Here is a 72,089-nt window from a genome sequence, read left to right as displayed (position 1 = left end):
GCTCTCAGGTACAATTTGGCCGCGGCGTGTGATAGGTCATCCCGCGGAAAATTTTCCTAGGAATATAACTCACCGTTGCAAAAAAATGTACCTTGATGCGGCGAGTTTTTTTTTTTTAAATCAACATAAACTCGCCGTGGCCACGTTATGTTTTCGCCGTGGCGAGATCTTCCACAACGGTACAGAATTACCGTTGTAGAAGATCACACTGTGGAGAAAACATAACGTGGCGGCGGCGAGTTACCCGAAAAAAAAAAAAAAAATTGCCGCTGTAACGTGTATATTTTGCCGCGGCGAAACGTTACACAACGATACAATTGTACCATTGTGGAAAGATTCGCCACGGCGAACTATACACGCTGCCGTGGCGAGGTGCTTAAATCTGTTAAATTTTTCCACAACGGACTGTCCCGTTGTGGAATCATGGATATTTCCACAACGGGACTCGTCCCGTTGTGGAATCATTACTTTTTCACAACGGGATGAGTACCGTTGTGGAAATATTCCACATCGGAGGATTCCACAACGGTACAAAACCATTGTGGAAGATTTCCACAACGGTTCTGTACCGTTGTGGAATCCCCAATTTGTAGTAGTGTTGTCAAAGTTTTGTGATAACTATCTTCCCCCAATATGTTGAGTTCAATTTGTTCTAGTTGATTGAATTATTAATTAAACTTAGTCTTCATGGGATTCGATACCCGTACTTTTAGTACGCTATATTACTTGGAAGACACGTACGATTGCGTGTGTGGATTTTTGCAACAAGTTTTTGGCGTCATTATCGAGATATACGCTTCTAATTGTGATTCGATTAACTAGTTTTCATTTAGACTTTCTTTTAATTCTATTTTCTCATCTATTTTTGTGCTCTGCTTTGATATTTTGAAGGTATATTTTGAAGCTATAATATTCATATCATTGCTCGAAGATAGTGGATCGCAATAGGATACTTATGTGTTGACTGTAATATGGATTATGATCACGTCCACCTAAACCATGATAAAAATCCTCGTGTGATCATCTCTTTTTTTTTTCTTTTTTTTTTTCCTGTTTTTGGCTCTCAATCATTCTACATTGTTTGTGCAGGAAGTTTTTTCTGTTGTGTTTTGATTGTTTATTTCGCTTTGATTTCTTGTTATTCCCCGTTTTTTCATTTTTGAGAGAGAGAGGGCGTATAAAAAGTCAACATTTCCATTTAATATTTTGAGACATTACTGAATAAACAGCTGTCGTTTCAATTAGTGCATGGTCCAGCAGCTATAAAGACGCGCGTTAAAGTGATATATATGGCATGGAAGGAATTACTCATAACAAACCAACATATATATGGCATCTTCTCAACCATACAATATATTTGCATCAATAAAGAATAAAGAGTATTGAAACAAACTACTTTCTTCTTATTTTTGAAGTGACTAGAGTAGAGACACAAAAATAAGATGATGATCGAGGTCAAGACGAGGAAGGAATCAACCGTGAAGCCGGCCGAGAAGATGGCTCGACGGTCGATACCTTTTACGCTGCTCGATAGAACGAATTTATTCCCTCGCTACAACTCTTGTGTCTACATTTACCGGCCGAAGATAGATAGCGCCGAGTTCGCGGCGGCGCTGAGGGAGTCGTTGAGCAAGACTCTGGTCTACTTCTACCCACTGGCCGGTCGGTGCAGGCTCGACGGAAATGGAGTCCTAGAGCTCGACTGCAACGACGAGGGCGTTCCGTTTCTGGAGGCTCAGACTGACTCCAACATCGAAGCTCTCGGAGACTTGGCTCCGTCGCCAGAGATGCTTGTTCTTCTCCCTTTTATTGACCTCAGCAGTCAAGATATTTCATCCTACCCTATGTTGGCGGTGCAGGTATTTATTACTACACTGTCATCGAATCTAACTTAGATAGAGTAAAGTAATAATAATAATAATAATAATAAAAAACTTATGGGGGTACCGCTCCAAATAAATTTTAGGTTCTTTTTTGTGTGTGTGTGTTAATAGTATTGCAATATTTGCGGCCAAGTATATTAATGCTTAAATCGCGTTTCAGGTGACTAATTTCAGGTGCGGTGGCGTCTCAGTCGGCGTCCGCGGAGAACACCACGGTATGGACGGATCATCAGCTTTCCATCTTGTTAAGTCGTGGTCAGAGATTGCTCGCGGTCTCGAAATTTCAACTCAACCATTTCTGGACCGTGCTTTACTACTTTGCCCTCGCGACCCTCCTCAACCCTAGTTCGATCACCCTGAATACTCATGCTCACAGTCCCCCCAAATCTTTAACAACCCAGCTGAGCCCAACGCCGTCAAGATTTCAGTCTTCGGACTGACCAGTGAGCAACTAGATTTAATTAAAGCCGCGACAGCCGACAAATCCAACGGTGGTCATAACTATTCTACCTTCGAGGTTTTGACGGGGCATATCTGGAAATGCGTCTGCAAAGCCCGCGGAATTGGCAGTGGAGAAAAGACAAGGCTGATGTTCCCAGTAGACGCCAGGTAAAGATGGGTATTTTATTCAAATAAATTGATTAAAAAATAGAGTATTTTGGGGATTTCTTTAAATATAACCAGCGTTAACCGTTGTTTTAAGATGCTTTGGTTAAGGTTAACCTCGCTCAACTGAACATTCAAGGTTTAAGTCAACTAAGTTTAAAACAAATCTCAACTTTGACGCCAGGTTCAATAGGTGGAAGCCACAGCTGCCACGTGGCTTCTTCGGCAACGCCATTTTCCGCGCTGTCTCCGTTGCTCGGGTCGGAGATCTGGAGTCGGAGCCATTAGCTTACGCCACGGCAAAGATTCACGAGGCCTTGATTCGGATGGATGAAGAATACCTGAGATCCGCGATGGACCATCTCGTGCTAATGTCGCCGGATCTAACGGCTGCGAAAATAGGGCCTCATCTTTTCTACAGTCCTAATTTTCAGATCACTAGTTGGGCTAAGATAGGGCTCACTGACGCTGATTTCGGGTGGGGTCCACCGATTTACACAGGACCGGGAACCATTAAGTACGAGAAGGCTTACATCTTCCCAAGTAATCATCAAACTGGAGGTTTGTCTGTGGCCATAGCTTTGGAGCCTCATCACATGGACAAGTTTGACAAGATATTTTATTGCTTTGAGGGCAATAACAAGAATGAGACTTTTATCTAGAAACCAAGTTATTATAGACTCTAATATCAATGCATAAGTAATTTCGATTCGTTAAACGCTTTCGTGGTTTTTTTTTCAATTAATGTTCAAACTAGGTTTTGATGTTTTATAAAAACTGTTGTCGGTCGTTTTCGGAAAACCCGAGACGCCAAGAAGGCACGTCGCTCAAAGGGCCGATGGTCAGGCCGGAGGTCCTGAAGAGCGGCAAATCTTCAAGCCCTCGCCCAAACTCCTGACTCCTCGAGTCGAGCTTCGCTCCTCGAGTCGAGCCTTGAGTCAATCTCCTCGAGTCGAGCTTCGCTCCTTGAGTCGAGCCTTGAATGGTTCCTCGAGTCGAGCCTTTAATTGTTCCTCGAGTCGAGCCTCGAGTCATTTTCGAGTCGAGCCTCGAGTCATTTTCGAGTCGAGCCTCGAGTCATCCTCGAGACACTCCTCGAATCAAGTCGCTAGTCGCTCTCGTCAGGCCGAGCCTTGCTCCTCGAATCGAGTCACTCTCATCAAGTAGAAAGCTTCATATTTCACGTGAGAAGAATGACATTCGAAGGCCCGCAAGAACCCGGCCAAGACGAGCCGTCCATCACGCACACAGCGCGCTACGCCGGCCGGCCGTGCAGCAGACGGCGCGCCGCGCCATACAAGCGCGCGCCGCGCGCTCCATGCGCCGCGCGACCTGCGCCGCGCCTGGTGACCCTCGCGCCGCGCCCGGTGACACGCGCGCCGCGCCCCTTGGGCCGCGCGCCGCGCGCCGCTCTTTGTGCGCCGCGCGCGCCGTGCGCCTCCACTTGATGGCATGCGCGATCCTAGTCCCACATGGACGAAAAAGGGACCTTCTAAGGCTCCCAGACACCTATAAATACCCTCTCTCATTGAGGGGAAAACCATCCCAAAATATCCAATAATTCTCTTCATCTCTTATCGATACGCTCGATTTCTCTGCTTCTCTGGATGCCACATTTGGCCTGAAGCAGGTTCTCTTCTCTCTCCCTCGTTCTCAAAGGTCCCAAAGCACTCACGGGAACTTCCCGGACGTCGCTCCCTGTGACCGAACGTCTTCCGGTGCTCAAGCACGCCCCTAGGGTTCTCAACTAGAGCTACCCTCGCGCGTCTAACACGCTAGACGCGTACGCGATCTCCGAAGTTCTGAGACGCTGCCGAGGACTCCTCGCGCCCCGTTTCCTTCGTCGAGCACGCCTCTTCGCCAAGGCTCCGCGCCTCACACAGCGTCCTACACGCTTGAACTACGTTCTGACCTGATCCCACGCACGGGTACGTAGGCAGCCGACAACCAAGGCACGGTCACTCATCCTCCTCACCCCCTACCTCTCCCGAGAGGCGGGTTGATCGAAGAAAACCCTAGCTCGAGACTATCGAGTTCACACTCTTGGCCCGGGTGCGATCACTTGGTCCGGCCTTGGATCGAACCGCCCGAGGTTTTAAATAGTTGTTCATTTTCGTGCGACAACATTTTGGCGCTAGAAGGAGGGGACTTCCCGACCTATTCAGCCCGAAATCCCTTCTATTCATCTTCTTCTTTTCTTCTGCGAACTCAACCTTCTCGAACTTGAGAAACGATGAGTAGCCAACCACCCGTACGTTCTGAGGGCGCAAACAACCCCGAAAACGTCGCTAAGACCAAGAAATACTTCTTGCGCTCCCGAGCGCATGGTGACGAAGAGTCGCTCCACGAAGAGAGCTCGACCCGCTCACCATCTCCATCTCCTGATAGCAGGGACAACCGCATCGTGGAGTTAGAGGAGAGTATCCGCCGACTGAAGGCGAAGAACGCAAGGTACCACAGCCGACTGGCTGCGAAGCAACCTATGCGTGACACGACGATCCCCAACGGGGATCCTGAGAACCTCAACGAGGAAAGCCGCGACCCTGATTATGAGGATACTGGTGAGTCGGAGGATATCGAGACTTCTCTCACGAAGGACGGGGGACTCCCCGCCGTGTTTGAAGCCGTTCCGTCGAATCCCTTACCCCGAACAGGCGATGCGCCGGTAGCTTCTCAAGAGGGGAATTCCCGACGTTCGGCTCTCGACCGACTAGGTCCGAGGGAGAATGTTGCGGAAAGTCAGGGCGCGCGGAGAGCGCACCGCCGCAAGCAAAGCCGGCGCCTCCGTACGGCCAGCCCTGATCTCAGGGACCACCTCACTGCTCAACGCATTGGGCGTGGCAATGATCTGAGAGAGCGACTAAGCTCTAGACCCAATATCCCGCTGGCAGCCCCAACTAACGGGAATCGCCGCGCAGGACAGGGGTCTAATGAGAGGCTGCAGGTGACTCCTCCCGATCAAGGGGTTACTCCAACGACCGGTCTCGATGTGGTCACTATGATCCACAACCTTCGAAATGAGGTACGAGATCTCCGAGAATACGGAATAGGTGGAAGTGCCTATGGGGTCGTTGAGGAGAATTCATCACCTTTCACTACTCAGATACTGGCCGAGGTTTGTACGGGGAATTTCAAGCTCCCGAACCTCGCTCCCTATGATGGGAAAGCAGATCCTGCTTACCACATCCAGCACTATGAAACCTGGATGACGATGCAGGGTGTTTCTCCTGGTGCCATGTGCCAAGCTTTTAGTTTGACCCTCGCCGGACCCGGCTTTGAGTGGTTCAAAAACTTAAGGCCAGGAGGCATCCACTCGTTCAAAGACCTGAAGGACATGTTCCTAGCACGGTTCGCTACGTCTATGGTCCAAAAGAAGACCAAGATGTACCTGTGGTCAATCAGGCAAGAGAGTGGCGAGTCTCTTAGACGATACCTCGCCCGATTCACTGAAGAGTCAAACAAGGTCGACCGCTTTGACGACAGTGACGCAATTGCCGCCATCATAGAAGGCTTGCGCACAAGTGACTTCCTCAAGTCTGTCGTCGGCCGTGTCCCTTCCACCATGGCCGAGTTAATGACTCGAGCTAAGACCTTCATGGGAGTCGAAGACTACCTCGACGGCCGCAAGAGCACTAATCAAAGCTCTCGCCGCCGAGAAGAACCTAGCCGCGAGCAGATGGAACCTCGTAAAAGGCGAAACAAGGGGAACCAGGTTCCTAGCAACCAACCCCCTGTACCTCAGAAACCGTGACTTGCGGAAAAATTCAAAGGGTACTCGTCATTCACGCCGCTGAACACATCGCCGGAAAGGATCTTGGCTCTGGCACGTGACAAGTTCACGCCCCCGGCTCCAATGAAGAAGGATCCCACAACTCGCGATCGATCCAGGTATTGTGAGTTCCATCGGGAATACGGTCATTTGACCTCGGAATGCTACAACCTCAAAAGGCAAATCGAGGCTTTGATCCAACGGGGTGAGCTGAAGGAGTTCGTGTTGCGCATGATTGGCACTGCGGGCCTCACCGCGGACAGACAGCAGTCTGGTCAAGGAGGAGGAGCAGCCGCTTCTGCCAACCAAACCACGGCTACTGCCAACGCCAACCCGCAACTGCACGTGGTAACCACCATACTGGGAGGTCCACAAGATGGGGATTCGGCCCGACAACGGAAGAAATTCCTTAGGGCCGTGTCTCAGGAAGACGCTGCTATGCACGTCAACTTCACATATGAAGAACCTCCGTCCGTGCCTCACGAGACGATGTATTTCACCAATGAAGAGGCCAAGCGAGTTGTGCATCCGCACAATGACGCGATCGTGCTCAAGGCCCAAGTGGGCAATAACTTGGTGAAAAGGGTTCTCATCGATAACGGCAGCGCTGCCGACATAATTTTCAAGTCCACCCTAGAGCGCATGAAGCTCGGGGGGCTGCGCCCGACTACGACCCAAACGCCATTGTTTGGGTTCACTGGGGAAAAGGTTATGACCGAGGGCATCATCGACCTGCCGGTCACCTTTGGGACCCCTGGAGGAATCGAAGCCGTTCACATGGTCCCATTCCTAGTGGTCGATCAAGAGTCGCCCTACAACTTAATCATCGGGCGACCCACGTTGAACCGGCTAAGGGCGATCACTTCCACGTATCACCTACTGGTGAAGTTCCCTACCGAAGGGGCAATTGGCATCATGGCTGGAGACCAATCCCAAGCCAGAATATGCTACGTGCAATGCGTTGATGGCAAGTCCGCGGGAAAAGCGGTCAACACAATCTTCCAACTGGAAGACAATTACCCATGCAACCTAAGGGATGCAAGGAAGTTCGGAGAACTTGACCCCCGTGATGAAATCGAAAGACTTAAAGTGGAAACCTCCGATGATCTTGTGCCAATCGTCCTGGACGAGTCGAAGCCTGATCAAGTTGTAAAAATCGGCACCCGACTTCCACTCGCCATCAAAACTCAGCTTACCGCCTTCCTTAGGGAGTTCAAGGATGTTTTTGCATGGACTCATGCGGACATGCCCGGAATCGATCCCGAGGTAATAGTGCACCGACTGAACGACGACCCAAAGGTCGCCGAAAAAGTGCAGGCTAGACGAACGTTCAACCCAGAATGATACCTGGCCATAAATGAAGAGGTCGAGAAACTCCTCACCGCAAACTTCATTCGAGAGGCTAAGTACCCCAAGTGGGTCGCCAACGTGGTAATGGTAAAAAAGCCCAACGGGAAGTGGCGAATTTGTATAGACTACAAAGATCTTAACAAAGCCTGCCCTAAGGACTGCTTTCAACTCTCGCGCATCGAACAACTGCTGGACGCCACGGCCGGCCATGAACTCCTAAGCTTCAAGGACGCCTATTCCGGCTACAACCAAATTCGAATGCACGAGCCCGATCAAATTAAGACGACCTTTGTCACCGATCGAGGACTCTACTGTTACAAGGTCATGCCTTTCGGCCTTAAGAACGCGGGAGCGACGTACCAACGCTTGGTAAATCGGATCTTCGCCGATCAAATCGGCAAGACGATGGAAGTGTACGTGGACGACATGCTTGTTAAAAGCCTACTGGCAACCAATCACGTACGCGACCTTAGGGAGATGTTCACAATCCTCCGCCGATATAAAATGAAGCTCAACCCCAACAAATGCGTATTCGGGGTTGAATCCGGAAAGTTCCTCGGTTATATCGTCAGCCGACGAGGCATAGAGGCGAACCCGGAAAAAATCAAGGCACTCCTTGAAATGAAGTCGCCAAGACGAGTCAAAGAAGTGCAAAGCCTGACCGGTCGGATCGCCGCTCTGACACGCTTCGTGTCTAAAGCCACCGAAAAGTGTCAACCGTTCTTCAAAGCTCTGAAGAAGACGGACGGCTTTGAGTGGACGGACGAATGCGAAAGTGCCTTCCAAGAAATGAAGGCTTACTTTGGGTCCCCACCATTCCTCTCTAAACCGAAAGAGGGCGAGGCGCTGTACGTGTATCTCGCCGTCTCTGAAAGAGCTGTAAGTGCCGTCCTTGTCCGCGAAGAAAACAAGGTCCAATGGCCAATCTACTACGTAAGCAAAGCCTTACTCGACGCGGAAACGCGCTACACCGAGATTGAGAAGCTTTCTCTGGCTCTCGTAACGGCAGCAAAGAAGCTACGACCGTACTTCCAAGCTCACCCAATTGCGGTGCGAACTGAGCATCCAATCGGTAAAGCTCTTCAAAAGGGAACATTGACTCGCATGGCGATCTGGTCCCAAGAATTGAGCGAGTACGGGATTGAGTTCCACCCAAGAACGGCTATAAAGGGGCAGGCCTTAGCCGACTTCGTGGCAGAATTCTCCTACGCTCCCGATATGGGAAGAGCGGAAGCCGACCTTAGCGACGATACGCTAACTCGGAAAAGGAAGGTAGACCCAACGGGTCCCATCTGGGAGTTATACGTAGACAGAGCATCTAATGCTCGGGGGGCTGGCGCCGGAATAATCCTGATTAATCCCGACGGGGAAAAGCTGCGATACGCCCTTCACTACGGCTTCCAGGCCTCCAACAATGAAGCTGAATACGAGGCGCTCATTGTAGGGATAGAGCTGGCACAGAAACTCGGCTCCCATAACCTGCGAATACACTGCGACTCGCAGTTGATCGTAAACCAGGTTAGAGGAGATTACACCGCCAAGGAACCCAACATGATCGCGTACCTGGCTAAGACGAATTCCAAACTCGATGCCTTCTCTTGGTTCGAGATTCACCAAATCCCGAGAGAACAAAATTCGGAGGCTGACGCGCTTGCTCGCCTCGGATCTGGCATCGACGAAGACGGATTGGGGACCGTGCCCATTGAATCTCTCCCACGACCATCCGTCTCCCGAGACGAAGTCGGTGCCATAGAGATGACACCTCAGCCTACTTGGATGGACTCAATTGTCGAGTTTTTGCGAAGAGGGGAACTCCCCGAAGACCGCAAGAAAGCCGATAAACTGAGGGCCTTAGCATCCAAATACACGCTCCGTGAGGGCACACTCTACAAGCGCGGTTACTCGACACCGCTGCTCCGATGCCTCGATAGCGTTGAGTCGACCAAGGTCCTCCGCGAAATCCATGAGGGCATCTGCGGAAACCACGCCGCTGGAACTTCCCTTGCGCTCAAAGCGCTTAAGCAAGGCTATTTCTGGCCTACCATGAAGCGAGATGCTTGCGAATGGGCAAGGCGTTGCGATAAATGCCAGCGCTTCGCGGAAATTCCGCGACAGCCCCCGACCCCGTTAAGCAGCATCGTTGTCCCACGTCCCTTTGCTAAGTGGGGCGTGGACATCATTAGCAAGCTCCCTAGAGCGCCAAGGCAATATGAGTACGCCATTATCGCCATCGACTACTTCACTAAGTGGGTAGAGGCCGAGCCGCTTGCCAGAATAACTGAAGCAAACACGACAAACTTCATCTGGAAGAACATCATATGCAGGCACGGTATCCCCGCCTCAATTGTGACCGACAACGGGGCACAATTTGACAACGCGCGAGTAAGAGATATCTGCGATCAACTGAAGATCAGCAAGACTTTCTCCTCGCCGTGTCATCCTCAGGCCAACGGCCAAGTCGAGGCAGTCAACAAGACAATCAAAAGCAACCTGAAAAAGAAGCTCAAAGACAAGAAAGGCGCCTGGGCCGAAGAATTGCCATTCGTCCTATGGGCATATAGGACGACCGCGCGAAACGCCACCGGCGAGACGCCATTCTCCCTTGCATATGGGGTCGAGGCCGTGGTTCCAATTGAAACCGAGGTACCCACGTTCCGAGTCGATACATTCGACGAAGCGGACAACGACGAGGCCATGCGCCTTGAGCTGGACCTGATCGATGAGAAGAGAGCGGAAGCATTCAAACGCCTCGCCGCACAGAAGCGCAAGGTCGAAAGATACTACAACTCCAAGATCAAAAGGCGAACCTTTGCCGTCGGAAGCCTCGTCCTCAGACGGCTGTTCCAGAACACACAAGTCCAAGGCGCAGGCGTCCTAGGCCCGAACTGGGAAGGCCCTTACAGAGTCCGCAAAGTCATTCACGACGGGACATACTACATCGAGCACACGGACGGAACTCCGATTCGCCACGCGTGGAACGCTGAGCACTTGAGGCAGTACTATCAGTAGCTAGCGTCCCTCGCTTTTTTATCATTTTTATTTCCCATTTTCAATAAGGCCTGCGAGCCAATGTTTTAGGATTTTAATTTTCTCGCAAGTTTTTCGCAAAAGTAATAAAACTCAAGTTTTCCGTTTCAAATTTTGTTTTATGCAAGTTTTCGGGTTATCAAACAATTAACTTATAACCCAAAAACTTGGGGGGGCTAGTTATGGTAAGGAAACTCTCAAAAGAACAAGCTCCACCAAAAAACTTAAGACGCCTACATGGCGCACGTAAGTCGCGTAAAGGCGCATCCCGTAAGACGCCTACATGGCGCAACCTAAGACGCCTATGTGGCGCACGTAAGTCGCGTAAAGGCGCAGCCCGTAAGACGCCTACATGGCGCAACCTAAGACGCCTACATAGGCGCACGTAAGTCGCGTAAAGGCGCAACCCGTAAGATGCCTACATGGCGCAACCTAAGACGCCTACATGGCGCACGTAAGTCGCGTAAAGGCGCAACCCGTAAGACGCCTACATGGCGCAACCTAAGACGCCTACATGGCGCACGTAAGTCGCGTAAAGGCGCAACCCGTAAGACGCCTACATGGCGCAACCTAAGACGCCTACATGGCGCACGTAAGTCGCGTAAAGGCGCAGCCCGTAAGACGCCTACATGGCGCAACCTAAGACGCCTACATGGCGCACGTAAGTCGCGTAAAGGCGCAACCCGTAAGACGCCTACATGGCGCAACCTAAGACGCCTACATGGCGCACGTAAGTCGCGTAAAGGCGCAGCCCGTAAGACGCCTACATGGCGCAACCTAAGACGCCTACATGGCGCACGTAAGTCGCGTAAAGGCGCAGCCCGTAAGACGCCTACTGGCGCAACCTAAGACGCCTATATGGCGCACGTTAGTCGCGTAAAGGCGCAGCCCGTAAGACGCCTACATGGCGCAACCTAAGACGCCTACATGGCGCACGTAAGTCGCTTACATGGCGCAACCCAAGATGCCTACGTGGCGCGATCTGAGATGCCCACGTGGCACAATCCGGCACACGTAAGATACCTACGTAGCATGGCTGACTCGCAGTTGAAAATACTTAAGAACGCAAACCATCCAAGTGAGTGGCATGTTTGAAAAAGTATCCCGCCGAGATAAAAGGATGGACAAAATCATCGACGCAAACAAGTGACCGTCCATGCATGCCATAGAAGACAAATGTGCGAAAACACTCACAAAAATAAATGAATAACTCCTCATAAAAGAAAGGGGCAACTGCCTCAAAACCAAGAAAGTATGCGCTAAGACAAGTGCGCTAAAGGGAAATATCCTAGTAAGCAAGCGCTAAGACAAGTGCGCCGAACGGAAAAACCTAAAAAGCACGCGCTAAAACATTTGCGCAGGAAAAATAAAGAAAGAAAACGGTCACTCGGCGGGATCGTCACCCCCAGGGTCGGCCCCGTCGAATGGTGGGAAAAGCGAGTCGAAGAAGTCGAAGGTGACCCCCCGAGAAACATTCTCGGCAGCTGTGGCGTCCCGACACTCCACCGCCGCTGCGTGCCTTGCCTCCTCGACTCCGACATCAAAGTCGTCCTGAAGGTCGGACGCAAGCTGCTCCGCCGCGGCTTTCTCCTCGGTGACCCGAACCACCTCCTCCGCCAAGGAATCGCTCTTACGCTCCGCACGAACACGGGCAGCCTCACTCGATGTAAGCTGGCCCTGAAGAATGCCAACTTCTTCCGTGCGCAATTCCAACTGACGTCGAAGGTCCCGCGCTTCGCTCCGGAAGACCTCCGTCGATCGAGTCGCCACTTCAAGGGCTTGACGTTCCGTCGTTAACTCCTCAGCCATCTTCGCCACCGCTGCCTGAGCACGGTCGCACTTGCCGCGGGTAACTCCCAATTCCACGCGAGCCTCCTGAAGCTGCTCGCGGAGACTCGCAAACTCCGCCTTTGAGTGAGAACCTCGCTCGGCGTGGGCCAGCTGAGACTTCGCTTGAGCAAGCTCCTCCTGGGCGCGACTCATCCGCCTGATGAGGTCGTGAAGGATCTTCTCGCCCCGGGTCGCTCGAGAAAGCACCTGAGAAGGCAAAAAGACAGTTTAGCAAAAGACAGATTCATCGCAAACGAGGCAAGGGAAACTCACTCTCTGTGCATCGGAAACGCCGTGACGAAAGAACTCCATGTCACTGCTGGCCACAACGCTCTTCCACATCTTCATCGAAGATTGAGCAAGGCCCAGGGAACATTCCCCCCTAACCTCCGCGGCCTCCACGTCGACCATCGAATTCACGCGCTTAGAGTCCGAAGACGTGTCTGGCAAAGCCGATGAGGAAGGTCGCTTCAAAGAAGCGCGAGGACCGCTCTCCGCCCGATGATCGGTATCGAGTTTCTCCCGACCATCCCGCGCAGCAATCCGACGACGAACCGCCGCCAACGACTTCGGGTCCCGGGAAGCCTTCGCTAGACGAGCCCGAGCCCTCGCCCTAGCCGAAGAGACTGCAAAAGCGACAAAGTCAAAACCTTGAGCTAAAAACAAAAGCAAGAAGTACGAAACGTCAACATACCTTGAAGATCGCCGCTCGAGAGAGATGATGCGGCACTCGGGGCACCCTCGGTCCGCTGAGGAAACGGCGGGAACCACCCAGTGGAAGCCATCAGCTCAGGAGAACGAAATCGTTCAACGGCTTTCCGAGCCTCCGACATTCCCCGAATCTCCTTCACAAAGTCGAGATCGTCGGCCCCCTCGTTAGCGGGAAACTCGGACAAGGGGCCGAACCGGAGCGGCGCGTCACCAAAAGCCTCCGCCGAGACCCACACCCACGGTCGTCGATTGTACTTCTCCGAATCGATGATCAGCTTAGTATTCCGTCGATCGCGAGCCACAAAGAAACTGGGTTGCCCGGGCGCAGGGAAGACCGCGATGAGATTGCGAAAATCACTCACGGTCATCACCCGCTCGGTCTGGCAATGCCACTCCATATGGCACATCGCCACTATGCGGTAGAATGCCGGGCTCATCTGACATGCGTGCACCCCCAGACGGGCGAGAAGCTGCTGAACGATGGGTTGAAACGGCAGCCGCAACCCGCAGTTAAGACTCGCAACTGAAACTGCGGCGAAACCACGACGAGGCCGGAAAGGACGGTCGTCCTTTAAAGGACGGAGAAGCGCCACGGATGACGGAATGGCAAAAGCCTCCCGGAGACCGACGAATGTCCGGTAGGTAAGCGTGCTCGAAGCATCGACCCCCGAACAATCGAAGTCCTCGGGAGCAGCAAGGCCCTCCTCGGGATACCACTCCGTCCTAGCAAGCGACCTCGCCGATACCAACGCCTCCGCGTCAGGGGTCTCGGGCTGAGAATCCCCTGGCTCCACGAAAGGGTCCCTGCCCTCCGACACGACCGCGGCAGCTGCCGACGGTACCTCGGGACACTCCGATGCGAGGCCTTCGGCCCCCGGACATGTCTCTGACTCACCTCCGGGATCTTCAGACTCGGGACCAAAGTCGTCCACGCAGTCTATCTCGTCGAGAACCGACTCTAGCGGAGTCACCGCATCCGCGTCCGTAACATCTCCCGGCACGCCTTGAAAGCCCAAGTCGGACTGCGGCACGTCGAGGCGAACTTTGTCACGGACCCCCCCGCCAACTAAGTTGATCACGAGGCGAGGGGCAGGCTCCCCGGACGCGGGACGATCAAACTCTCCGCCTGTACCGCGCCCAGTTGGCGCGCACTCTTCGAGAGGCTGAGCAGCGGGCACGGTCGCACCCAACCACTGCTCTACTCCGCTTGGATTTTCTTCCACGTGCAGAGGAACTTCCCTTAATCCCGCGAAGAGATCGTCCTCTGCGTGTTCAGAACCCTGAAACAAGAGAGAGAAATCAATCTCGGGACTCTCAGCTGAGAAAAGGGGAGGGACACCCATAATGCAAGCGTAAAAAAAGAAAACAAGCGTAAGAAAAGAGAAAAAATAAAGTGAGGAATAAAGGGAAGGGGGGAGGTCTATTTATAGACTTCTAGGGGGGTAGGAGTCGAAATCCTACTCCCACAAGGAGCAAAATCGGAGTAGAAACTCCAAAAAGTCGGAGTTCTCCCGCGCGAAGCGAACCAGCCCCGCGCACGGGGCGCGCCGCGCGCCAAGCCCGCGCGCCGCGCGGGTCATGCAGCACAGACCGCGCGCCGCGCCGTCCAGGGCGCGCGCCGGGCGGCCACCCCCTGAAAAAAAAAAAAAAAAAAAAAGAAAAAAAAGAAAAAAGAGAAGAGGAAAAAATTTTCCTCGGGGCCACAAGGCACGGGAAACATTTTCCTCAAACACCCAACTAGAAGAACAAAAAGTTCATCGCTGGGACGCCTCCCGAACGACGAACTTGGGGGGCTAATGTTGTCGGTCGTTTTCGGAAAACCCGAGACGCCAAGAAGGCACGTCGCTCAAAGGGCCGATGGTCAGGCCGGAGGTCCTGAAGAGCGGCAAATCTTCAAGCCCTCTCCCAAACTCCTGACTCCTCGAGTCGAGCTTCGCTCCTCGAGTCGAGCCTTGAGTCAATCTCCTCGAGTCGAGCTTCGCTCCTTGAGTCGAGCCTTGAATGGTTCCTCGAGTCGAGCCTTTAATTGTTCCTCGAGTCGAGCCTCGAGTCATTTTCGAGTCGAGCCTCGAGTCATCCTCGAGTCACTCCTCGAATCAAGTCGCTAGTCGCTCTCGTCAGGCCGAGCCTTGCTCCTCGAATCGAGTCACTCTCATCAAGTAGAAAGCTTCATATTTCACGTGAGAAGAATGACATTCGAAGGCCCGCAAGAACCCGGCCAAGACGAGCCGTCCATCACGCACACAGCGCGCTACGCCGGCCGGCCGTGCAGCAGACGGCGCGCCGCGCGCTCCATGCGCCGCGCGACCTGCGCCGCGCTTGGTGACCCTCGCGCCGCGCCCGGTGACACGCGCGCCGCGCCCCTTGGGCCGCGCGCCGCGCGCCGCTCTTTGTGCGCCGCGCACGCCGTGCGCCTCCACTTGATGGCATGCGCGATCCTAGTCCCACATGGACGAAAAAGGGACCTTCTAAGGCTCCCAGACACCTATAAATACCCTCTCTCATTGAGGGGAAAACCATCCCAAAATATCCAATAATTCTCTTCATCTCTTATCGATACGCTCGATTTCTCTGCTTCTCTGGATGCCACATTTGGCCTGAAGCAGGTTCTCTTCTCTCTCCCTCGTTCTCAAAGGTCCCAAAGCACTCACGGGAACTTCCCGGACGTCGCTCCCTGTGACCGAACGTCTTCCGGTGCTCAAGCACGCCCCTAGGGTTCTCAACTAGAGCTACCCTCGCGCGTCTAACACGCTAGACGCGTACGCGATCTCCGAAGTTCTGAGACGCTGCCGAGGACTCCTCGCGCCCCGTTTCCTTCGTCGAGCACGCCTCTTCGCCAAGGCTCCGCGCCTCACACAGCGTCCTACACGCTTGAACTACGTTCTGACCTGATCCAACGCACGGGTACGTAGGCAGCCGATAACCAAGGCACGGTCACTCATCCTCCTCACCCCCTACCTCTCCCGAGAGGCGGGTTGATCGGAGAAAACCCTAGCTCGAGACTATCGAGTTCACACTCTTGGCCCGGGTGCGATCACTTGGTCCGGCCTTGGATCGAACCGCCCGAGGTTTTAAATAGTTGTTCATTTTCGTGCGACAACAAAAACAAGATTTATGAGAAAATTGTTGTGTTTTTCTTATAATTATGATGATGCCGAATCCCATTAATTTATTGTTACTTTTAGAAGTGGTTATCGAAAATTTGAAGTTTAAATTTGAGTAATACCACTTACATCATTGGTGGCAGAAAGAGCTATTAAAGGTGGAATTAAGAATTTATATTAGAATAAATTTCTAATTTTCTCATAGTACACCGTCATATTTTTGGGATATAATCGTGCGCCACCACCTAAGCCTTGTTCACTCGCCGAGACACGGCCAACTTCAGCTCTGTGTCCAATCTTAGATTATGTGCTCATGTTGTGTGGCTCCATTTCAGTGCAAATATCGACGACACACGGCCAGATGATTGATGAAAAAAAGTAATTAAGTCTCAACAAAGAACTGTGTATATCGACTAGACTTGGTCAATACAAAAAAAAATTAATACTGTTTTTTCTTATACCATTACAAGAAGTACGTACCAAATCAAATATATCCCCTCATATTTCCTCGTGGTCGGAAGTTACGCCCCAAGCTCAAGTGGCAATTTTAAGTGGTCTTAATTTCGAGATTTAGTTTGACTACGAGGTTCTCGAGACAGGCGAGCTACTCTCGACAGACTGTTTTTCTTTCATTACTACAAACTGTGAATTACACAATGGTCTTTTCACAACACTTAAATTAAGTGTGAAAAGTAGATATGTTACAACGGTTATTTTGAACTGTTGCGAAATATGTGTGCTTTTACAATGGTTATTCTATCCCGTTGTAAAAAAAATGGACAGTCTGGACCTTGTACAATCTCGCCGCGGTCAGGAGTACTTCTCGCCGCGTCGAAATAAAGTCATGGCCTTGCAGTTGTACAATCTCGCTGTGACGAGATATTATGACCTTGTACAGGGTACAGTGTACCATTGTACAATCCCGCCACGGCGATGAGTACTTCCCGCCTAGAACTTAGGACACAAAATTAGAACTTTGGACCACAAGTCTAGAACTTTGGATATGTAGTAAGAAGTTTGAACAACAAATCTAGAAATGACGACCCCATATAAATTCTATGGACCAAAAGTATAGAAAATTGGACCCAAACCTAGAACTACGGACACCTAATATCAAATTAGGACCGCTAAACTAAAACTCCAAACCCTTAAACTAGAACTTTGGACCATTAAATTTAGAACTTAGCCAGCCAAATAAGATCTTAGGACACAAAATCTATCATATTGAACCCCAAATAATAGCTTAAGACTAGAAACAAGTATTTTTAACCCCAAAACTATAACGCTGGACACCTATAAGTACATAAGAACCTAAATCTAGAACATTAGGTATCAAAATATCTAGATTTGGTTCAAAAGGTTCATGATTTCGGTTCAAAGCTCTAGATTCCTAAAGTTCTTATTTGAGATCCAAAATTCTAGATATGGGTCCTAAGTTCTTACGTATTGTTAAAAGTTACAAAAATTGGGACCCTTGTTCAACTTTGGGTTCAAAAGTGCTAGATTTTCAGTCGTATATTCTTATTACGGGTCCAAAGTTGTAAATTTGCCATCCAAAGTTCTAGATTTAGGTCAAAGGTTCTAGATTTAGGTCAAAGGTTCTAGATTTTAAGTTCAAATATGTCAAAAATTCTTATGTGGGATCAATAGCTCTTATTTGTGGTTTAAAATTCTGGATTTCGTGTCCTGAAGTATGAATTAGGTGTCTAAGGTTCGTATTTTAGGTCTTATGTTCTTATTTTGTGACCTAAGTTCTTAATTGATGTCCAATGTTCTAGATTTGGAATCCAAGATTATTATTAGTGTCAAAATTTCTAGCTATGAGGTCAAACGTTCGAATTTGGGATTGTAGGTACTTTGGGATCCAAAGTCATAGGTTAAGTGTCCAAATTTCTATTTTGCCATCCAAAGTTCTAAATTTGATGTCTAAAGATCAAGATTATAGGTTTAAAGTTTTTATTTGGAGAAATAATTCTAATTTGGGGTAAAAAAATTCTAGATTGGGGATTCTGAGTTGTTATAATGGGTATTAAGTTCATGATTTGGGGTATAAAGTTAAGGTTTTGAGGTTTATTGTTCTAGATTTGGGGTATAAAGTTAAGGTTTTGGGGTTTATTGTTCTAGATTTGGGGACGTAAGCTCTTCTTTGTTATAAAATGTAAAGATTTGGAGTGATAAGTTCTTATTCGTGGTTAAAATTCTATATTTATGGTCGAAAGTCATAGAATTGAGTCTAGAGTTTTTAGATATGCGGTCAAGTTTACTATTTAGGGTTCAAAGTGTTAGATTAAGAGTCTTGGGTTGAAGATTTTAGGCTACATATTTTGATCTGAAGTCCAAAGTTGTAAATTGGGATCGATATTTTAAGAATTGAGATTTCAAGTATTAGATTATTTGTCCAATGATCTTATTTAGGGTCTTTAGTTCTTAGTTATGGTCCAAAGTTATGGGTTTATGGTCCTAAGCTTTCATTTGGACATCTAAGTTCTAGATTAACGGCCTTATGTTCATTAGATGTCTAATGTTATAGTTTTGGGGTTTAAAGTTCTTATTTTTAGTCTAAAGTTATTATTTTTGGTTCGAAGCGATAGATTTTGCACTATAAGCTCTATTTTACCGAATTATGTTCTTAATTTATGGTATAAATTTCTAGTTTAGGGGTTTGGAGTTTTAGTTTGGCGGTCCTAAGTTGATATTCTGATGTTCTACATGACCAGTATTGAGTCGCAAGCTAAGTATTACCTGCCATTAGGATCTATGACAAGATCTCGCGCCAATAAATTCAAGGAATAGCTGAACTGATACGAACCACGCCAACAATGTGACGGTGACCCGGAACCAATGTTGGTGCCTTCGCAAACCAGGATCTCAAGTTCGATGACTCTGCAAAAACTAGGAAATAAAACAATGAAAACTAGGAAATTCGGATTGAACTTGCAAAAGCTTGTATGGACTCAAAATCGATAGAAAACTGACTTTTTCGGAATGAAATACAAGGTTTACTAATAAACCCTGAGTCGATTCAATAAAGCATAAAAAGATCTTTGATTCGATATATTAAACACCTAAATCCGATATTAGAATAAAAAGTTATGACTGTTTCAATTCTGACCTAAAAACAATTTCGAGAATGATGATTTTTTTTAATAAAACTAAAACGATATATAAAACCTTGATGAACTCGATCGGCTCTGATACTAAATGATACGAACCACGCCAACAATGTGACGGTGACCCAGAACCAATGTTAGCACCTTTGCAAACCAGGATCTCAAGTTCGATGGCTCCGTGACCCAACGCCTAGAGAGACGCGAACCATGGAATAATGAGGACACCACAAACGAATGTGTAAGTTTGCTTGATAAGTCGAGGATGAACGCCACCAGGAATACCTTGATAAGTTCAAAAGTTTCTTCAAGAAACAAAGAGAATTCTCTCACTTTTTTTTTATCAAAAGCGTAGTCTGCCTTTCTCATTCATGAAACCTCCTTAAATAAGGAAATTACAAAGCAAATTCGGACTTCCTGGTTGCCCTAAATTAAAAGGGCCTAGAAGACAGTATTTAGGCCTAATAACATAAAAATTAAAAGGCTAACTTAATACATAACACATATGGGCTTCATTTAACATAAATAAAGCCCAAAAACACTTTAAAAAAACTTCAACTTAACCCTTTGTTTTTTGCTACGAAAATAATAAATAAAAATAACTCAAACAATAATAACTAAAATGTATCTTCTTCAATAACAGCTTGAATAATCATAATTATCTCTCACTCTCCGCTCTCCTCTTCTTCGATTCTCATTTTCCTTGCTCTCGTCTTTGTATTTCTTCCATTCATCTTCGCTTAAGCCATGAAACTCTGCTTTGAAGTCTTGGACTCTTGAATTCGGAATCGGCTCCTTGAAGCGCCTTAGTTTCTTTGCACGTGGGATCTTGATATGAACCTCAATCGACTTGCTCCGAGATCCAATATCCTAAATATCACAGCGGCGGATCGTTCTACGAATTAGGAATGAGGGTAGAATGAAAGACGCCACGAATGGTTGCGAAAAACCGTCTGATGAGTCGGGATCAAAATCTCACAAGCACTGCTTTGCAAGGATTCGACTAGTTCTTAGACGAACCAAAGAGAGAGAGAGAGAGAGAGAGAGAGAGAGTAAATTATCACAAGTTTTTAAAAGTTGTAAGTTGAGTTGCTCTTTCAGTTAGCTTGAAAGGCTATTTAAAGATGTTTACAACCACTACTACAAATACAGTTTTCCGGTGCGGAAGACATCCGGGTGCGACTTTTCGCACCCAAAATTCACACCAAATAAGGCTTTCAGGTGCGACTTTTCGCACCCAAAACTCAAACAAGCATTTGAAAATTTTCGCTGATTTTTTTAACTTTGGGTGCGACTTTTCGCACCCAAAAGTCTATCCAAACTATTAGGTGCGAAATAGTCGCACCCATAAGCTGAAAACATTGTAGCGGCCAACTTTCCCCCGCTTTTTGGTAAAAATATCATTGGGTGCGAAAATTCGCACCTAAAAGTACTGACACGGGTTATTGGGTGCGACTTTGTCGCACCCAAAAGTGTCATTGGATGCGACAAAGTCGCACCCAAATGTCCTAAATTTTTCCGCGGCTAAATTTTCCCCCTCTTTTTACAAAAATCATTGGGTGCGACTTTTCGCACCCAAAAGTGTCATTACGCACCTAATGACACTTTTGGGTGCGAAAAGTCGCACCCAAATTCAAAGTTTTATATAAATCAAATTTCTGCTCGGTTTTCATTCTATCCGAGCCAAAACATTTCATTTCGCCTCTCTCTCTCTCTCCGATTTCTCTCCTACAAATTCTCCGACCACCACCACACTCCGAGCTCCGTCGCCGCCACCACTCCGAGCTCCGTCGTCGTGATCTCTCTCCGGCTAGGTAATCCCTCCCTCTCACTCTTAGATTCTCATCCTCACTTTGTCTCTCCCCCTTCTCTCTAACACACACACTCTCTCTCTCTCTCTCAGCCTCCAACCAGACCCTCCGACCAACCCCTCTGTTGCAGCCCCTCCGACCAGCCCCTCCACGACCGTGTGTGTGGGGTGAGTGTTTGTGTATATGTGTTTTTTTATGTGTTGGTGTGTATGTGTGTGTGTATGGTAATTGAGTGTGTGTGTGTGTGTGTGTGTATGTGTGTGTGTGTGTGTGTGTGTGTGTGTATCCCTGGTTCAGAAGCTGTGGAGCCGGTCTCAAGAGGAGCGGCGATGGAGATCCGGTCCCTCTCGAAGAGAAGCACCGACAAACGGATCCTGCTACCTCGGAACAAGGAAAACGCCACGGCAATCTTGATGGCTCTGTGCAAGAGGGACAGGGATAACCTCGCCTAAATAAGCCGTCGCCATTTTTTTTGGTGACTTTTTAGGTGCGACTTTAGGTACGGAAAGTTGCACCTAAATGTCGCACCCGAAAGTCAAGACTTTTGGGTGCGACTTTTTGCACCCAAGACTTTTAGGTGCGGACTTTCGCGTGCGGAAAAGTCGCACCTAAAGATATCTTTGGATGCGAAAATTGACTTTTGGCTGCGAAAAAAGTCGCACCCAAAGGTCTTTTTTGTACTAGTGAACCCTAAATTCGTCATACTAGGCCCTTGAAAATGTAACAAGCCCATAAAACTTGTTCTAAACACAAATGGGTTAAACAACAAGTTTATGGCCTAAAACATAAAATAAAACATAGTCTAAATACTCAAGAATTAAAATGATGTCTTAATCAAGGCTGGCCCGAATAACATTCTTAGATGGTGTATCTTGGCCTCCTTGGATTCCTTCTTTCTCCAGCTTATCTCCAGCTTCGTCTTGGAGCTTCATGATCAGGTTGTTAAGCTCTTCCTTGAATTTCTTGGTGCGAGCTCTTGTCATAGGTCCTAATGGCACGTGATACTTAGCTTGCGATGCCTTGCTGGTCGTGTTCTCATCATTCCCCTTGTCTTCAAAAGGATTTGCCCTCAAGTCCTTATCTGCATCAAAAAGAGTGACATTAAATGTTGCACTTACATTATACTCACCTAGGAGGTCCAACTTGTAGGCATTGTCATTGATCCTCTTTACAACTTGGAATGGACCATCACCACGAGGTAGCAGCTTTGATTTCCTTTGTTATGGAAAACGCTCTTTGTGCATATGCAACCAAACCAAATCGCCGGGTTAAAAGATGACTTTCTTGCGGCATTTATTAGCATGTCATGCATATTGTTCTGCTCTTCTCTCAATGTTGAATCTTGCTGTTGTTAGGAATATTGCCCACTTGAAGATAATGAATAAATGATTACTAAATTCGATAATAAGATTACTTTATTAGCATTATATGATTAGTGGGTTGAGTTCTAAACAATTAGAATCAATAACAACTATCTTCCATAGCCTCCGTATCTAACTGAGTCATGTGCTGGGCACCTGAGTTCGGGCGGTGTGCTAAAACATGGTCGATGACTGATATACGCCTGGAAAGCTATATCTAAAGTCATATATGTGGAACACATGGGTGAAGGCTGATCACTATGTGGGAGCATTCTACACTTGTGGTAAGTGTACGACCTGGACAGGTCTTGGTGTAGATGTGTCGTTTAAGGACCGTTACGACACACTAACCGAGGCCACTATGATGGTCACAATGAGACTTGATCTAAATCTTGAAGTGATCATGGACACTGGGTTATGTTACTGGGCTCTTTGACTCATTCGCTAAAAGGCTATTCATGCTAATCACAGCTTATGTCTTGGGAGTTTTCTCAGAGCATGATTCGAGTGGGAAGTGATTTACAGATACGGAATCCAGCCTTCCTGAAAGAAGGTTAATGTTCACTCACCTAAGGGTTGATTCCAGAACCGATAGATTGCTAGCACTTTCAAAGTAAGTAACGTTCGAAAGAATCTTTCGCTGGGGAAGCAACAATGCTTAGGGCTGATATGTATCAAGAGAAGTATAACGGAAAAATTGACTTCTCTTGACACGGGTTGAACCTGGAGGATCTTGATCACGAACTGACTATATCAGTGGACACTCGTCACGATGAGTAAATATAATTCTAGTATAAAGGAGAGTTCAGTCTTGGCTTACAAGGTGGAGTATTTGACCAAGATTAGACGAATCGATGGACAAAAGAGAAAGGACTATTTCGTCTTTTTCATCGGATTTGTTAAGCTTCTATTACTAGGTCCATAGTCCCCGATTCGGCTATGATAAAGGCGGATAAGAACTTTCGTATAATAATGTTTATCATTATTAATCTCACTTGCTGTAATTGTGATTGACAGCATTAATTCTGGAAAACGGGTATTCGCATAATTAAATAAATATTTATGGTAGAATTGTTTATTTATTGTTTGATCAAGTAAATAAACAATTATTAATTATTTGTTTATTGTTGGACCAAGTAAATAAATAATTAATTGGGTTTTAAGCAATTGGGCCTTGCACAAAATATGAAAGTCGGATTTAGGGTTTTGGCACTAGGGTTTGCGCAAATCCCCTTGGCCGTGTGCCTAAAAACCGATTTTTATAATATTTGTATTTACCAATATTTTCTCTTTAGTTGTTTAAATAAAATAGAGAGAATAATATAAGATATTTTCCTATATTTTCTCCTTATTTAAAGGAGAGTATTTAGGAGAATATTTAGGAGAAAATTTAGGAGAATAATATATTCTCCTTTATTATCTCACTAAATAAATTATTCTCTATTTAAATATCTCATAAATATTGATCTGATGGATGAGAGAAAAAGTAGGATTCACTTGTTGAGATCCAAAGGCCTAGATTAAATCCTCTAGTGTGAACACAATAAAAGGAAATAAAATATTCTGGAAGATTCCATGAATATCTCCTTTTTACTACTATAAATAGGGGTTCATGAGAAGGCAAAAATATGCAATTAATTTGTGGAAAATTTCGTGGCTCTCCCTCTAGGGTGTGCGAAATTTTCAGCCTCTCCCTCCCATCGGAAATTCGTTTCCATTCTTAGTAAAATAAGAGCGAGATCTCGAAACACCTAGTTTCATGATCTAGTGAGATAAAGACTGTGCCCACTCATCTTTCTTATTCGCCTCGGAGATTACGTTTCGGAAGACTAAGGTGTCATCCTCGAGTCCTTCATCAAGATGACTCAAGACAAAGACGGATTGTGAAAGCTTTCAGTTCATGAGCCAAAAACTGTAAGTATTCGTTTTTCGCTCTACATCGGTTGCTTGACTTATATGCTCTCGTGAATTAAATTAATTAAACATAACTAGATCTTGTTAATTATAACCATAATTTAATTAGCTTATGATCAGCGTAATTAATTATTTTTCCGCATTAATATGGTTATATGGTGGAATCATCTCAAAAGAGGCGCGTCGGAGCGATCGTTCGTGTCCGATGCGCGCTCGATCCACCAACAAGTGGTATCAGAGCTAGATGTTATGATTAATTAATTGATTCGTTCTTGTAATTAATTTAAATATGGTTTGAATGAAATTATATGTGGATGTGAATTTCATGCAATTCAATATATGATATGTGAGTTGTGATTCGTGGTTTGATCGTAGAATATTTGATTCTCGCTTTTCTAGATTTTTTGTAAACCCGAAATTTAAACGGTATAGGTTTTATGTAATTATTATTATTATTGTTGTAATCCGATGGTGCGACGTTCTTGATCACGACGATCGGCGAGAGACGGATACAAAACGAAGAAGCATGACGGACGAAGAAAGCCTCAACGACTACGCCACAAGAAAACTTGTCACAACATTTTGTGACAAGTTTCGGCCGTCCTCTTCGTGCCGGGCCGCGCCCTCGTGGCGGCGGCGGTCCGGTGCAGCCTCAAGTCTAATCTTGACCTAGGTCAAGATTAGAGGATTCGTCCGGGCCTCAGCCCGGAAACCCTAGTGGGCCCACGGGCCCACTCTTTAAAAAAAAAATTTACCGAAAAAAAAAAAATTAAGTTTTTTTTTAAAATGTTTTATTTAAATAATTGTATGGGCTGAGCCCTAATGATTTTTTATTTAAAACATTACAAAATAAATGATTATGATATCGATTTATTTTAAATGGGACATTGGAATGTGCCCTTAATTAATTTTTTCGATAAAAAATTAGAAAAATTAAATAATTTGATATTGATTTATTTTTCTAAGGGACATAAGAATTGGCCCAATTGAATCCATGGGCCAATATGATTGGGCTCATCTTGATTTACTTTATAGAATCAAATAGGAAACGATCAATCCGAATCAAACCATTCTTGCATGCTCTTGCTTGTTTATTTAATTACTATGCCATGCTTGTATGCTATAACTTAGATCATGTATCGTATGTTAATGGTTGTCATGGGCTTTCATTCATTAAAATTGTCTAATTGGATTAGGATAGTTAATTAATGAATGAGTTGAACGGATCAGAGAGCTCTGTCACCAAGCCGATAAGAGGCTAAGCTTAGAGGTACTTAAGAAGACCTAGTGTCTCACCTTCTCTACTGGGAGCTTTTCCGTGATGGAATACTTTAAGATAATCAAGACTAGATGTCATGAATTCCTAATCACTAAGCTATATCGAAACATCTGTTTTTAAGGGTAGCTTAGAAACACTCGAGTTTTTAATATGGCTTAGTTAACTCGAGTGGATCACCTAGATTAAAGTTAATGCTAGGAAAATTAAAATACTGAGAGTATATTGAGTAGTAGGTCTCCAACATTGACACAACACCATGAGGATGAAAGATCCCCTCGTGACCGGCGGTTTTCTAAACATGGTGGTCAGTTCCATTCGGAAGGGCTTTTCTGATTCCAATACCAAGGTTGTGTCTCTGACGATAGGTGGGAGGGTTGATCTCTGCGTGTACTAGTTACGCTAGTGCGTATGAGCTAGATTTCTTTCACTGAAATGTTGGGTTGACTCATGCATGAACCAACCGGTGGTTGCTCATGTGGCCAAAGATTCCTATAAAATTGGTAGTTAGTGAGCATAGTTATGAAGGTGCATGTACTATGATTGCTCACTAATCAGAGATGGTTCTCATTTTCACTAGGTGCACTCCGTTACGTCACCAGAGTGAAACGGAATGTGGCTATTAGTCGAATTACCTTGGAATATAAAAACTGGGTTCTTTTGTTTAGTATTTTATCCCGTGCATGTTTGCATTATAGTTTTTATTTCCTAAATTATATTGATAGTTGTTTCTTTTCATATTGCCAATAAATGTGCTTTTTATGTTTTTAGTAACCATGTCGAACCCTATTATGGCCCTGTTGTCGAAAGACGTCCTGACTGGAGATAACTTCCCTAAGTGGAAGTCGAATCTCAACATTGTGCTTGTGAGTGAAAGCATTCGCTTTATCCTCACTGAAGACAGACCTCCTCTTCCTGCTCATGGTGCCTCCAAGAACTTGAGGGAGGACTATGACAAGTGGACTACTGCCAATAACAAGGCGGTGGCCTACATGCTCGCAAGCATATCTGATGCGTTGCGAACTAAGATGGAAGGGAAGGAGACCGCTGTGGAGATCCTTGACTCGTTGCAACAAATGTTTGGGATGCAAAGCGAGCAAGCCCGCATTGAGCTCACCCGTAAGTGCACTAGCACTAGGATGATTGCGGGAACTCCGGTGAGGGATCATGTCATGAAGATGACTAACTACTTCACCGAAGCTGAATTCCATGGGGTACAGATGGATGAGGTTACTCAGGTGGGAATAATCCTGAATTCCCTTTCGAGTGACTTCATACAGTTTACGTCCAACTACATCATGAACAAGTTGACGTATGGACTGTCTGAGCTGTTGAATGAACTACAGACTTTCGAGTCTATCACTCGACATGGGAAGAACAGAGGGTCAGCTCTCTATGCTGACAAGAGTTCTTCGCCTAAAACCAAGAAGAAGTTGACTTCTGGTGCTGAGTCATCTAAGGCACGTCCGAATACGTCAAAGGGGAAAGGTCCCGCTAAGAAGGAAAGGAAGAACTTCAAGAGAAGTGGAAAAGGAAAAGAAAAGAAGCGAGAAAGCATTGGTAAATGCAACCACTGCAACACTGAAGGCCATTGGAAGAGGCATTGTCCTTTGTACTTGGCTGAGCTTGAGAAAAACAAGAAGAATGCTTGTATTGTACCTTAAAATGATTAAAGATATCCTAAAAATGTTTTGAGGATAATTATTCATGAGCATACTTCTTTGCTTGTTGCAGAGCAGATTTGATGGAGCACACATGTGTAGACGAGCTTGCTGAACAATGTCGAATTCAAGCCCGAATTGTAGAGAAGCTCATGCTCCGTTTGAAGATCTAATTTCCCGCTAGTTTTATTACTTTCATCTTTGGATTTATTTTTGAACATGGGATGTGTCATTTAATAATCCGAGGTTGTCTGGATTGTAGCCTTTATGGCTATTCCAGAAAGGATGAATCTTTCTTTATTTATGTTTTATTACATTATTTATGAACACATGGTTGTGTCTTTAAATATTTCCTTCTATTGAATGCCTTGATTGCTTTTATGATATTTGAATATGCATGAATGCTTATGTCCTTATGAAAAAGATATAGAATATGAAGGTCACGTTTTTCCGTTCATATGCTATATAGAAGCACAATAAATAAATATAAATATTTTCTAAGTTATTATCTCTGTTAGAATTTAATTAGCTTTTATTGCTTCATTAAATTCTTATGTTGAATATGTTTTATTGTTTAAGAACTATTTAGAGCTTTGAAAGCGTCTAAATAAATATTATCATTATTCGACAATGACTTGTGCGAATAATAAGTAATAAAGGAGACACAACTAAAAGTTAGTGTTGATGATGAATTAAATTAGTGGGAGCTTCCTTAATTGGAACCTAGTCACTAATATTCGTATTGATTGAGTGGGAGCATCCTTGAATGGAACCTAGTCACTCTAGAGTGGGAGCATCCTTAATTGGAACCTAGCCAGTCTAAAATTCAATAATCGAGTAGGAGCATCCTTAGCTGGAACCTAGCTACTCTTATTCATTGACATAGTGGGAGCATCCATAAATGGAACCTAGCCACTAAATAACCAATATTATTGAGTAGGAGCATCCTTAATTGGATTCTAGTCACTATTGTTCAATAAAAGAGTGGGAGCTTTCTTTAATGAAATCTAGCCACTTGTTGTTCGATAAATAGGAACATCCTTCACAGGATTAAACCCATCATTGAAGATGGCATCCTTAACCGGAATGAATATGCTATTATTCAATAATTAAAGTGGAAGAGTAATCAACGATTACCTTGCCACATAAATCAATGAATTGAAAGGAATGATAATTTTGAATTATCTTGTCGTTAAAATCAATAACCTAGTGGGAGCATCCTAGAAGGGATCCTTGTCACTCTCATCAACAATTAACTTTCCTTAAATTGGAAAGACATGATCTTGAGATATCACTCTCGATCATACTAACTTGTCTGAAAGTTATTAGCCCATGTTTAATAGATCTACCTGTTAAGCTATTAGCTTAAAGGAATAGAGAGATCTATAAAAGGATTAATGAAATGGTTTAAGCTTTATAAGCTATAAGGTAAGGGATTGAGCCCTTAAGGAGAGACATTATCATCAATGATACTCTTCTTTCTGATACCACAAACCACTTCATTAGGGATCTTCAAAATTGAAGATGAACTGTCCTTTGAGGATGAAGTTCCAATAACATAAAGACATGGATCGAAGTAGTTATACTACTAACCCTTTTGAAATATGAAAGGTAGATCCTAAGTACTTAACAAACTAGTCATGATTGTACATGGATGTTTGTTATAATCGATATTTTGAGAATGATCGATAAGTATAGCTCCTAAACAAGTGTCATGAATAAAGTCATTACTATTTAAGTTCTAGACCTCATTATGACACAAGTAAATTGACTGAGCTAACTGTTTCTAAAATTAAATTTAGAAACGACATGCCCGTTCCATTATGTCTCAAACATACTTATTGATATAAGGTATGAGCTCAATGTTGAGGCTATTGACATTGTCTTTAAAAGTACTAATAATTAGACCTTAGACAATGTCGTATTTCCGAGAATAACTACATGTGTTGTAAACACTGTAATTTCTGGAAATAGTGAGATACTTAGTTATTTAAATATAGTAGATCCTTAAAGTCCTGTGTATATATTGAATATGAACACGACAAACAAGGATGAACTATAAATAACCAAGTAATGGAAATAGGTCAATAAAGTTCTTATTTAAACACGTTCAATAAATCACACTATAGTAAGTAGTGATGAGATCAAACCATGCAATGGTGCAACCTGTTTTGGCACCAAAGGGATGTACACCTTGATAGGGAGACTTGTTATCTTTAGATATAAAGTCTGGTGTATAATCTAAAGGTATGCGAAGTGTTAATTTGTTCTAAAGTAAATTTACTTACTGTGAACAAATTGACTTGACCTTAAATGGTAAGTCAAAGAACACTTGCAAAAATGCATGAACTATAATAATATGAAAATGGGACATATGTCAGATCGACAAAAATGATAGAGTATAGATAAAAGTGGGAATCCATATGATGGGAATCTCAATCCTGGGTCAAAGTCTAAACCGTCTATAATGATGGCAAAGAATTAAATTGGCTAAAGGAAACTTATCTTCTCTGGTCAAAGTGGGAGATTGTTAGGAATATTGCCCACTTGAAGATAATGAATAAATGATTACTAAATTCGATAATAAGATTACTTTATTAGCATTATATGATTAGTGGGTTGAGTTCTAAACAATTAGAATCAATAACAACTATCTTCCATAGCCTCCGTATCTAACTGAGTCACGTGATGGGCACCTGAGTTCGGGCGGTGTGCTAAAACATGGTCGATGACTGATATACGCCTGGAAAGCTATATCTAAAGTCATATATGTGGAACACATGGGTGAAGGCTGATCACTATGTGGGACCATTCTATACTTGTGGTAAGTCTACGACCTGGACAGGTCTTGGTGTAGATGTGTCGTTTAAGGACCGTTACGACACACTAACCGAGGCCACTATGATGGTCACAGTGAGACTTGATCTAAATCCTGAAGTGATCATGGACACTGGGTTATGTTACTGGGCTCTTTGACTCATTCGCTAAAAGGCTATTCATGCTAATCACAGCTTATGTCTTGGGAGTTTTCTCAGAGCATGATTCGAGTGGGAAGTGATTTACAGATACGGAATCCAGCCTTCCTGAAAGAAGGTTAATGTTCACTCACCTAAGGGTTGATTCCAGAACCGATAGACTGCTAGCACTTTCAAAGTAAGTAACGTTCGAAAGAATCTTTCGCTGGGGAAGCAACAATGCTTAGGGCTGATATGTATCAAGAGAAGTATAACGGAAAAATTGACTTCTCTTGACACGGGTTGAACCTGGAGGATCTTGATCACGAACTGATTATATCAGTGGACACTCGTCACGATGAGTAAATATAATTCTAGTATAAAGGAGAGTTCAGTCTTGGCTTACAAGGTGGAGTATTTGACCAAGATTAGATGAATCAATGGACAAAAGAGAAAGGACTATTTCGTCTTTTTCATCGGATTTGTTAAGCTTCTATTACTAGGTCCATAGTCCCCGATTCGGCTCTGATAAAGGCGGATAAGAACTTTCGTATAATAATGTTTATCATTATTAATCTCACTTGCTGTAATTGTGATTGACAGCATTAATTCTGGAAAACGGGTATTCGCAGAATTAAATAAATATTTATGGTAGAATTGTTTATTTATTGTTTGATCAAGTAAATAAACAATTATTAATTATTTGTTTATTGTTGGACCAAGTAAATAAATAATTAATTGGGTTTTAAGCAATTGGGCCTTGCACAAAATATGAAAGTCGGATTTAGGGTTTTGGCACTAGGGTTTGCGCAAATCCCCTTGGCCGTGTGCCTAAAAACCGATTTTTATAATATTGGTATTTACCAATATTTTCTCTTTAGTTGTTTAAATAAAAGAGAGAGAATAATATAAGATATTTTCCTATATTTTCTCCTTATTTAAAGGAGAGTATTTAGGAGAATATTTAGGAGAATATTTAGGAGAAAATTTAGGAGAATAATATATTCTCCTTTATTATCTCACTAAATAAATTATTCTCTATTTAAATATCTCATAGATATTGATCTGATGGATGAGAGAAAAAGTAGGATTCACTTGTTGAGATCCAAGAGCCTAGATTAAATCCTCTAGTGTGAACACAATAAAAGGAAATAAAATATTCTGGAAGATTCCATGAATATCTCATTTTTACTACTATAAATAGGGGTTCATGAGAAGGCAAAAATATGCAATTAATTTGTGGAAAATTTTGTGGCTCTCCCTCTAGGGTGTGCGAAATTTTCAGCCTCTCCCTCCCCTCGGAAATTCGTTTCCATTCTTAGTAAAATAAGAGCGAGATCTCGAAACACCTAGTTTCGTGATCTAGTGAGATAAAGACTGTGCCCACTCATCTTTCTTATTCGCCTCGGAGATTACGTTTTGGAAGACTAAGGTGTCATCCTCGAGTCCTTCATCAAGACGACTCAAGACGAAGATGGATTGTGAAAGCTTTCAGTTCGTGAGCCAAAAACTGTAAGTATTCGTTTTTCTCTCTATATCGGTTGCTTGACTTATATGCTCTCGTGAATTAAATTAATTAAACATAACTAGATCTTGTTAATTATAACCATAATTTAATTAGCTTATGATCAGCGTAATTAATTATTTTTCCGCATTAATATGGTTATATGGTGGAATCATCTCAAAAGAGGCGCGTCGGAGCGATCGTTCGTGTCCGATGCGCGCTCGATCCACCAACAGCTGTCTCATGGATCTTCTTGACAAGTTTCGCTTTCTTTTCTCCATCTAAGTTTATATGCTCATTCATAGGAATGGGAGATAAATCCGACGAGGTTAATGGATTAAAACCATAATATTCTCGCGTTTTAATGTTCTTCTTTATTATTGCTCTCAACAAAGTAGACAAGGTTCTATTCACTACCTCTGTTTGACCACTAGTTTGGAGGTGACAAGTAGTTGAAAATAATAATCTAGTACCCAATTTACCCCACAATGTCTTCCAAAAGTAACTCAAGAATTTTGTATCCCTATCCGAGGGTCCTTGGCATACCATGCAACCTAACAATCTCTCGAAAGAACAAGTCAGCAACATTAGAAGCATCATCAGTTTTGTGACAAGGAATAAAATGTGCCATTTTTGAAAACCTGTCAACCACAACATAAATGGAATCACGACCTCTCTTTGTCCTAGGCAAACGCAATACAAAATCCATGAAGATATCAACCCTAGGTGAGCTAGGTATATGCAACGGTGTCTATAAACCATGTGATTGAACCTTAGATTTTAGTTGTCTACATGTGACACAGTGACCACAAACTCGCTCTACATCACGCTTCATCCTAGGCCAGTAAATGTGCTCTTGGATTACTCCTAAAGTCTTAGCTATGCCAAAATGACCCATCAAACCCCCATCATGAGCTTTCCTCACTAACAACTCTCGAAGAGAACAACTAGGTATTGTCGGTCGTTTTTGGAAAACTCGGAACGCCGAGAAGACATGGCGTTCAAAGGGCCGATGGTCAGGGCGGAGGTCCTGAAGAACGGCAAGCCTTTCGTCACGAGTCGACTGGCTAGTCCTCGTGCCAAAACTTTTATCTCCTCGAGTCGAGCCTTGCTACTCGAGTCGAGTCTGTCTTCTCGAGTCGAGTCTTGGTCCTCGAGTCGAGCCTCAATCCTCAAGTCAAGCCGTCTTCCTCCTTGAATCGAGATAACCCCTCGAATAGAATCATGAGTCCGGGAGTCGATTTTTGGATCCTCGTGTCGTCCATGATACCCCGAGTAGAGAATTTATGTTCCACGCGAATTGCGTGAAATCCGAGTCTTGAAGGCCCAACGGGCCGGGTCATCAAGGGCCTTTAAGGCCCACGAACGGCCGGAGAGATGGGCCACATGCCCCATGAGAAAGGCACGCGCGTGCTCCGTAAAAAAGGACGCGAGCGAGCAAGCCGCGTGCCACGAAGGGATGGCACGCGCCGCGCCGGGGGGCTGCGCGCTACGCCAAAAGCTCTGTGCGGCGTGCACCCCTAGGATCACCGTGCGCGCGCCGTCCGAAAAGCATGCCACACACTACCAGAAATATGGGATACAACTACAGTTTTTTTTTTAACTCCAGTTTAGCATTTTAATGGAGTCTTTGAATACAGACTACGGTCACCTTTTTTTAGGTCTATATTAGACTCCAGTCGAATATAAAGCTGTAGATAATGGTCTATTTTTCTCTACAGCTAATATAAAAAAGTAATGGTAATACTCAAAAAATTAAAAATGATCAAAATTTCACCATTTTTAAATGGAGGGAAATTTCCCACAAAATTTTGACACATTTACACTACAGTCAAAGGTAGAGAAGGAGTTGTAATACTCAATATATAAAAAATTACCAAAATTTTTACAAGGTGGGAAATTTCCCTCCACTATCTTTTGGAAATTTCCCTCCACTATTTTATTTGGCCAAATTAACTAAGTATTAGAAACATTATATCACTCATGTTAAACATATCAGATTCAACGAAAAATAAGAAAAAAGAAAAAGAAAAAAGAGAACCGAAGAGAGAGACTCACCGCGATAACCACCGCTGCAAAAAACACCGCCACTATCACAAATATCTCACCCCGACCATGCTCACCGGTAAATCCCTCTCTCCGAATCTCAGTCATCTCTTTACTCAGTATTTCCCTCTTCTTCTTCTTCAAATTTCTCAAAGGATAATAGGGTTTGAACCTCTTTTCCTAGCTCGGTTTGCTTCTTCCACTACCAGAAAATTGGTTCTAGGGTACCTAGGGTTTCATCTGAGATGTTTGGGTTGATGGAATCTCTCTTTCTCGCTCTTCCTAACTCTGTCTCTAACTCGCAGACCCGGTTCGCCGTGTTCCTGGACGATTCTTCACCGTCCCTCTCTATGGCCATTCAATATTTTCCGCCCCTCTCCGTCGCCGTACGATTCTGCTTCATCGCATGTTAATGTTTGGGTTTCGGCGAACGTTAATTGCAGGTAATTTCATGGATTTAGAGTTTCGATTTTGAACTCTGATTTTGGGTTTCTGAAATTGATTTAACGTGGTTTGATTCATCTCAGTTGATTTGAATTTAAGTTGTCTAATTTAGTGGGTCTGATTGTGATTTTTTGTGAGTTGAGATGTAATCGTTCTCTGCAATGGAATCGTTCTCTGCAATACCATCAACAAGATTCACCCAGGAGCCGTTTCCAAGGTATCGATTCGCATTCTGATCTCATCTCGTTTATGAACCTTTAAATCCTCATCACAGAATTGTTAAATCTCCCCCTGTGATATCCGAGTCCCTTGGGTTTACATTATTTAAAGTAATAAATTTTGAGCCCGGGAAGAGCGGCGGCGGAGGAGGAGAGTTTATCGATCTTCCGGCGATGGTGAAGGTGGCGGTTCTGGAGGAGACGACGATGGAGGTTTTCGACGCGGAGGTGATCAAAGGGATTCGGAGCCCGATGGAGGAAGGGCTGATTCAGGCGCTGAAGCTCGCGATGGGTTGTTGTGCTCCGGTGCCGGCGGTGAGGCCGGCCATGGACGAGGTGGTCAAGCAACTGGAGGAGAATAGGCCCAGAAACAGGTCTGCTTTGTATAGCCCTACCGAGACTAGGAGTGAAATTGGTACACCTTTCTGAAGTTTTTGTTTTTTTTTTTACGTTGGCTTTTCTTTTTCATTATTGTTTCCAGTGTTTACCAAAGGACAAGGGGGTTATTTATTTAGGCGATCATATTGATGATAGTTTTTTTTTTTAATCTTTATGGAAGTTTTCTGTCTGGCTAGATGTACATCAATATCTTCTCTTTATTAAAAGTGTTTATTATCTAAAAAATAATATAAAAAAATTTTGTTGTGAAAATTAGGAGGCTGGAGAATGAAAGGATTTCTTTAGGAAATTCCTTGACAATTCCATCTCTTTTGATCGACCCTTAACACAAGTAAAGAAAAGAAAAGAAAAAAACTACATAATCGAGAGAGAGCTGAGCGTGATCGAGAGAGAATCAGCGAGACATAGATTGGGCATGAGATTGAAACACGTTGAGAAAGAAAAGAGGGAGAGAGACTGAGAGAAAGAGAAAGAATAGGATCACAATTAGAAGAGAGTCATCGAAGTTTGTTTATCTCATAAGAAGATGTACGACAAAGGAGCTGTAAGTGGATTCTCGCCAGTTATTTACGAGTTTCTGAGGTAATTTTCTCCTCTTCTATTCGTGAATTAGGGCTTCCTTTTGATTCCGCTTGATTTTGGAAATTGAATGGTTTGAGGATAAATTTGATGGCGATGTTTATCATTCACATCGTTCTTGTTTCTCGCGTGCCTTTGTTTGGTTTGATTGTGATTCTCTTGAGTTAGGTTTCATGAATTTGGGGTTTTTGTGGGTAAAGGGTTCTTGATTATTGGTGCTGAATTGATGCTTGATTTGTGATGATCGTTGAATTTTTCAGAATCTTTGTATGATATATCCACTGCCAATATTATTTCATATTAGGTCTGATTGTTTCAGTTTCATTACAAAAAATAAATATTTAACCCATTCCTTTAAATCACAAGTCCAAATGAGCTTAGTCAAGCTTGGTAGTGTTTTGAACTATTTTTCTGCTCTTGATTCTTTTCTTTCTTTCTTTGAACAGGTCAGGAAAGAGATGGAAACGGTAGACCAAAGTATAGCATAGCGGGTAAGTTGTAGAAGTTAGGCTTGCATACATTTTAGGGAAACTATAGGGTGTTGATCTGATTATTTGAGCTTAGTGATATTGTTGAAGTAAAGCAAATAATTTCTTGCTAATATTCATCCATGTGGTTATCAGATCTGTTTCTATGCTTTCATCAACACTCATTACTTGTTAGACTATAGAAGCAAGTTATCTTGTAATAATAAAAAGTTAGAATATTTGATAGTAGTCAGAATACAAGTGTGAAGGAGTTTGTTGTGTTAAGTCTAATAACGGTTATTCATTTGGATTCTTAGTTTTATTTTTTTATCAGATTATAATGAATCAGCAAATTAAGCAAAAGAAGTAAAGGCATCCCATCTTGTACCATTTTTTAGAATAAGGCAATTCATGTTATTATGACAAGATATTAATATTGATTTCAAGATATTAATATTGACAACGCTAGTAACCATTCAGATGGTTGTGGTCAGATTCAAAACGTTTAAATTCTGAGATAGGTATGTGTGTGTGTGTGTGTTTTTGTTTAGGTACGTCTCTTTGTGTGTTATGTTAGGTAAGTCTGATTTGATCATGTGTGTGAAATATTAGTGTTAGTGTCTAATTAGTGTTAAGTTCAAAGCTAAACAATGTCTCAGGGTGTTAGTACATGGTGTGACTTTTTCTTATGTCTCAGGTGTTTATGATTTTGTGTGATTTTGGTGTGTGTTTTTCCCTTGCCTGCAGGTTCAATGGGTTCACTATATTAACTTTGCTTGTAGGGTCTCCTTCAAAAAAAAAAAAACATGTAGTGTCATAAACAAATTGTAAGTAATTTATCTCTTCCAAATATTTGTAATGCCAAATTTATGCATGTAAATGTAAATGATATTTATGATTGATTTAATGAAATATGAGATTTTTTTATATTATTATTAGGTAATTTTTGGATATTCATTTATTATAAATGTAATTTAGTATATATATTTTTATTAAATAAATTGCTCTACATAAATAAGATGTAGTCTATATTGTTAAAATAGAATTTCATGGATATAAACTACAGTTAAAAAATGTAGTCTTCAAGAGAAAAGACTGGAGTCATATGCAAAGAGATAAGACTCCAGTGCAATAGATGCCACAAAAACACAGTAGTCTATCTAACTCAATTAATTATAACTACTCTTTAAAGATGTAGTGTTTATTGACTCTCAACTTGAACAACTACATCATAAAAATGTAGTCTTCAACATAAAAGAATGGAGTCATAGGCAAATAGATAAGACTCCAGTGCAATAGATGACACAAAAACGCGGTAGTCTGTCTAATTAAATCAATTAAGACTACTTGTTAAAACTGTAGTGTTTTTTTCTTATGTAATTGAGTTATATATAATTACATCATAACGCTGTAGTATTTATAGCTGAGACTTGTAAGACTACATCTATAAAATGTAGTTATATATTTTAACTACAGTCTTATAAAACAGATACACTACGGCCAAAAACTGGAGTCATAATCAAAGAGATAAGACTCCAGTGCAATAGATGACAGTCGGTAAACTGTAGTCGACTTAAAATGACTACGGCGTTCGGCAGTAGTTAGAGGCCAAATTTCTGGTAGTGACATGCGCACAGCACGGGCTGCGCCGCGCACCCCGCGCCGCTCCTCCTTTCGAAGAGAGCGCGCTCTCCTCAGGTCCCCACCATTCATTTCCAAACCAAAAAAAGGCGAAATGCTCTACATCGCCGTCCTGATCCACGGATAAGATAATGCCCAATGGCCGATCTACTACGTGAGCAAGGCCTTACTTGACGCTGAACGCGCTGCATCAAGATCAAGAAACTTTCTTTAGCTCACGTGATGGCAACTAAAAAACTGTGCTCGTATTTCCAGGCTCACCCTATCGCGGTCCAAAATGAGCACCCGATAGGTAAAGCTCTTCAAAAGGAACATCAACTCGCATGGCAATCGATCCCAAGAATTGAGCGAGTATGAGAATGAGTTCCACCCAAGAACAGCTATAAAGGGTCAGACCTTAGATGACTTTATGGAAGAATTCTCCTATACTTCCGACATGGGAAGAGCAGAAAATGACTCGACCAATGACTTGTTCGTACGAAAGAGAAAGGTTGACCCAACGGGTCTCATCTGGGAATTACACGTAGACAGAGCATCTAATGCCCGAGGGGTTGGCGCCGACATCATACTAACTAACCCCGACGGGGAAAACATATGATACGCCCTTCACTATGGTTTCCAGGCCTCCAACAAAGAGTCCAAGTATGAAGTCCTTATCGTAGGGATAGAGCTCGCACAAAAGCTCGGCTCCAAAAACCTGCGAATACGCTGCGACTCGCAGATGATCGTAAATCATGTTAAAAACGATTATATTGCAAAGGAGCCCAACATGGTCTCCTACCTAGTGAAGGCAAACTCCAAGCTCGATGCCTTCTTTTAGTTTGAGATCCTCCAGATCCCGAGAGAACAGAAATATGAGGCTGACACTCTTGCTCACCTCGGATCTAGCATCGATGAAGACGGATTGGGGACTATCCTAATCGAATCTCTACCACAACCATCCGTCTCCCGAGATGAAGTCGGAACCATAGAGAATACGCCTCAGCCAACATGGATGAGCCTGATTATCAAATTCTTCCGAAGAGGAGAACTCCCCGAAGACCGCAAGAAAGCCAACAAATTGAGAGCCCTAGCATCCAAGTATACGCTTCGAGATGATGTACTCTATCAAACACGGTTACTCAACACCGCTGCTCCTATGCCTCGATAGTGACGGGTCAACCAAGGTCCTCCGTGAAATCCACGAAGGCATTTGCGGGAACCACTCTGCTGGAATCTTCCTTGCACTCAAACAAGGCTATTTTCGGCCTACGATAAAGAAAGATGCATGCGAATGGGCAAAGCGCTGTGACAAATGCCAACGCTTCTCCGAATCCCAAGACAGTCACCAACTCCGCTGAGCAGCAGCATCATTCCACGACCCTTCGCCAAATGGAGCGTGGACATCATTGGCAAGCTCCCAAGAGCGCCAAGACAATACGAATACGCCATCATCGCCATCGACTACTTCAACAAATGGGTGAAAGCCGAGTCGCTTGCAAAGATCACCGAGGCAAATAAGACAAACTTCATGAACATCATCAACTGACACGGCATCCCTGCCTCAATTGCAACCGACAATGGCATGCAATTCGACAACGTGCGAGTAAGAGATATATGCAATCAACTAAAGATTAGCAAGACGTTCTACTCACTGCGTCATCCACATGCCCACGGTCAAGTCGAAGCAGTCAACAAGACTATAAAGAGCAATCTAAAAAAGAAGTTTGAAGACAAGAAAGGCGCATGGGCGGAAGAGCTACCATTCATCCTATGGGCGTACTGGACGACTGCCCGGAATGCCACCAGGGAAACTCATTTCTCCCTTGCATTATGAGTTGAGACTTTCAACGAGGAAAATAACGGCGAGGCCATACACCTAAAAGTTGGACTTAATCGACGAAAAGAGGTCAGGGGCACTCACCCCCTCTCTGCGCAAGAGCGCAAAGACAAAAAATACTATAACTCCATGATCAAGCGGCGAACCTTCGCCATCGGAAGCCTTCTACTCAAACGAGTGTTTCAAAACACCCAAGTACAAGGCGCCGGCGTCTGTTGTCAATGGTGCCTACAAGAAGAGTAGTAAACAATATTTATGTACATTTGATGTAATAAAGTCACATGAAGACTCTTGCTTTTAACTGCTGAATAATTAATAAAAGTTGAAATGTTCATTCATTCTTCCTTGTCTGTTTGAAGCTTTATGATAAACTATAGTCTTTAATCCTTAAACAAACCTAACGACAAATGAAGAGTCAAATATAGATTTGCATGAACAAACTCTTTATGGTTTGCTTAAAACATACACTCACAATCTAAGGATCAAAGGGCTATTGATCTCAATATGATTGTCAGGAGAATCTATAATGGCTGGTTATGGGACATTGAGAGTTGGAGACTCTATAGTTCTTCCTAGATATCTTTTGAAGGTACTGAATTGACCAGTGCACTTCTAGAGACAGAATAAGTAAAAACCATTTAACCTCTTATGTCTCGAAGTCACTATGTATGAATTGCATCGTGCTTACCTCAATCCTGAAATAAGACATGTCATTTCATAGCTTAGGTATTCTCATTTGAGAAAGTCAGAGTTCTAGATTCACTATGTGATATCAACAAGACCTATTGGTGAGGTACTAAGTTATGAAGACGTCACGAGTAACTTTGTGAAGATCTCATAGATTTGGAATTCATGTACAAGATTGCTGAAATGCAATGTATGAAGGGTAAAAAATAGATAATATTCAATGGATCCACTCATTACCATTAAGTAGAATTCTTGAGTAGAAAATACATTCATTTGAACCGAGAGATTTCAGTGTCAACTCTTTAGTGGAGTCAATTGACATTAAGCTAGAACTTGGAAAAGGTTTGTGAACTTTTGAGTCCAAGTATGCTAGCTCAAGCTTTGTTCATTTGGATCCATGAGGTCACTACCACAAATCATTAGAGTATGATTAGTTAAACTAGAAGCTAAGTCAAAATAAACACTAGACAAGTTTTATGAAAACTGTCTAAAGGGTAATTTTGTCCTTTTGGACATAGACGGATATGAATGTCAATAAATAATTTTTTTTTTTACATTGTCATATGATGACAATGAGATTAGATCACATGGCCAAGTTAAGGAATTGGGCCTTGAGATTGAATTTCATTTCATGGAATTGTATTTGAAAATTCTTAATGAGCTTTTCTTATGTTGTCATGAAAAAATAATGAAACATCTAGAAGCTCCTTCTAGAAGTCCAAACCGTCCATCCAAGCAAGATAGGAGATATTATTTTGTGCATTGATATATGAAGATACATGGCAAAAGAAAAAGAGGAAACAAATTTCCTCTAGAAGGAAATCAAAGGGGGAGCCCAAGACCAAGAGAGAGCAAGGAAAAGAGGAAACCAATTTGCTTCTAGAAGCATGGGAGTTGGACGTGTGAAATGAGGAAAAGAGTAAATGAAGATTTGCTCATGAATATGTTATATTCAATGGAAAAGAGGAAACTACCTTTTGAAGGTAATCCTCCTCCTATAAATACCCCACCTCATTCACAACTCACAACACACAATTTTAGAGATCGATAGCTTCTCTCTCTAGAATCAAAGCCACCCACCATCTCTCTCTCTCTCTCTATCTCTTCTTATCTCTTTTGTTTTGGCACCTAAGTCCTCATTAGACCTAGCATTTGTTTTAGCACTTTGGCTTAAAGACTTGTTCTTGAGTCATCATGTTTAAAAGTACCCACACACTAAATCCTAACCACACTCAAAGACTCTAGTGGTAGAAACTTTCGTGGTTGCTCACAGGTTCAAGTAGACTAGCGGGAGAGGCAAGCTGAGTGGGGAGATGAGCGTTTCAACCTTCCTAAGCCTTCTCAACATTCAAGCTCCATTCAAGGTTGGTACCAAGTAAAAACTAAAGTAGTTTTAAAATTTTAAATTATACGCTCATGCACTTTGTCTATGTTGTAAAAACGTTTTACGAGTTTTTAAAAAAAAATTTATATTCAGCCGCTCGCTAGAAGCGGTAATCTTTTCTTAAACCCTAAATCTATTCCAACAGCGTCCTCGGGCCAAACTGGGAAGGATCCTATAGAGTCCGCCAAGTCATACATGATGGGACCTACTACATTGAGTACACGGAAGATATCACGATCCGTCACTCAAGGAATGCGAAACACTTGAGGCAGTATTGCCAGTAGCCAGTGCTTCCCCCAATTGAATTGCTTTGTTTTCCCAGATTCAATAAGGCCTACGAGCCAATGTTTTAGGATTTCAAATTTTTCGCAATATAAATAAAGTTCGAGGTGTTCCCTTCAAAATCCACATCATCAAAGTTTTACTTACTTTATATCTTTTACTTATTGATTTTACTTACTATTATCAATATTTCCTTATTTATATTTTATAATACATACATATATATATATATATATATATATATATGATATTACCTATTTATATGTATATATTTATATGTAAAATAAAAAATCAAGTTTTTGAATATATATATATATATATATATATATATATATATATATTCCTATATATATGTATCTATGCATATAATTATCATAATTTTAATTTTTATGTGTAAAAAAATCAAGCTTTTAAATATATGTATGCATACATATAATTATCATAATTTTATTTTTTAATAGGTTTAAAAATATGTTATAAATTATATCATTAATTCATTATATGTCAATAATAATCAATAATATTTGAGTTTATATTAATAACTGTTACCATTTGAATACTATTTTATGATTTGTAGTGTGTATTTTGACTTTATTTGGTGTCTTGATTAGGTACCATTTGAGAACTATTTTATCATAATAATAAGTAAAAAATTATTTTGTATTTTGGCTTTTTATTAGGTATCAATTTTCATCAAAATTTATTTTGGGCCTTCTCAAAATTGAGGCCTAAAAAAACACTACTACAAATTGTGAATTTTACAACACCTAAAAACTGTTGTGAAATGATTCTACAACATTTATATACCATTGTGTAATCAAGTGTTGTAGAAAGCTTCTACAACACTTAAATAACCATTGTAGAATCCCGGGAATTTCACAACGCTTAGGAAACTGTTGTAAAAGCCCCCATATTTCAGATCAGTACGAAATAACCATTGTAAAATGTCGACTTTTCACAACACTTAATTTTAGTGTTGTTAAAAGTCGATTTTCACAAAACATAAATTAAGTGTTGTGAAAAGTCTGTTGTGTATGCCATAATATGTAGTAGTTAAATAGCTTTAGTACTCTTGGGGTTGGGTTGGGCTTGGGCCTCGCCGTGGGGGCGGCGAGGTTAAGGCCATGAGGGAGGGCCTTGCACCTTGCGAAGTCATCGGGGCTTGCTCTTGGGCGGACCTTGACGTGGCTTAAGGGACCTACCTCTGATGGCTGGGTCTCGCTTGTATCTCGTGGGAGCTACCCTTTTGACCGACTCTTGCTTGTGGCATGCGGGACATGTGCATTTGATGGCAAGGTCTTGCTTGTAGCCCGCGGGACCTGCCCTTCAGGTAGGGCCTCGCCTACAATTAGTGGGACCTATCTAAAAAGATTATAGATCCCGCCCTTTTCTTGGAGGGGCCTCTCTGAGTCCCGCTTGTACTTGGGCAGAGATTGGTCTGACGACGGCAAAGAATGATTTCATTTCTCATATTCCGCTACGTTTTGTTCGTTTCCGATAGACGAATTTTTACCCTTTAACATACAACAATATATGTCCATGTGCTCCAATTAAGACAGTTTAATCGACAATAGATGAAAATATGTGACAGATGAATTTTACCCAAGTTAGACAAATACATCCTACGTTCTACTTGAAAAGTGATTTTACCAACAAAATCAATCCAAAATTACAAAAATTGCAAACGATCGCAACTTTCTTTTTTCTCTTTTAACTTTTCTCTCAAATTTTTCTCCCCCCCTCTGTATATGATAATACAACAAACAAAGAAAAAGACAATGTGGGCGCACTAACTTTAAAGCCACAAACTTTAGATTGACGGGACTTGAGATAAACAGGTGGGAGACAATATCTAGACTAGATACATTGCAATGACATTGCGCAATAATTTCATTGGGGATTGATAGCTCAATAATTTCATTGGTGATTGATAGCTCAACAATAATAGTGACACTATTCTCGTCCAACCCAATTGAGATCCTTACTGAGAATTTGAAGTGACTAGAAATCATGAACAAGATGATGATCGAGATCAAGACGATGAAGACAACAACATTAAAGCCGGCAGAAGCGACACCTCGACGATCGATCCCTTTTACGTTGCTGGACGGAACTTACTTATTCCGTCGGTACAACTCTGTCGTTTACATTTATCGGCGGACGAAAAGCACGGCCGAATTCGCGGCGGTGCTGAGAGAGTCGTTGAGCAAGACTTTGGTCCACTTCTACCCGCTCGCCGGACGGTGCAGGCTCGACGGTGACAAAATCACAGAGATCGACTGCAACGGCGAGGGCGTACCCTTTGTTGAGGCCGAGACTGACTGCGACCTCAGAGATCTTGGAGATTTAGCTCCGTTGCCGGAGATGTCAGTTTTCCTCCCTTATATTGATCACAGCTCTCAAGACATTTCATCCTATCCTATGCTGGCGGTGCAGGTATGTCATATATATATATATATATATATATATATATATATATATATATATATATATATATATGTATGTATGTACATATATACACATAATATTAGCCTAACTATATGAAATTATGAATACTGATTCCAATGAGTGATAAAATCCTTTTTATTTTATTTTTTAAATTATAGATTATTCCTTTCATTAAAGTCGAAGAAGAGTGTATTAATTTTTTCAAAAAATCAACGATTTTTAATAGAAAATTTTCTTTTCAATGTATTTTCTTTTTCTTTTTAATTTGAACCTCGTACTATGAACAACTTAAGTTATTACGATTTTCCATCTAAATTTTGGAAAATTCTAATATGAAACGAAAACACTTCATTATGATGATTGGTAACTATAGAAGCAACCAAAATTTATAAATTTGCTAAATAGTCAATTTTTATAAATTTTATGTAAATTAGTCATTATGGTGATATGACATTGTTTAAAAGTTTTTAGCATTTTATTTATACCTTTAGAGTTTGATGATTATTTACAATTATTAACGAATGTCTACAATCATTAATGTCATTTTGGCTTTATTAATAAAATCTTAAATTTATAGTGTGCTTATTTACTTAAAATTTATCAAAAGTTAACTACATAATAAATATTGAATTTTCATATACTAACATATTAGAGAACTCAATTTAAAACCTTCCTTTAGGATGTGTATTGAACCTTAAAAAGGTGCGCATATGAAAATCTATTTTTCTTGTGTTATTTCGAGAGGAAATTTGAGGAAAATATTTACTGAATAAAATTGTATAACTAAAATATAGAACTTATATTTTTTCTTGAAAAAAGTAATGAAAAAAATCAAGCGAACTGCTGATGTAAATGCTTATACGATATTAGTATAATGATAAAGTTTTAAGTGCATTTTTTTCCTAATTAATCCGTCAAGTTTTACTTAAACTCTCTCAAATGCTAAGATTCTCTCACTTCCATTCAATAAATTCACCAATTGGTTGATGCATGCTCACGATGATACGTGATCTTAGAATATTACGAGAACAAATCCAACCTTCATCACTGACAAATAAGTGGATTGCAAGAGATAGAGATTTACGCAAAGATAGAACAAACAATTTTTCTCTCAAGCACAATTTTCTTAAAAACTCACAATGCATATGAAAACTCGTATGGGTATAATCTAATATTTATATGAGTCAAACCCTACCCATGATGCGTTTAATAGAGTTTCTTAGAAAATCGTAACTAATTAATTGTGAAAGAGAATATTAGAAATATATATATAGAGAGAAACGGCGTGGCTCGGAGACCACCTCTAAGTCAGCGAATTTCGACGGCGTCCGGTTACTTCGTTTCGCTTTCGACACGGCGCAATGTATTTTCAGTAATATTTCGGCACAAACGTGAATTTTCGGCGACATTCAAGGTGACTGTGGAGAAAGGTTGGAGACCACACGTAATAATTGCAGATGTAAAATGAATTTGGCTGAAGCACTCAAGAAGAAGATAAGATATAAAACCCTAATAAGCTTGGGCTGCAACTTAGTGTATGACTAATGTATTTAATACATAAAAATGGCCCATTAACAAAAAAAAGTCCACGAAGCTTGTGATCTGCATAATAAACATTGATATTGTACTACACACGTACGTACAGTACAGGATATACGATAAAGAGATACCATTTCCCAATTTGATTTTATTTTTATTTTGACACTATTACATATTTCATTTTCTGGTGCAGAAAGGTATCCGGTGCGACATGTCGCATATAAATATGGGCATTGGGTGCGACACGTCCGGTGCGATATGTCGCACCTAAAAGTTTTAAAAATTTTAAGCGGACTTAAAATCCCTCCCCTTATTTTTAATTTCCTGAATTGAAATTTATTTTTTTAGTATCCAGTGCGACATGTCACACCTAATGCTCATTTAGGTGAAACATGTCGCACCCAATATGAGCTGAAAGTATTAGGTTAAAATTATAAAACACCGCTCCTTCTTCACGCCTCTCTCTCTCTCTCTCTCTCTTTCTCTCTCTCTCTCTCTCTCTCTCTCTCTCTCGTCCATCTGCCGCTACCCGTCCCCCTCGCCGCCGCCCATCCTCCTCGGTACTCGTCCTCCTCGCCGCCACCTCTCCTCATCGCCACCGAGCCTAGGTAAGCTCTCTCCCTCGGCCGACGACCTCCACCACCTCTGTCGTCCAAGAACGCGAGGGCCGACCTCTTTTGCTCTCCGCCCTCCAACAGAGCACAACGCCTCCTCCCTCGCCCGTCGAGGGCGAGGCCAGCAAGGGAGGAGGGGGAGGAGGAGCGACGAGGGCTGAGGCTCGGTGAGGGAGGAGGGGGAGGTCAGCGAGGGAAGATGGGGAGGAGGGGGAGGCCAACAAGAGAGGAGGGGGAGGCCGACGAGGGATGATGGGGAGGAGGAGCGGAGATGGCCGAGGCCTGGCGAGGGAGGAGGGGCGGCGTACAAATCTTTTTTTCTTTAATTAAAATAACGTATTAGTTGCGACATGTCGCACCTAATACTCGTTTTTTTAGATTTTCTGAAGCAAAATAGGTGCGATTTTGGCTGCGACATGTCGCACCAAAAAGTGTCACACCTAATATGTAACACTTTTAGGTGCGACATGTCGCACCCGAAGCCTTTAACGACGGACTTTTGGGTGCGAATCGTCGCACCTAAAGTCGCACCCGAAGACCTTTCAGATGCGACATTTTGGGTAACGGGTGCGACTTTCGTCGGACCCGATGCCTATATTTATAGTAGTGTGACAAGAATATTAGTATTATTGTTGATAAGTTTCTCAATTACTAAAATAAATAAATAAATATATATATATATATATATATATATATATATATACTTTACTCAGGTATGAACTAATGTCTATATCGTAGTATATATATATATATATATATATATATACTTTACTCAGGTATGAACTAATGTCTATATAGTAGTGTATATATATATATATATATATATATATATATATATATACACATATATCATTCTATACATTTTATAAGGTTAAAATTAGAAGGTATATATGTATATATACTCTTGAAATATTTTTCAAAATTATTTCCGTTTGACTTTCCATTAGCATGTCGATTTTCCATTTAAAACCGGCATTTTCAGTTTCCCTATTCCACATTTTTTGCATTCGAATTTTCGTCGGCGTGTCGATTTTCCGTAATTCAAGAGACGCAAAACGGCGTCGAAAACTTCATTTTGACCTTGGTTTTGTATGCCCAACCAACTATCACTACTACAAATTTGGTTTTCTGATGCGCATGACTATCAGATGCGACTAGTCGCACCTAAAAGTCGCATCTAAACGATTTTCGGGTGCGACTAGTCGCACCAGACTGTCAACCAGAAGTCCAAAAAATTCCGCTTAAATTATTTTTTCTTTTGAGTATCAGGTGCGACTTTTCGCACCAGATAGTTTAAAAAACTTTTAGGTGCGACAAAGTCGCACCTGATTGTTTAAAATTTTAAGCGGGCATTCTTTCTTTCTTTATCTTGCTCGTTTTTCTTCTATTCTCTCTTCGTCTTCATTTCGCTCGGTCACCTGCAGAGAACAAGAAAAAAAAATCCAGCAAGTTATAAGTTAATACATGATGAGAAGCTAGTTATAAGTTATAACTATACATACAGTCAAAATAGATGATTTATCTTGACTGAACCAAGGATTAAAATACTGATACCGAAGTTCTGATTTTACTGATATATCGACTATTGAAGGATATATCAATGGTACCGATGATATATCGACAACAAATAGTACTGATGATATATCGATAATATATCGACTAATGATCAATATATCGAAAAAAATCTTATACCAAATATATTTTAAAAAAATATAAATATATATGTCTCCAAATCCAAAATATTAAGTATATTTTTATTTATTTATAAACTCAAAATACACACTACGAATTATAAAATAGTACCAATTTTTAATATAAACTAAAAAATGATTGGTTATTATATATATATAATGAACTAATTATATAATTATTAAAAATAAAATTATGATAATTATATGTATATATACATGTATATAGGAATATATATATATATATATATATATATTCAAATAGCTTGCATTTTTACATACACGTGTCGCACCAGATACCTTTCCAGAAAACCAAAAGTTTCGCTAATTTTAAGTGGTATCGGGTGCGACATGTCGCCCCTACAAGTTTAAAAAATTTTAGGCGGGCTTAAAATCCCTTCTCTTAATTTTACTGTCCTAAATTGAAATTTAACTTTTTTAGTATCTAGGGCGACATGTTGCACCTACTGCTCATTTAGGTGCGACATGTCGCACTTGATATGAGCAACAGGTGCGACATGTCGCACCTGAAAGTATTAGGTGTTGGAATTGATCTAGGGTTTACGAAAAAGTTTAACGCTTCGGGTAAGCGGCAGAAATTTAAAATTTTTCTTTTGACAAGTAAAACGATTTTACTAACCTAGATAAAGAGCAAGTACACATAAATAAAAATTATTACGAGCATTATAAATTTACTAACGTTTTTAGAAGCTTGAACGTTGAGAAGCTTTCGGAAGGTTGCAACGTTCGTCTCCCCTCACATCACGTCTCTCTTCTTTCCTCGGCAACTCGAGCAACCACGAAAGTTTCTAACACTATGATCACTAGAGAGAAAAGGAATTAGTTTTTGGGCACTTTTTAAACACGACGACTCGAGAACAAGTCTCAAAGTCGAAGAGCTAAAAACACTAGGTCAAATGAGGACCTAGGTGCCAAAACAAAAACGAAAGAAAACTAGAGAGAGAGATAGAGAGGAGTTCGGCCACCACAAGGTCAAGAGAGAGAAGCTCTCAATCTCTAACTTATGTGGAATGAATAAAATGAGAGGAATGGGGGCTCTATTTATCGGAGAGATTTTACCTTCAATAAGGTAGTTACCTCTTCTATAGAATATCACATATTCATGAGCAAATATTTCCCTTTTTCTATCCAAGTCACACGGCCAACATAAGCCGTCATGACACCTTGGATTTGTTTCCTCTTTTATTTTTCTTCTCCCTTGACTTGTCTTGACCAAAATTGTACTTTCCTTCTAGAGGAAATTTGTTTCCTCTTTTTCTTTTGGCAAGTATCTTGATACATTAATGCACAAAATAATCTCTCCTATTTCTCTATAGGGTGGGCGGCCAAGTCTCTCTAGAAGTAGCTTTTAGAAGCTTCTTCATTTGTTCATGACACCATGAGAAAGGCCCATTAAGAATTTTCAATAAAACTCTTATGAAATGAAATTAATCCACAAGGCCTAAACAAACTAACTTGGCCGGGTGGATGCAAGTCATCAAATGACCATGTCAAAAAATTTATTGGCATTCATTTCATACTATGTCCAAAAAGACAAAAATACCCTTTTTACAATTTTCGTAAAACTTGTCTCGTCTTGTTTTGACTTAGCTTCTAGTTTAACTATTCCTACTCGATATGATTTGTGACAGTGACCTCATGGATCCAAATGAACAAAGCTTGAGCTAAATACTTGGACTCAAAAGTTCACAAACCTTTTCCAATTTTAGCTTAATGTCAACTGACTCCACTAAAGAGTTGACACTGAAAATCTCTCGGTTCAAATGAATTTATTTTCTACTCAAGAATTCAACCTAATTATAATGAGTGGATCCACTGAATATTATCTATGTTTACCCTTCATGAATATCATCAGCTAGTCGGGATTTACAAAATTACCATTTTACCCTTCTAGCTGTTATTTCCTCAACTCCTTTGTCGCTTGTGAATAAGTTAGAAACAATGTAATGACGAGGAGCTAACAAGTCACATTGTTTCATCCAAAAAAGTCAAGACTCAATTTGGACACTGACTAGTTCATGTATTCACATTCAAAGCAACAAAGCATGAGGTGATATACATTGCATTTAAGCCATCTTGTACATGAATTCCATATCTATGAGAACTTCACAAAGTTACTCATGACATCTTCACAACTTAGTACTTCACCAAGAGGTCTTGTTCAGAATCACATAGTGAGTCCGAACTCTGACTTTTTCAAATGAGAATACGTAAGCTGTGAAATGGCATGTCTCATTTGAGGATTAAGGTAAGCATGATGAAATTCATACGTAGTGACTTCGAGGCATAAGAGGTTAAATGGTTTGTTCTTATCTTGTCTCTAGAATTGCACTGGTCAATTCAGTACCTTCGGAAGATACCTCGAAGAACTATAGAGTCTCCAACTCTCAATGTCCCATAACCAGACATCATAGATTCTCCTAACAATCGTACTGAGGTCAATAGTCCTTTGACCCTTAGATTACGTATATATCGTTTTAAGCAAACCATGAAGAGTTTGTTCATGTAAATCTACATTTGTCTCTTCATGTGTTGTTAGGTTTGTTTATGGACTAAAGACTAAGGGTTTATCATAAAGCTTCAAACAGACAAGGTAGAATGAATGAACGTATCAACTTTTATTAATAAATAAGAAATTACAAGCAAGAGTCTTCGTGAGACTATATTACATCAAATGTACATGAATAGACGCTACTACTCTTCTTGTGGGCACCATTGACAACATTAGGTTCAAATTATAAAACTCCGCTCCCTCTTCTTCTTCTTCACGCTTCTCTCATTCTCTCTCTCTCTCCCCTCTTCCGCCGCCCGTCCTCCTCACCGCCGCCTCTCCTCCTTGCACCGAGCCTAGGTAAGCTATCTCACTCGTCCGACGACCTCGCCACCTCTGGCGAGCTCCTCTGCCGTCCAAGACCGTGAGGGCCGACCTCTTTTGCTCTATGCCCTCCAACAGATCACAACGCCTCCTCCCTCGCCGATCGAGGGCGAAGCCGTCAAGGGAGGAAGGGGGGACAGGCGATGAGGGCTGAGGCCTGGCAAAGGAAGAGGGGGAGGTCGGCGAGAGAAGATGGGGAGGAGGGGTTGGAGGGGGAGGCCGGCGAGGGATGTGGGAGAGGAGCGGCGGCGATGTTGAGGCCTGACGAGGGAGGAGGGGCGGCGTACAAATCTTTTTTTAATTACAAGAACGTATTAGGTTCGCACCTAATACTCATTTTTTTAGATTTTCTGAAGCCAAATAGATGAGACTTTGATTGCGACATGTCATACTGAAAATTATCGCACCTAATATGTGACACTTTTAGGTGCGACATGTCGAACTCGAAACCTATAACGACGGACTTTTGGGTGCGATAATGTCGTACCTAAAATCGCACCCGAAGAACTTTCGGGTGCGACATTTTGGGTATCGGGTGCGACTTTCAACGCACCCGATGCCTATATTTATAGCAGTGTCATAAGAATATTAGTAGTATCGTTGATAAGTTTCTCAATTATATATATATATATATATATATATATACATACTTTACTCAGGTATGAACTAATGTCGATATAGTGTGTGTATATATATATATATATATATATATATATATATATCATTCTATATATAAGTATTTTTGAAATATTTTTCAACATTATTTCCGTTTGATTTTCAATCAGCATATCGATTTTCCATTTAAAAACGGCATTTCAGTTTTTGTTTTTCACATTTTTTCCGTTCGATTTTCCATAATTCATGAGACTCGAAAACGGCATGTCGAACCATGGTTTTGTATGCCCAACCAACTATATATGATGAGAAGCTAGTTATAAGTTATAACTATACTTAAGCATAAAGTCAGAATAGATAATTTATCTTGACCGAATCAAGGATTGAAATACTGATACCGGAATCGATACCGAGGTTCTGATTTTACTGATATAACGACTATCGACGGATATATCGATCGTACCGATCATATATCGATGGTATCGATAATATATCGACTACAAATAGTACTGATGATATATCGATAATATATCGACTAATGATCAATATATCGACAAAAATCCTATACGAAATATATTTTTCAAAAAATCCAAAATATAAATGTCTCCAAATCCAAAATATTAAATATATTTTAATTTATTTTATAAACTCAAAGTACACACTACAAATTATAAAACAATTTTTAATATAAACTAAAAAATGATTGATTATTATATATATAATGAATTAATTATATAATTTATAATATATTTTTAATAATTATTAAAAAATAAAATTATGATAATTATATGTATATATACATATATAAAGGAATATATATATATATATATATATATATTCAAATAGCTTGATTTTTTCTCTCACGTACAAAAAATAAAATTATGATAATTATATGTGTGTTTATATATATATATATATATATATATATATATTTAAAAGCTTGATTTTTATATTACATATAAATATATTCGTATAAATAGGTATTGTCATATGTAGTTTATATATATTATAAAATATAAATAAAGAAATATTGATAATACCAAGTAAAACCAATAAGTAAAAGATATAAAGAATAAAGAATTTGAAATAAAAATAAAAAGAAATAAAGGAAAAAAATAAAAGAAATAAAGGAAAAAAATAAAAAATAAAATTTTTTATTTTCTTTTATTACAAAAATTCAAATTTGGACGATATTCGTCGATATTTATAATTTTTAACTAATAAAAGATTTGGATTTTTTATCGATATATCATCGATTTTTAATGATATTTATAATACTATAACGATTATTACTGATATTTTGCCGAGACCTCATATGTAACAATATATTAGCGATATATCGTTGATATTTTAATCCTTGGATCGAACTAAAATCTTTGGTCAGGCCGGAATAGATTTTTTCGGCCAATGATGACCTGAATTCTAGGAAATAAAATGGGGTCATTTTCGATATAAAATTGGAACTATCCCTTCTCGTTTTATATTTTAAAAAAAAGTTAATGAAGCACGCCTCTCGTTAAATCCTGGTAGATGGTAGTGCATGAAGTCGTATTTATAAATATCCAAATTTACAAAAAAAAAAATTAAATAAAAAACTTTGTCGTTAAGGTTTACGTTTGAGAAATCATAAGCAAAATCATCCATGAGGTTGATGTTGACGAATGTCTTTTAAGATTGTATTGAATGAAGAGGTCAATTAATGTTCTCCCACCATTAAAGCCTTGACCATTTCAGAGCATCTACTACACTACATATCATAGGTAATGTGTCCCAGGTCACGAAATACGGTTTTAGATGAAACAGTTTACACTTGCGTAGTAAGTATGTCATGAGTTATAGTTGGCAAGATGGGAAACATGTTTTGGTGTTGCCTCCACCACGTCAAGATGTCAATATTACTTTGCCGCATGTAACAAAACTGTGGAGTGTTAATAGTGTGATCCAGTCGTATATAGGGGTTTTTGAGCCCTACTTGTACCTCTTCGAAATAAACTTTGAGATGCATTAATCACACCCCATAAATAGCGACGAAGGGTCCGAAACATTCCACGACTTGTTAATTCATTGCGGGGTGGCCTCAGTTCGAGAGGTTGATCGATCTTCACTTGATAAGTTCTTAAAAGCTCATATAAAACCGTACATGCCCTTAAAGTGATCATGTGAAACGTAATCTTTGCAAGTAAAATCCTTTGGTGTAAAACATTTAAATACCCATAAGATTTAATTTGGGGGTCTAAAATGCATGAAAAAGATAAATGAGAACTTAATTTTTCTGTAAAACATGCAAGTTTGAAAAATCGTAAAATTGTTGTTATTTTTAAGATGTTGGGAATTTAAATATATATATATATATATATATATATATATATATATAATGAATAGATAAATGAGTAGTAGGTGTCTAAACAAGAGATAAAGTAGAAGTTCAATTTTTAAAAATGTTGAAAAATATGGGAAAAAAACATTAGCAATCGTAACATCATAATGGGTAATCGTAGTGTTACCATACCTGTTTACATATGATACAATCACATTATAATGATCCTCCGATAAAAAGTTGGTTAACATTGAAAGTGTTGAGTTCCAACGTTCTCTCGTTAAGACCATTAAGTAAAATCTCTCAAAGTTGTCTACTCTGGTTGTTAACTATTAATCAGCTTATGGCGTTTCTAGTTTTTGTACAAAACAAATCACAATGGTTTGGATCTGGCTTTAAGTATGAGTGGTACATCTATAGTGCAAAAGGTTATCCACATCAGGTAGTCTTTTCGTCTTAAACCTATAATAATAGGATCAATACTTGTTACATTGCGTAAGGTTACGAAAATAATCTTATTACGTAAATTTCAGTCTTCTACAACTCCTAGAAAACAATTTCGGAAGAAGTGCTTCCAGGATATGCCAAGTATTTCCAGTTCCCATAAGGAATTTGAAATTGCGGGTTGCTATCCCTACCGGAACATGCAACTTTGGAAACAATCGGAACCAGTATTTTTGTTTCTCCCAATTCTGATGCCTCAAGTTTATGTAACAAATCCAAGAAGAGAATTACAAAGCTAATTAATACAGTCATTGCAAATTATCTCTCTATTGTCATGAATACATCGAAATAAATTATAAGAATGTTAAAATCTTTAAATTTGTTAGTGTAACTTGAAATAACATATAATTTAAGATTAGCCACATCTACCCTAAAAAAAATTAAAAAAAAAAAATTCACTTCTAAATATATAATATAAATCATAAATGTTTTAGGCCAAAAAGGTACAAAAAAACTAAAATAGGATGAGGGACTTATAAAGATAGGCTAATAAGCAATATTTGTGGCCAAGTACTTAATGCTTAAATCGCGTTTCAGGTGACTAATTTCAGGTGCGGTGGCGTCTCAGTCGGCGTCCGCGGAGAACACCACGGTATGGACGGATCATCAGCTTTCCATCTTGTTAAGTCGTGGTCAGAGATTGCTCGCGGTCTCCAAATTTCAACTCAACCATTTCTTGACCGTGCTTTACTACTTTGCCCTCGCGACCCTCCTCAACCCAAGTTCGATCACCCGGAATTTGAACACCGCCAAATCTCTCACACAATAACCGACGACAACGTCAAGGTTTCCACTTTGAGGCTTACTAAGGACCAGCTGGACCAGTTGAAAGGCACGGCGTCGACAGAGAAAAATGGTGATGAGAGTTGTTATAGCACATTTGAGGTTTTGGCGGGGCATATATGGAAATGTGTGTGCAAAGCCCGCGGGATCGGAAGCGAAGAAGAGACGAGGCTGACGTTCCCGGTGAACTCTAGGATCGGTAATAGGTGGAAGCCACAGCTGCCACTTGGCTTCTTCGGCAACGCCGCGTTTCGCGCCGTTTCAGTCTCTCGGGCTGGAGATCTGGTGTCAAAGCCGCTGTGTTACGCTGCGGCCAAAATTCGCGAGGCGTGGGCCCGGATGGACAACGAGTACTTGAGATCCATGATCGATCATCTCGCGCTTATGTCTGATGATCCAACGGCTATCCGAAAAGGGAATTATCTTTTCTACAGTCCCAATTTCCAGATAACTAGTTGGGCTAAGATGGGGCTCAGTGACGCTGATTTCGGCTGGGGTCCGCCGATTTACACTGGCCCTGGGAGCCTTACGTACGAGAAGGCTTTCATTTTCCCAAGTGATGGTCATCACACTACTTGTGGGTTATCTGTTGCCATATCTTTGCGGCCTCAGCACATGGAAATCTTTGAGAAGGTACTTTATGAGTTTTGAGGGTTACTAAGTTTAGACAAAGTCGAATTATTAATTTTTAGTTGCGCTGCTGTCCAGTTATTATTATTTACTTAACTTATTGTCTACACATTATATAAATTAAATAACTTCATTGTCTTTCCCTTCATTAAGTCTTGAAAAACTCATAAATCGTGATGCAAAGCTACAGTTTTTTTAATAACGTTAGTAACAACAGAAGGCGGGATTTTTTTTTTATCATTGACACCGGTAAAAACGTACTTCCCATATGTTGCATATTTTTAGTTACTCATAGTTTTGAAAATACACTGTACTCCTAAAAAAAATAACCCTAAAAAAATTTGGACTTTTATTTAATTTTAAAATGTATCTATAATGGTCAAATCCACTTTTATTAAATTAGCTCTATTTAATCGCATTTTATCTGCATAAGAAATCAAATTTGAATCTGATATTTTAATTCATTCCTTAGAGATGATGTCTACAATTTATATAAATATTTAATCTTGAATATAATGAATGACACGCTTATTTTACGGAAACCGAAGAGAATATATTAGTTAATTAAAATGATATTTTGGACCAAAAGTAAAATAAATATGGGAAAATAACACATATATACCTTATGTTTTAGTGGAATGTCGAGTTTAACTTTTGGTTTTCAAAAATGTCGAGCTCATACCTTCGTGTTTAAACTAAAATGACTAAATTATACCTTAAAATGAATATCAATGTCACAAATCTCTCTTTCATTGGTATTAATTCTTATATATAAAAAAAAACCGAATCAAATCCAAACCACTACCCTAACTTCTAAATTCTCAATTTTGAAATAAAAAAATATCATTAACTTTAAATAATAAAACTCATATCTCCCAAGAGAAGACTTCATTCCGTGTTCGAATTGCAACTCTAAATTGTGGATTATCCGTTCGAATATGTGATTTTGATGATTATCAACTGTCGATTTTTACTACTTTGCATCTTTATGTATTCTTCTCAATGAAGAGATTGTTGTTCATTTTTTAGTTTTTAAATAAATTATATATCTGGCGCGAATGATAAAGATGATTGATGTTTATATATAAATATTATAGTCAACGTCAATAAAAAGTCAATAGATCCAATAAAAAGAAGATTTGTGGCACTGTTGTCTATTTCATGATATAATTTCATAATTTTAGTTAAATAGATAGTATAAACTCGATATTTTTGAAAATCGAATGTTGAACTCGATATTTCACTAAAACACAATGTATATATCAAGGATCGAAATACCGTTACCGTTACCGTTCCGAGCCTTCGAATTTAGGGGGAACCGCCCGTACCGTAAAGGAATACCGGGGGAAGCGAGAAAAAAAAAAGAAACCGGTACCGTTGAACTTACCGTTACCGTAGAGGAATACCGTCAAATACCGGTATTTACCGAGGGGAATTCAGAAAAGAAATATACAAAAAAACATACAAAGTACGTAGGGTAAAATTCATAAAATTAAAAATAGTGTACAATGTTTCAACACACTACCAAATTACAAACACAACAAAAACTAAGTTCAATAACCAAAATGATAAAGTTCAACACAATCTACCAAATACTATTGTTCAACAAATTCAACATAGGAGGGATACAAATGACTACTCAAAGCGACCGTATGCAGCGGTCATACAGTAATCATACCAAGTCATGTAATGAGCATATGCACTAAAGTACCTGTTCAAGTGATAGTCGTACTCATACTGAGATGAACCAACAGTCATGGAGTGGAGGGGATAACCTGGAACTGGTTGCACCGTTTCGGGAGCGTAAGTTGATGCATAGGAGTCCTGGTAGTTGTAACTGGAAGATCCGTCATCATAAGATGACTCTGTGCCTTGAGGACCAATTGATACCGATCCGAAGTTGTAGGACAAGTCATCAACGTCATTGCTAGACGTAAATGACATGGCATCATTCATACCTCCGCGCCCGTATCCTGAATCAAAAAAGGCAGGGTGATGAAGACGATCAAAATCTTCTTGCGATGGTGCGTATCCAAGCTGAGAACCGCCGACATCACCAAATGAGGTGCCTCCAGCAGTAAAGGAACCCCCAGACCGATAGGAACCTCCAGCACCTCCCCCTGATCCACCGTCACCTGCACCTCCACCTGCTCCGCTTGATCTACGGCTTGAACCTCCGCCATCTGAACCCGAACTGTCTCCGGATCCGCGTTGAGGTTGGACGTCCTCGTTCAGCACTCGCTCCGGATCAAGTCCAATATCTCGAGCCGCTTCAGCTACTGCCGGATCCGGGTTCTGGTTGACGTCGTCCATGTGAACTTCGTCAATCCAGCGGAGCATTTCGTCGTCTCCCTCATTGTCATTCCCCGAGCGTTCGAAAGCTCGTTCGATGATATCCAAAGGATCCAGGGGGTTGAGGTTGTTGTCGTGAATCCGAGTTGCTTCTCGGAGCTGCAACTTCATGTTGTACGAGCAGAAAACAAGCTTCTCGAGTCTGCCGTACGCTAGACGGTTCCTTTGTTTTGTGTGGACGAGGGCAAATGTACTCCAATTCCTCTCACAAGCGGAGGCGGATGCAGTTTGTGACAAAATTCGAATAGCCAACGTCTGTAAAGTCGGGGTCCAATTTCCGTAAAGCTCCCACCACTCACCTGCAATCATGTGACATAAATCATATCATGTCATTTATTACCATTCCATGACATAGTTAATGGCTTAATGCATACAATTCATCTCACAAACTTACTTGCACAAAGGGTGCCTCGTGCCGAAATAGCACTTCGTTGTGAGAAGTCCCCTCGAGCGTCTCGAAATGCGATTAACTGTAATTAGAAAATCAAATAAGACTCGTATATTCATAATGTGATATAGCTTGTAACAATTTATAGTTTTATACCTCTCTCCCAAGAGTTGACCCATCAAGATCCTGATGCAAGAAGTCGAACACCCTTGTCACAGCTGCCATGTGGGTATTGTCCATGTGGATATCCGGGTTAAACAGCAACTTTGGATTTAGGAAGAAAGCTGCAATGTGTAGTGGATGTTCCATTTGAGTACTCCATCTGTGGTTCACGATGTCGACAACCCATTTCTTCTCACTCATCGCTTCCAACTTCTTTCTCATCTCGTGGAAGACGTAGTATAGTAATCCCATCGTGGGATGCACCTCAGTGTCCACTAATCGAAGAGTGGTGTACATCGGCTCGAATATGGCACACACTTCGTCCACCGAATGCCAGAATCTGGGATTTAAACAAGTCTCGGCTATGGATGTACCTGTAGGAGTTGCACTCAATTTGGAATCATCCCACCATTGACTACTGAACATCGTCCTCAACGCAGCTCTCTTCTCTCGGAGACTTCTGAGAGCTAGGTAGTTTGTGGCAAATCTTGTTGCGCCGGGACGGATGATTTCACTTGGGGATGTCTCCCGTAACTTGGACAACACAGTGCCGTGGTTGTAGATGAACTTAGTCGCATCCCTCGCAGATTTGATAGTTTGCTTAACACTATCTCTCTTCCCAATATCTTCAAACATCAGATCTAGACAATGTGCAGCGCAAGGTGTCCAGTACACATGGTACTTGCGTTGTAATTTCAACCCGGCACTCCTGTAGTTCGAACCGTTGTCGGTCACAACTTGGACGACATTCTGTCTTCCGATTTCTTTTAGCGCTGACCTCAGTATTCCGTAGATGTACTCCCCTGTTTTCGTGTGCTTTGATGCATCAACGGACTTTAAGAACACCGTTGCACCATCACAATAAACCATAATGTTTATGATGCTCAGTCTGGTCGGCCCCGTCCAACCATCAGTGAGTATGGTGCAGTCGTATTTTACCCACCGCTTCTTTTGTTCGTCAAGGTAGTTCTCCGCATCTGCAACCTCCATATCGAGGTATTTGTTATGAATTTCATACGGAGTTGGTATAGGAACGCCTGGACCTGCAATATGTCAATATACATCATGTTAACGTTTCAAGAACTCATGCGATTCGACAATATGAAAATAAAATTACTTATCACAAATTGAGGATTACCCAAGTCTTGAGCGGACGCTATCATGTTTTTGAACTCATGCGAGGCGGCCTTACTCGCCGGCACATGTTGGTGAACAAAGAATTTTGTTATGTGTCTTCCGAGCCACGTTCTCTTCTTCGGATCCACGATCTCATCGATTTTTGTTTGCTTCGCACTCGCTGACTTATATAACGACGGAGCAGCTGGTGGAGATTTTGCCGTAGAACCACTGCCGGGCCCCGACATCATCCGAGCCTCCCATTCCGTCTTAGCCGCCTCTTGTCTTGACCTCTTCATAGCTGCTCGTAATTGCGCTTCGTAGTCTTCTTCGTCTGATTCTTCCACGCCGACATTCTTAGTCAATGTCTTTTGAAGCGTAGCGTCCAACGACTTTTTGTTCTTCTTTTTTACGACATTGCCTTGAAGTAAAGCTTGCATCTCTTCTCTCACTTCAGGAGGGACTTTCTCACAGAATTTGACACTCCTCGTTGGGTCTACATGGGCTAGGTGGTTTTTCACTCTCGTGATACCGCCACCTCCCATATTGTGCTCGCAAAATATGCACTTGTGGCCGCTACTTTTCCCGAGAATAGGTGTGCAATACTTCCTAGCTGGGTCGGGGGCCGACATTCTTGCAACTTGTAATCTACAAATGAACAAATAACATTTACACAATATCACTAACTAATTATCAACTTGTAATATACACAAAAACTCTAAAATTACAAACATCAACACAAAAACTCTAAAATTAAAAACAAGTCACAAAATTTCTTCATAAATCAATAAACAAGTTCATCATAATCCATAACCTTAATCATCACTAACTAATCACATAATTATCAAATAATTCGGATTAAATCCAAAAAAATTACAAACATCAAGACAAAAACTCTAAAATTAAAAACAAGTCACAAAATTTCTTCATAAATCAATAAACAAGTTTACATAACCTTAACCATCACTAACTAATCACAAAATTACTAAATAATTCGGATTAATTACCAAAAAAATTATAAACATCACCACAAACTCTAAAATTAAAAACAATTCATAACAATTTCTTCATAAATCAATAAACAAGTTTACATAAGCTTAATCATCACTAACTAATCCCAAAATTAATAAATAATTCGGATTAAATCATTAAATACAAAAAAATTACAAACATCAACACAAACTCTAAATAAAAATACATTCATGCTCACTAAGTAGTCATAACTATCAAATTATAGTTAATCTTCAAGAATCATCAACAAATTTCAAGATTTAAACTCAAAATCATAAAAAAAACTCAAAAAGGACGGGATCCTCACCGGGAAGGGCGGGAACCGGCGGGAAGTCGTGAGAATTGGCCGTGTTCGCGTCGGGAAGAGGCCGGCTTGGCGGGATCCGACCGGGATCTGGGAAGATTTGGGCTGCGCGGCGTCGGGAAGCTCGTGACCTAAAACCGACGCGAATGAAGAATTAAAAACGGGATCCGGGCTTTTATAGCCGGGTTTTCCTTTTTTTTTTAACTGAACCGGGCCGGGAAATGGGAACCGGGTTCCCACCCGGATCCCGGCCCGGTTCCCCCGGAACCACCGGAAAACTCCGGTTTTGGTGGTTCCGGTGCCGGTTAGCTTCAAAAAGGGGGAACCGGACCGGTTCCCGTCCGGTTCCCCCGGTTTTTCAATCCTTGGTATATATGTGTCATTTTACCAATATATATTGGTTTTGGACTAGGTTGAGAGGTTAATTTTTCTTTTAAGGAAAAAGTCCATGGGGCTTAAATAAACACGACAATCTAGTAAAGCTACATCCAAAAGGAAAGGAGGAAAATAATCCTTCCAAACGACAAAATCATTAGTACTATAGCTTATTTTGCAAGAGCATGAGCTACACAATTATCAACTCTAAAACGAAAACAGATATCAAACTTAGAGAAAATAACAACTACCACTAGTACAAATGTTGGATACTACAACTCGTTGTTGATGTCGAAATCCGTTCCTCAACAATCACGATATTATATATATTATATTGAATATATCGACTTATTTATATGATGTGGATCTCAAGAATTCGTCGTAAATGGAATTGAATTTCGGAGTAATAACGAAGAACGACTTAGATAATAATAGAAACAAATTGAGGAAATAACTTTTATTATAATTGATCACGATCGTACATAGAACTACAGAATATATTTTGGGAATACATAATATTGAAGGTACAGAAAGATGATCCTAATGTCCCCTGCGAGATCCGCTGTTTTCTTTATTTATAGATGAGATGGTCGGTCTGGAGCGTTCTGCGGTGCTGCATGCGGAGTGGTTTGGCCTATTCCTTCGCAGGGTGATCAGCTCGGCGACCGTTTCTTCCGGACTCGCGGGGTGGTCAGCTCGGAGACCGCTTCTTCCGGACTCACGGGGTGGTCAGCTCGGAGACTGCTTCTTCCGGACTCGCGGGGTGGTCAGCTCGGAGACTGCTTCTTCGGAGCTGACGGGGCAAATGCTGCGAGCTGGTTTGTAGGTGTAATCCTAATCCGAGCGGGCTGGGCTTGGTTGGATTTTATTCACCAATCGGGGCCCAGGATGTAAATCGGGCCTTTGAGAAATGGCCCAAATTACAAGGATTTATTCTGGTATCCACAATAAGTCCCCCAAAGCATAGTTAATTTATGCGAATATTAAGTGTGCTTTAAATTTCTGAGCCCGAATTTTCGAACTGAATCCCGAACTTGCATGTCCATGTGTAGTAGTCATGATGTCCATAATGACAGGTGTCAAACTGAATTTCTCCTTTCTAGGCTGAATCAGTTATGATTCCTACTTGAGTGGAATTTGAAACGACGCTGCCATCCCATCGCTATTAATAAATAGGGCTTTTCGCATTCTAATCGACTTACTCGTTTTCAATCCCTCGAAGATTCAAAATCAGGTATCTTTCGTCTTTTTTTTTTACTCTCTTTATTTATTTTTTCGTCAGAGCTTATCTCTCTAGGCGTTCATCTCACTGGTTTTTTTTTACTTCTGACCGGGTTACAAAAAAGGTTTTCTTAAATGTCTATCCAAAGCACTCCAGAAAAGCTTGATGAGATTTCTAAGGACCTCAGAGGTCCCACCACGGTTTCTGAGGACGAACTCGTCGACTTTTTCGATGAATTTGATATTCCTCTGAACGTGGCCTTAGCCCTTCCTAGTCCCGAGTTTACAGCATCAGATACCTCTGCGGGCTATTGTTGCGTATATGAAATCTTTTTCAGGGATTGTGGGCTGAGATTTCCTGTGGACCCTTTGCTTTAAGAATATCTAGAAGCCCTAAAAATATCCATTCCCCAAATGTGCCCCAATTTCCTTAGGAAAATATCTGGGTTGATTACCTTAGCCAAGGAGAACGAGGTCGAGCTCACGGTGGCCGACCTGGTTCGTTTAGGTCATATCAAACATAACTCCAAACTTACCCCGGTTACATTTTATCTTGCTAATGCTGCGGGTCGAGGTGTTTTAGAGGGGTTACCTGAGAAAGACACTCATTGGGGTCGGAGAAGATTTTTCTTTGAGATAAATGAGCACTCGGTCGGCTCGTTTCATCAAAGGTTATGCCTCGAGTGGGCTTCTTCTCCGGGTATAGAATTAGGATTTGTCATTCGCTACTTGGTCTTTTTATGATATGTCAAGAATTGATTTTTGTGATTTTTTTATATATATATATTTTTTATAGCGAAAATCACGGCGCCCAAGGTTGACGCGGAGTTCCTGGGAAAGCTCGAGGTGTTGCGAACTGGAAGTTTGGATTGGAAACACTTCAACTCAGATCGTTTCGTCGAGTCGGGTTATTGGGCTCGTCCTGAGATTGATCGAGGTGTTCCTGGTGAGTATAACCTATTATTTTATTGGACTTGCAGAAGGTGTTGTATTGAAATGTTTTTTTTTTAATTTTTAACCATAGGCGAGGATTGCAAGCGGGGTGACATGGATGCCGAAGTTGACTATGTGGCTGAGAAGAAGAGACTTCGTCAAGCCAAGAAGGATGCACAGAAAGGCGAGGTACCCCAAATCCTCGACGGTTCGGCCGCTCCAGAGCGAACAGCGGAGAAGGAAGATACTTGCGGGGTGAGCTCGCCTGGTCCGCCTGATGGTGTTGGAGTTGAGGGACGCGCTGAGAAGAGTCCTCAACCCGTCCAGGCTTATCCCGAGGTGGCGTTGCGATCGCCTGTGAGTGCTGTAAAGAGAAAAGCCGGGGTGGTTAAGCCGACTCCCGAGGTCGAGGTCGTGGCCAAGAAGGGCAAAGGAAAGAAGTCTTCGAAGGAGGGCGTTTTCATTTCGGCCGCCGAGGTGGAGAAGGAGGAGAAACGGGCTGCCAAAAAGAAAAAGAAGGAGAAGGTCGGCTACGTGGGAAGTGGTGGTGAGGCGACTGTCGAACTGCCGGGATCAGTTGTTCCGATTGGGTCCGCCAAGAGTGACGGGATGGTGGATACTGAAGGTAGTTCGCTCCCAAAGAGTGCTGCTCCAAAGGAGAGGGGCGCGGTGATTGGTCCCGGCGAGCTGACTTCTTCGGGTCCCACGTCCCCTGACGAGGTGCCTAAATCGGACTCGAAGCCGAACAAAGTGGTGATTCACTTTGAACGTAACCACCCCATCTACGAAGACGGCAGTTCATCAGCCTTCCTGATGAGGCAGATCAGGTACCCTACTGCGCCTTTGGGCAAAGTAAGGGCTCTAAGGGGTGCTAACATCTATAGGGGGATGTCTATGGCGGCCACGAAGGTATTAACTCTTATTGAGTTGTTTGTATATTATCCAATATATATATATATATATATATATATATATATATATTATATCGTTGCTGATCTCGTCTGGTGTTTGTCTTAATAAAGTATCAAGCAGAGATCAACAAGGGGGTTTATGCTTATGAGCACAAAATCCGAGTGGCGGAGAGAAGGATTCACGAACTGGAACGGTATTTGGAGGCTTCGAGGGAGCGTAACGCCGAGGTGAAAGCTTTGGAGGGAGAGGTGACCGGGCTCAAAGGCGAGCTGGCGAAGAAGGAGGACGAGCTGAAGCATGCTCTACTTGACCAAAAGATGCTCCGTGACCTTGGCATCGAGGCCCAGGCAGCTCGTTCAGAGTTGTCAGAAAAGGAGCGGCAGCTCAACGTTGCTCAATCGGAGATCGAGGAGCACCGGGATCGGGTCACCGCGCTGGAGTCGAGCAACAAGGATTTGAGTGCCTTTGCCAATCGAGCTGCTGCTGACTTCAAGCGGGCTAACGCTCTTATCGCTCAGATGCAGAAGAGTGCCAAGATGATCAAGACTCAGGCTACTCGGTCTGGTCGGAAGGCAGCATCTGCGAAGTATCGGAGCATTATCTCTAAATACCAGGCTCACCTCGCAGCTCGTTAAAAGAAGGCTGTGATCGTGCGGAAGCTTGATCAGTGTCGTGCTGCGGCTGGGGTGCTGGAGGACGTGGTGGCTGGCGAGCTCGATGATGCCACCGAGGTTCTTTAGGAGGCGAAGGACGATATTGCCAAGTTCACCCCGGATCTGTCCGCTGATCCTCTCCCCGACCTCGCAGGTGCGGAGGATGTGATTTTCACTCCATACTCGGAGCGGGTATCCCTCGATGGCGGCTCTGAAGATGTCTCGGTGGCGATGGACATCGATCAGTATGGCTCGAACGCTGGTCTGACTATGGCGGGAATTCCTGAGGGGACCGAGGTTGTCCAAGATGTTCCTGAGTCCGGAGCCTAAGGATTTTCACAGTTCATTCCAGTTGTTTTATTTTCTTTTGAATAATTATGAGCCCGTCTGTTTTTGGGCAAGACTATTATGCCTTTTTCTTTGTAATAATTATTTGCTCTGATGATTTTGGCCATGGGGTCGCTTTCATCGAGCTCGTACTCTTGTTTGACTCCGGGGTCGGAGTTTTTATTTGGCTTCTGTGCATTTGTGATTCCTCAATTTTTGCTAAGTCTTTTTATTTCGACTGCTCTTATGTAGGATAGTTTGGATCCATTCGTTACACATGAGGAATTCTTCTCCGTACGTATGTATTAATTGAGTTCGTCACAGGCGAGCTTTCAGTTCGCTCAGTATACTGCCGAGCTGATTGATCAGTCTGCTGCCTAGTCGTTTACAGGATTTTGCTAAGCCTTCTAACAACATTTAGCGGATGATTTATTGTATCAACTTGATCAGTCTTTATTCGCATTTCTCGGTGAACTATTTCGTTGATTATAGGTTGCGTGGGAACTGCTAAGAGTTTTTAGCTTGGTCCTTATGGTTTTGTTATAGGGCAGATTACACACTGGATAATCAATCCTATGCCGAGAATGGTTCGGGTTTGCTTTTCAAAGAAACTGTTTTGGTCCGTAGTTGTTTCCTTTTCTTTTTTCTGGTGACACGTTGTAAAAACTCGCGTCCCGATTGTGCTTTATGTGTGTCTGAATCTCCGAGGAGTGATGCCTTTATCTCGGCCCGCTGCTCGATGTTCATCGGACTGAGACGTGTTCTGATCATACTCTCGATTTGTGAAGTATTGTTTTATGTATTGGTTTTCAAGAGCGTGTGAATGGTCCTTTAGTGAGGTATTTAGACGCTTTGATGGCCTCGATGCCTATGGGAGGTGTTTGCGTTTTATTTTATCCCATCTTAATTTTCAGTATTTCAAAGGGATCCCATCTTAGTGTTACCCAATCATACTGAGAGCCTCGATGCTGTGAGGATATCAAGGGTCCGTCCTTGATCCTGTGAAGGTTGATGACTCGGTTGGTGGTGATGGGGTACCAAGCGGAGTCAAGAGTCTGTTACTCGTTGTCTGTCGCGTTACAGACCTCGTGTTTAAAACTTTGGATGGGGCTGAGCCTTGGAGTCAAGGTTGCCTACGTACCCAATGAATGGGATCAAGCCGTGACGTAGTTCGATTCGGGGTTCTACGTGGTTTAGACGTAGTATTTTTTTAAGTTTATGATGTTCCAAGACCTTAGAATGGGTGTTCCATTCAGAGTCTCTAATTCGTAAACTCCTGGGTGGACCATTTTCGTAATGCGGTAGGGTCCTTCCCAATTTGCTCCCAATTTTCCAGCGTTAGGCTCTGCTGTGTTCTGGAATGTTTTCCTGAGAACGAGATCTCCTACTATGAAGTGGCGGAAGCGTAGGTTTTTATTGTAGTGCCTGGCGATGCTCTGTTGGTATTGCAACATTCTGACCATAGCTCGATCTCTTTTTTCCTCGATGAAGTCGAGGGAATCGGAGAGTGCCAAGTTGTTGGCGTCTTCATTCTCGCGTGCACACATCGTCCTTATGGTTTGGATTTCGTGTTCTACAGGAATGACTGATTCGACACCGTGCACTAGAGAGAATGGGGTTTCTCCGGTAGGGCGCCAAGGGCTGGATCGATAGGCCCAAAGGGCTCCCGGAAGCTCGTCAGCCCATCGACCTTTCTTAGCGTCAAGTCTTTTCTTTAGAGAGTTTACGATAGTTTTATTGGCGGCCTCGGCATGGCCATTGCCTTGTGGATATCTAGGTGTAGACATTCTCAGTTCTATTCCGTGGTATGAGCAGAATTGTCTAAACCTTTTTGATATGAATTGGGCGCCATTGTCGGTGACGATCTCTTGTGGGACCCCGTGTCGGCATATGATGTCCTTCCATACGAAGGTCTGGACGTCGATATCCTTGATTAGGGGTAGGGCTTTGGCCTCCATCCACTTGGAGAAATAGTCGGTGAGGACTAATAAAAACTTTGATCCACCGGGGGCGGCAGGCATTGGTCCGACGATGTCCATTGACCATTTCATGAATGGGTATGGGGACGAGATTGAAGACAGCGCCTCGGCGGGTTGCTTTATGTTTGGGGCGTGCCTTTGGCACTTATCACAACGTCGGGAGTGTTCTTCGCAGTCCTCCACCATCGTTGGCCAATAGTATCCTTGCCTTTTGATTTTTATGGCCAAGGCTCTTCCACTGGCGTGGTTCCCACAATCCCCTTCGTGGATTTCGGAGATAATGCGGGCTGATTCGCCCTTGGAGATACACCTCAGATATGGTCCAGCGAAGCTCCTTTTAAAAAGAACATCGTTGATGATGCAAAATCTAGCGCAAATTTGTTTTAATTTTCGCCTTTTTGACTTGTCGTCGGGCGCGTTTCCCTCTTTGATGTATTTCAGGATGTCGTCCCTCCAATCCCCCACTTCTATTGTCATTATTGTGTTAATGCTAATGGCTATAGAAGGTTGTTTGATTGATTCAACCGGAATAACTCTAGTGAGTCCGGGGTCTGATGTTGAGGCCAGAGCTGCTAAGGCGTCGGCGGATGTATTATCTCCTCTCGGGATCCTTGTGAGTTCGAAGGCTTCGAAGTTCTTTGCGAGGTCCCGTACTACCTTCACGTAAGCTTCCATACGTTCGTCTCTTGTTTCGAACTCTCCACTAAATTGGTTAGCAACGAGTTGGGAGTCGCAATATGCGCTTACTTTTTTTGTCCCGCAGGCTTTAGCTAGTTGCATACCTGCGATTAAAGCCTCGTACTCAGCTTCGTTGTTTGACGCGACAAAGTCGAGTCGGAATGATTGTTCGATTACCTCGCCATGGGGTGACACCAGACGTATCCCCACGCCAGATCCTTGTTTCGATGAGGCGCCATCTACGTTCAAGGTCCAAACACCCTCGTCGGGGTTGGTCTCGGTCACATTTCTCGGCAACTCCACAAGGAAATCAGCAAGAACTTGTGATTTTGCACACATCCTTGCTCGGAATTCGATGTCGTATTCGCTTAACTCTACTGCCCATTTAGTCAACCTTCCGGATTGATTTGGACTGTGGAGGAAGGTTCGCAGCGGCTGGGTTGTCATTACAACGATCGTGTGTGATTGAAAATACGGTCTTAATTTTCGGGCTGAAGTGACGATAGCTAGTGCGAGCTTTTCCATAGCAGGGTACCTTGTCTCGGCGTCGACGAGGGATTTGCTAATGTAAAATACTGGTTTCTGGTCTCCTCGATCATCTCGAACCAGAACGCCACTTATGGCAGCGTGCGACACAGCCACGTAGAGATAGAGTGGTTCTCCGACTGCGGGCTTCGCGAGGATTGGGGGTTTGGCCAAGTATTCTTTCAGCTCACGGAATGCTTTCTCGCATTCGTCGTTCCATTTTGACTCCTTGTTTGATTTCAGGAGCTGGTAAAAGGGTAAACATTTATCCGTCGACCGAGAGATGAAGCGATTAAGGGCAGCTATACGGCCTGTGAGTTTTTGTACCTCTCTCTTATTTCGGGGGCACGGCATTTCGCGCAATGCGCGGATTTGGTCAGGATTCGCCTCGACTCCTCGTTGCGTGACCAAATATCCTAGGAATTTTCCGGAAGATACTCCAAATGAGCATTTCTCGGGGTTCAGTTTCATTTGATATTTATTTAATACCTTGAAACATTCTTCCAAATGTTCGACGTGATCATCCTCTCGGAGTGATTTAACTAACATATCATCGATGTATACTTCCATATTCTTGCCGATTTTCTCGGAGAACATTTTGTTTACGAGTCGTTGATACGTGGCCCCGGCATTTTTTAGGCCAAAGGGCATTACTTTGTAGCAATAAGTCCCTCTGTCTGTGATGAATGCCGTTTTTTCCTGATCGTCCGGATGCATAAGGATTTGGTTGTATCCTGAGAACGCGTCCATGAAGGAGAGCATTTTGTGCCCAGCTGTGGCCTCGACCAACTGATCAATGTGTGGTAAAGGGAAGCTGTCCTTAGGACAAGCTTTATTGAGGTCAGTGAAATCGATCCACACTCTCCACTTACCGTTTTTCTTTTTTACTACTACGGTGTTTGCTAACCAATCCGAGTATTTTACTTCTCGGATTGATCCGGCTTTCAGTAGTCGCTCCACTTCGTCATTGATCACTTTGGACCTGTCGGGGCCAAGTTTGCGCCGTTTTTGTTTGATGGGTTTGAAGCTAGGGTCAACGTTGAGTTGGTGAGACACCACGTCGATGCTTATGCCTGGCATGTCCTCGGTGGACCATGCGAATGTATTTTTATTTCTTTTTAGGAAGGCTATTATATCCCTTCTTATTTTTCCTTTGAGCTCGGATCCGATCCCAACATGGTGATCTGGATTAGATCCATCGAGCTGTACTTGGGTTGTTAACTCGGGACGAGGGGAATCTTGTTCTTCCACATGTTCCTCCCCTCCCTTTGTGTCTTGCAGGGTGGAAACAGTGGTTCCGACAGTCGTTAATTGCTATGGGGCACCGTTCAACAATTCTTTCTTTATTTTGTGGTTGCTCATGTAACACATTCGAGATGCTTCTTGGCTTCCACGGATTTCCGCGATCCCATTTGGAGTGGGAAAGTGAACACATTGGTGGTATGTGGACGGGACGACTTTCATACTGTGAATCCACGGCCTCCCAAGTATCATATTGAAGGGTGATGGACAGTCGAGAACCACGAACTCGACGAGCTTATTAATTCCGGCTGCTTGGACAGGGAGTTTGATTACTCCCATAGAGGGCGTTACCAGTCCGTTAAAACCGGTCAGCTCTGTTGGTTCTCTCTCAATGTCGATTTCGTCGATGTTCATCCTGTTCAGAGTATTTCTGAAGATCGCGTCCACTGAGCTTCCTCCATCGATCAGGATCCGAGACACAATGCAGTTTGATACATCTAGTTCGACAACCAGGGCATCGTCATGTGGCGCGACCAGCCCCTTTACCTCACTTCCTTTGAAGGAGATTAACACTTCGTCTTCACCTTCCGTGGGAAGACTAGTAGAGGTGTTCTTTAGCTGACGCTGATGAGCCTTTATGGAGTTTATCGATTCCCTACAGAACTTCGAACCTCCAATAATGCAATCGATTCTAGGTTTTGTTTGTGGCTCGGGTTGAGTATCCTGCTCATCATTTCTTCCCCTTTTTCCGGGAGAAGGGTTTCCTCGGGGTTGTGAGTTGAAAGTCTTTTTCTTGGGAGGGGGTCCCAAGTCAATTCCTTTCAGCTCCCCTTTAGCGAATTTTTCTGCTAAGACTTTTCTCATTGTTTCGCAATTGAGCGTACTGTGGCCATTGCTTTTGTGGAATTCGCAATAAGCATTAGGGTCTCTCGTCCATTTCTTATTAGTGGCTTCGCTGTGATTCCTATCGTTCACATTGAACGCGAAGCCTGGTGGGGCCTCCGCTTTTTTTGGGATTGTATTCCCTTTCCTGTTGGGTCCTACCCCTTGCGAGTTCCCGGGGATTAGACTTCCCGGTGTATTTTTCTTGATACCATGTTTCTTAGCCAGGAAACTCCTTTCTTCTTCGGCTCTTGCAAAGTTCGATGCGCGGTGAATCGCATCTTCAATGGTAGGTGGCCTGTTGACTATAATCTCTTCTCGGAAACGAGAATCATGCCACAGTCCATTTTTTAGAGCGGTCAAAGCCGAATCGTTATCGATGTTCGGGATTTTTGCCATGATGCTTTTGAAGCGAGTCATGTAGCCTTTGAGGGACTCGGAATTGGTTTGCTGGGTATTCCACAGGTCTGCCATGGTGGCCTCGTCTTCAACGAGCATAGAGTAATGCTTAAGGAATTCGGTAGACAGTTTTTGAAAGCTGCTGATCGAGCCTTCCTCGAGCCTGGAGAACCAATCTAGGGCGGCCCCGGTTAGGTTTTCGGCAAACAGTTGACAATATCCTGCCTCGAGTTCGTGTTCATAAAGATGAGCTCGACCCATGGCAATTCGGAAGGCTGTCATGTGAGACTTAGGATTGGTCGTACCGGAGTACTTAGGGAGTCGGACCTTTCCCGCATCTCCAATCTTGACCCTACTAATCTCTTTTGAAAAGGGTGTTCATCCTGTTTCGGCTACTAGACGGTCGATTTCAGGGGCCGAGCTAGTGGCAGAATGCATCTTTGAGTGAACAGCGCGAAATTTGTCGTCTACCATTTTGCGAAACAACTCCATTTCGGTCAGCTCGAGCCTGTTGGTCACGAGCTCGGATCCTCCTGGGGTCACGAAAGCGACGGCAGTAGCAGTACTAGTGACTGGCTGGTTTTGCGCTGGAGCTTTGTCTGAGCTCGCGGGGGAATCAGATGACGTGGGGAATCGGGCTAATGGGATTTCCCTTTCTTCAGCGCTAAGTGGACGAAGTGCGGGCTGAGGTGGCGATCCTCCCGGGGGAGGAGGAATCCTGCTGGAGCTCGGCAAGGATCCCGGGGTGATCACTCCGGGATG

General features: G+C 42.3%; 4 protein-coding genes across 4 annotated transcripts; 3 read left to right on the top strand and 1 right to left on the bottom strand.

Moving 5' to 3' along the window:
* Nucleotides 1-1,311: 1,311 nt before the first annotated feature.
* LOC149390484 (shikimate O-hydroxycinnamoyltransferase-like) lies at nt 1,312-3,207 on the top strand. Its single transcript, XM_089619781.1, has 4 exons — nt 1,312-1,859; nt 2,044-2,127; nt 2,230-2,492; nt 2,674-3,207. The coding sequence occupies exons 1-4, from the start codon at nt 1,443-1,445 to the stop codon at nt 3,149-3,151; spliced, it is 1,242 nt and encodes a 413-aa protein (XP_089475907.1). The 5' UTR covers nt 1,312-1,442; the 3' UTR covers nt 3,152-3,207.
* A 40,448-nt stretch (nt 3,208-43,655) lies between these two features.
* LOC149390483 (shikimate O-hydroxycinnamoyltransferase-like) lies at nt 43,656-56,014 on the top strand. The gene is made up of 2 exons (XM_089621223.1): nt 43,656-44,270; nt 54,993-56,014. Exons 1-2 carry the CDS (start codon nt 43,845-43,847, stop codon nt 55,887-55,889), a joined length of 1,323 nt encoding a protein of 440 aa, XP_089477349.1. The 5' UTR covers nt 43,656-43,844; the 3' UTR covers nt 55,890-56,014.
* Nucleotides 56,015-63,211: 7,197 nt separating this feature from the next.
* On the top strand, nt 63,212-65,625 carry LOC149390482 (uncharacterized). The gene is made up of 5 exons (XM_089619780.1): nt 63,212-63,497; nt 63,594-63,743; nt 63,822-64,639; nt 64,753-65,256; nt 65,383-65,625. The coding sequence occupies exons 1-5, from the start codon at nt 63,212-63,214 to the stop codon at nt 65,623-65,625; spliced, it is 2,001 nt and encodes a 666-aa protein (XP_089475906.1).
* Nucleotides 65,626-70,118: 4,493 nt separating this feature from the next.
* LOC149390481 (uncharacterized) lies at nt 70,119-71,588 on the bottom strand. The gene has a single exon (XM_089619779.1). The coding sequence runs from the start codon at nt 71,586-71,588 to the stop codon at nt 70,119-70,121; it is 1,470 nt and encodes a 489-aa protein (XP_089475905.1).
* Nucleotides 71,589-72,089: the final 501 nt, after the last annotated feature.

This window comes from Urtica dioica, chromosome 7 (assembly GCF_054948205.1).
Source record: "Urtica dioica subsp. dioica isolate 48M chromosome 7, U.dioica_male_clone48M_v1_H2, whole genome shotgun sequence".
Classification (NCBI taxonomy): domain Eukaryota; kingdom Viridiplantae; phylum Streptophyta; class Magnoliopsida; order Rosales; family Urticaceae; genus Urtica; species Urtica dioica.
This window is presented reverse-complemented; position numbering and strand designations above follow the sequence as displayed.

What these genes read in the sequence shown, in the direction of transcription:
- LOC149390483 (XM_089621223.1), top strand. Translation starts at nt 43,845, where the DNA reads ATGAACAAGATGATGATCGAGATCAAGACGATGAAGACAACAACATTA. An exon ending in ATCCTATGCTGGCGGTGCAG is followed by an intron (nt 44,271 to 54,992) that starts GTATGTCATATA and finishes ATCGCGTTTCAG; the next exon opens with GTGACTAATTTCAGGTGCGG.
- LOC149390481 (XM_089619779.1), bottom strand. Translation starts at nt 71,588, where the DNA reads ATGGGTCGAGCTCATCTTTATGAACACGAACTCGAGGCAGGATATTGT.
- LOC149390484 (XM_089619781.1), top strand. Translation starts at nt 1,443, where the DNA reads ATGATGATCGAGGTCAAGACGAGGAAGGAATCAACCGTGAAGCCGGCC. An exon ending in ACCCTATGTTGGCGGTGCAG is followed by an intron (nt 1,860 to 2,043) that starts GTATTTATTACT and finishes ATCGCGTTTCAG; the next exon opens with GTGACTAATTTCAGGTGCGG. An exon ending in ATGTTCCCAGTAGACGCCAG is followed by an intron (nt 2,493 to 2,673) that starts GTAAAGATGGGT and finishes CTTTGACGCCAG; the next exon opens with GTTCAATAGGTGGAAGCCAC.
- LOC149390482 (XM_089619780.1), top strand. Translation starts at nt 63,212, where the DNA reads ATGTGCCCCAATTTCCTTAGGAAAATATCTGGGTTGATTACCTTAGCC. An exon ending in GATTGATCGAGGTGTTCCTG is followed by an intron (nt 63,744 to 63,821) that starts GTGAGTATAACC and finishes TTTTAACCATAG; the next exon opens with GCGAGGATTGCAAGCGGGGT. An exon ending in TGTCTATGGCGGCCACGAAG is followed by an intron (nt 64,640 to 64,752) that starts GTATTAACTCTT and finishes GTCTTAATAAAG; the next exon opens with TATCAAGCAGAGATCAACAA.